Source organism: Macrosteles quadrilineatus, unplaced genomic scaffold (assembly GCF_028750875.1).
Source record: "Macrosteles quadrilineatus isolate MER2022 unplaced genomic scaffold, UCM_ALF_1.0 Scaffold_3__2_contigs__length_128488019, whole genome shotgun sequence".
In the NCBI taxonomy this organism is placed as follows: domain Eukaryota; kingdom Metazoa; phylum Arthropoda; class Insecta; order Hemiptera; family Cicadellidae; genus Macrosteles; species Macrosteles quadrilineatus.
The window spans coordinates 95,741,656-95,813,744 of record NW_026542596.1 but is presented as its reverse complement, the minus strand read 5'-3'; the positions used below and the strand labels follow the sequence as shown (position 1 = coordinate 95,813,744).

The 72,089-nt window shown below is 33.2% G+C and overlaps 1 protein-coding gene and 4 non-coding genes across 10 annotated transcripts; all 5 read right to left on the bottom strand.

Annotated features, from left to right (window-relative positions):
- Positions 1-4,691: 4,691 nt before the first annotated feature.
- Trnan-guu (transfer RNA asparagine (anticodon GUU)) lies at positions 4,692-4,765 on the bottom strand. The gene has a single exon. It is a non-coding gene; the product is annotated as a tRNA-Asn (tRNA).
- An 8,258-nt stretch (positions 4,766-13,023) lies between these two features.
- On the bottom strand, positions 13,024-13,097 carry Trnan-guu (transfer RNA asparagine (anticodon GUU)). Its single transcript has one exon. It is a non-coding gene; the product is annotated as a tRNA-Asn (tRNA).
- A 12,085-nt stretch (positions 13,098-25,182) lies between these two features.
- On the bottom strand, positions 25,183-37,673 carry LOC128990105 (uncharacterized). Of its 6 annotated transcripts, XM_054412352.1 has the most exons (8): positions 37,274-37,673; positions 33,444-33,633; positions 31,363-31,428; positions 30,614-30,679; positions 30,444-30,509; positions 29,204-29,450; positions 28,169-28,216; positions 25,183-25,840 (listed from the first exon to the last, which is right to left on the bottom strand). In XM_054412352.1, exons 1-8 carry the CDS (start codon positions 37,655-37,657, stop codon positions 25,723-25,725), a joined length of 1,185 nt encoding a protein of 394 aa, XP_054268327.1. In that variant the 5' UTR covers positions 37,658-37,673; the 3' UTR covers positions 25,183-25,722. The 6 variants fall into 6 exon arrangements, with proteins under 6 accessions (XP_054268327.1, XP_054268328.1, XP_054268329.1 ...); XM_054412353.1 differs by lacking the exon at positions 28,169-28,216; XM_054412354.1 differs by lacking the exon at positions 30,614-30,679.
- Positions 37,674-45,345: 7,672 nt separating this feature from the next.
- Trnan-guu (transfer RNA asparagine (anticodon GUU)) lies at positions 45,346-45,419 on the bottom strand. Its single transcript has one exon. It is a non-coding gene; the product is annotated as a tRNA-Asn (tRNA).
- A 6,784-nt stretch (positions 45,420-52,203) lies between these two features.
- Trnan-guu (transfer RNA asparagine (anticodon GUU)) lies at positions 52,204-52,277 on the bottom strand. The gene has a single exon. It is a non-coding gene; the product is annotated as a tRNA-Asn (tRNA).
- Positions 52,278-72,089: the final 19,812 nt, after the last annotated feature.

Sequence of the window (72,089 nt, the reverse complement as noted above, 5' to 3'; positions counted from 1 at the left end):
TGACGATTTTCAACTATTGATTGTAAAACTGTGTATGTATGTAGTAAAACAGACCCATGTCAAAAAATATCTTAATCCAATAAAAAAAAAAAGTAAAATGGCAGCCATTTCAATGTTTTAAATATAAATAGCAAAAAAATTGCAAATTTTATAAAAAATGGTCTATAAAAATTGCCTAACAAATGACACAAAGTCGAAAAGAATCTAATAAAAATTAATGAAATATCACGATTTTTAGTTGTAAAATTATGTTGAACAAAGCAAAGCTACTCAGGTTTGCCTTATTTTACAACTAAAAATCGTGATATTTAATTTATATTTTATTCGATCTTTTTGAACTTGGTGTCGTTTGATAGGCAATTTTAAATGTTAATAAAAGTTTTACAAGCAATTTTTATAGAATTATCCATTTCTTTAAATTTTAACTTTTAAAATCATAATGGCCACCATTTTGTAATTTGTAATTGGATTAAGATAATTTGTTTTCTGACGTGGGTCTGTTTTACTTCAACGTTGTATAGTATACAACCTTGTTGTATGTTGTTGTGTGTTGTATGTATAGAACCTACATACCAAGTTTTATAATGATTGGTTGAAAAACTTCAAAGATAAAAAATGTTTATATGAAAAAACAAAATGGCGGATATCTGGTTAATGAAGTGATTTTGGGAAAAAATTATTCCTGATTTTCTCTTTATTTTGACCCATATAATAATTTCCCGGAGTTTGGCTGTTTACTTACGGGACACCCTGTATAATGTTGTATCGCAAGAAAGGCCTACAATACGACGATACGATACGAAACTTTTCTTAAAATGTAGTTTTTTGTTTAAGGTATAAAATGAATCGCCCCCGGGTGGAATGGAACCACCAACCTTTCGGTTAACAGCCGATTTCGCCACGGAGGCTTTAAAACTAATCGATAAAAATAATTATTAGTCCTATTACGTTCCAAAAACTTTTTTCAGCCATATTTTGGAACTATATAATCATTAAATTAATAAGATCTACCAGATGATCAGCATACTAGTTACATGAATGACAATCGTAGTAAAAATGTTTCAATGCAATTTTTAATAGGTACTAAACTTTCAATTCTATATTAAAGTCCTAAGACCATAAGCAGTATTACAGTTAATAGAGCGCAAGATTTATATAAAAATGCCTAAAAAAGTACTTAAGGATAATGTGTACCTAGCGTGCTAAACACCGGCAATCTAACATAAAGAAAGGGTCATAAAGAAGATATTAATGTCATAATACAATATCTTCTACATATAGGATCCATATGAACTTTACATTAGATACACCAGACAACTGGGCCGGGCCGGGCCGCCTTGCCACGCTGGGGCCGCACAGTCTAGGCAATAAAACCCATTATACGGATGACTGCAACTCAAACAAAGCTTCACGAAATCAATAAAGATTTCTTCATTCTCCGTTTAGCGTTGGTTCCAAAAATCTGGCTTCAAAACCCAAGCACAAACTAATACGCTATTTTGGTTTATAGTTAAATGTGCAATAAAACCTGAAAATGATAATGTCTTACAGCTTAAAATATAGTCTTTTGTTAAACAATATGAGAGCTCAAAGATCTCAGGTACAGATAGTTTAAAATTAGGAAATTTTTGAAATGATTTACTAAAACACCAACTTATGAGTCATACTTCTTATGCGAAGATTTAAATCTTGTTATTTTACTAATTGGTTATGGATTAGTGGAATGTATGATTCTGGTGATAAATAGTAATTTGTTAAAACAAGTAAGTAATCATAAACTAATTATTTTAGAAAACAAACACTCATTCGCCAGAGACAGGGTCTTAAACGATCAGCTGGTGTATTGTTGAGATGTCTGCTATTTTCGAAGTGCTCAGGTGGGAATCTTCATTTAACTTCTACGTTAATGACTATCAGCAGATTTATTCTCTGAGGAAAAACTTAAAACCTTTACTGCGGAGGAAGTGCAGAGTTATAAAAGTAATATCTATTAATACTGCACCTCACATTACTGAAATATTTAAACCATAAACAGCTTTAAGTTGAGTAATAGATAACAAGTTGAAAATATTATATAATTGTTATGAAATTATTCGTTGACAATAGTCAGGTGACTTATAATCATTTATTTATATAAGATTTAATATTGGTTTGAAAGTGAACCTATGACCGTTTTTAAAGTTCAGTTCTTAGAATTGTAAAGTTTCCCATAAGAGCATTGTTTACTTTAATAACAGCATAGTTTTACTCACAACAACACGGGTAATGGACCAATGAGGTTCAGGATTGAGAGAGAAGAAGTAAAATTGTAATGATTCGAACTTCAACTAATCAGCTGTACAGGTCAATTTAATTGTTGTTGAATGGTGTGCTTAGTGTTAGGTACAATGTTTCGTTGCATCAATGTCAGTGGCAATATGAGGCTATAAACGAAAACATAACCGCTCTTAGAAGTTATAAGTAGTGATTTTTAGTATTTAAAGCACTACTTTTTAGTTGCGCACTTTTTATTTGCGTACACTACTACAGAGTAGGTAAAGTAGTGTACGCAACTCGATAGTGTTAACGACATTCGTAGATGTTTTTAAGGCACTCGCCAAAGCTCGAACCTTAAATTTTCTTCTCGTGTTGTTAACACTATCTTTACGCAATCGTTGCGTAAACTACTATTATTTTCAAGTCATGATCTATATCCTGGGGCCATCCTGTGTGAAAGTACGTAAAACGTTACGAAATTTCAAGACAAACCCAGCTTCAAGACAAATTTAACACGGATAAGTAAAAAATAAAATAAAAGATTTTAACATAAGCTCTGGAATAAAGCGAAGTACTAAACGGAGTTAGGAGAACAAAATCGACCTGCACAATATATTTACTTAAAATAAACTATAAGTTGTACAAAATAAACGATAATAATATAAAAAGTACTAACAATAGACTTGTAAAACAAGACAAAGAAATCAATGTAAAAACCCTAATGACCTATCCTACACTGTAAACCTAAGTAAAGTAAACTTTAGTAGGTTACAAAAATGTATTATATTACAGAATAACAAACTATTTAAGTTAAGAATAATATAAATTAGTAAACAACCAAACATTTAATCCACGAGGTAATATTTAACTGACTCGCAAGACTACTGTTCTCTAGTATTGCAGGAAGGTTTAATGACGGAAGCATTCCTGGAAGTAATACTCTCCCAGTTGCATATTAATAACGTACTTCTCTCTTGAGGGGAGTCCTACTGTCTGCCTGGGGAAATTAAATGACAAGTTTTACCTTAAGTCTTGAAATTACCTGGAATAACAGCATCTGAAAATGTGTTTGGATAAAAAAACTTAATTAGGGCAATGCAATTGTTACGTAGTATTGCTATATTAGTGCTATTACATTATTGATTTAATTAAAAAGTAAAGATAGATTAGAATTTTTGAAATAACTTTTAATAATTGCATAATGTTTTCGTTTGGGATTGTGAGTTGAAAAACTAAAATATTATTAGTGTATCTTTAAAGAATGTGTTCTTGATGTAGTTGATCAACTGCTATATAAATAAATGCATAAATAATTACGATAAAATAATACTGGACAACCAGTCTTCGTAGCCCTCTGGGTGTAATATTGGAGATCTGGTATCTACCAAATGAAAAAAGGGACGGAATTTAAATATATAAAAACTAATAAGTATTGTATTACAATGCATTAAACGAAAATCTCTTTTGATGTTGATGATAAATGAACAGGATATAACAGAAAACATCTATAACAGGAAATGGGAACGTGAAAGTCTTATTACAAAAATGTGTCTTAGTACAATCCTAACGAAATATAATTTTACAGTAAAAATGTATCAACTGTCGACGCCTGTACATGAACAAACGAAAATCATTTATTTTTTTAGACAAAGTTAGGGCCACATGACCCTTTCTTACACTTAGCCTGACGTGTCTCATACGTATAATATTTAATATATTTAATAAAGACTTATTGGGTTTTGACATTTAGGACATTTTCAAAAGTGCCAATACCTGCTGCATTTCTATTGAACCATTTTATAAAACAGGTAGGCTACTAAGTTTATTAATGTCTAAACGTTTTACGCGTGCCTTACGACTCTAGTTTCCATTCTTTACTTTGATAGAAATCATCGGGATATTTTGCAAGCAAGTCTTCTACGCCGTTTTCAAACATAATAAAACATTAAACGAAAAATAATAGTTAAATGATAATGAATTTACATGCTATGCATGGTTTATGTTGGAAATTTTAGATTTCTATAATAAACTAATCGTATACAGAGGCGAGGGATTTATGTCTAAATAGTTTTAATCTTACCAATAATTAATTGCTTCAAGTTTTGATAATGTTATGAACCTGTTTGGAAGTTTTAGTTCACCTAATTTGTAGATTATAAACGGCAAATCTCTCAGAGAAGAAGAGCATTCTCTGTGTTGGAAAATCTCCATTGCCAAAGCCATACTATAAGACTTAAATTTAAATTTACATGCAAAGCATAGAAAAACTACGAAGTGAAATCTATCCAACAATAGTCGTCAAAAGAAACAGAAAAATAGGCTGTACTATAAAGAATATTTTACAATAAGCAAATACGAAAATTCCTTAAGTGTAAGTTATTTTTTTCGTTGTTACAATTCAACACTTTGTTGCAAAATTCGTTGCAAAATGTTAACGCCTCCGGGTGGATTCGAACCACCAACCTTTCGGTTAACAGCCGAACGCGCTAGCCGATTGCGCCACGGAGGCTATGAAATTAAACGTTTAAAGGCACTTAGGCAATTTCAGAATATCTTAATTAAATTAATGATACACGGAAAGGATAGACTACCACATAGAAATTATACATGATCAGAGTGAGAATCCAATTATAACATTGGCACAACAGTTTGAATACTCAAATGTCATGCAATCCTATTAGTTTGGCCAAGTAATTCCTCTAGAGAAGTCGAGGTGGAAAGGCCAAACTTACCTCGTCCAATCAAGAAAGAGGATTTGGGAAATTTGCATTTCTGCCGGATACCTCTACTTCTACTCGATCAACACAAAGATCTTGTAGTAGATGATTACCTTAGTATGATTGGGAAAACATGACAATCAACAACATACTTTTAATTCAATATTTTCAGTTCACTTTGTATACTTTCAATAATTTACACATTAATTCAAAAGAATATACCTACTGATTCTTTAATTACGATTTATGAGCTTAAAATAAATAAATGTTAGTTTAATGTAACGAAAAAGGTCTTAATGTAAATAAGGTTTAAGTTTTAGATAATTTTTAATTAATTATGCCTAATATTCATCTATTCGAAATAATTATTTTAAACCTGAGATAACAAATTTGATCAATTAAATGGTATACTAACAATATACTATTTGTAATCATCGAGACAATATTTTATTGACGGAGAAATATTCCTTAAAAATAACAGTACGCTACGGTATCTAAATCAGCTTAAATTTTAGTGACTATATAAGATGTTTAGGCTAGAAACGAATGTAGGTGTAAAACTTCAGTTAGAATTGTAAAACTAGGTGAAATAGAATATATTTTAGTGGAATTCCTGTTACAAGCCATTACATTAAAGTCATGAATGATTTCAAAATGAAATTGAATGATTGAGTAAATGTTCTTACTAAAACAATAACAAGGTAATTTACCAAAATCATTAACCAAGTAAAGCATTAACTGATTTGTTCCAATCAAACCTAGCATTCTCCAGAAAATAAAAATAAATAATTCATTGTTAAGAAAATTAAATAATACTGTGGCTGGTGATAAAATTTACTAAACTTTTTCTATTATTGTAAAATATTTGTATAATATGACATACAGACTATGATTCTTATTAACATAGTTTTATGTAAATGACTGATTAGTGATTAGTGTGCTATTGAATTTGTTAAAAGTACAAGATATACGTCAAATAACACTTGTACTGTATACTGTATACTGTATATTTACACTTATACTGTTTACTCACAAGATGGTGAATACATATAAAGGATGGTAATTGATTTTGATTTGACACGCCAAATCAGACAAAATAATTATAGACTACAAACTATTCTTTGTTAACCATACAGAGTGTCCCAGATCTCTCTACCAATATTTTAGGGCATTGTTTCTTGGTCGAGAATATCATATTTAAACTGTTTGGAGGTCCTTAGTTACTCACATAGAGGTGTTTTTGCTTTTTCCCTTATTAATTAAACAAAACAACAAAAACAATTGTTAAGCATGCAAAATTGAACCTATGTTGAATCATTTAGGACAACTTAACAAAGCTACAAAAGAATTATACAATTTTCCAAATTCATAAAACAAAAAAGCTGACATAAAGTACAGCATTCGTAAAATCAACGGTTTTTTGAGTTATTTAAATAATTAAGACAAAGTCCCATTGCATGTTTGGTTCGACCTTAATTTTAGTCATATTGAAAATGAATTGTTTAATGTAAAAAAAAAAAATAATAATAAAACGGTCCAAAACTGTTGGTAGCAAAATAGATAAATATGGGCAATGAAATGAATCTCAATAGGGTTCCTCACTGGCTACCGGAAGTACCGGCTAATGAGTTTGTTGTATAGTTTTGAAATGGATAGGAAAATTTTAATACAATCACTTTATTAATACATAGACACAAGAACACAAGTATTATGTTTCGTTTATTTTTAGACCGTGATATTTACAAAAAGGTTGTAAATTAATCAACGAGAACCAAACAGTAGTACAAGAGCTTGCTAGAGAGGTAAGCGTCAATATTTGAGTATTCAGCTGTCAGCTGAGCCATTACTTGGCTGGTGTTCACAGGAAAGCCATTAGCTTCCTTCTACCTTCCCAGACTGATGGTAAACTTAGATAATTTTCTTGTTTAGTACAGATTAAATCCACCAATCATAAAATAATCTATGACAACCTTTTTATGGAAGTGATTATACAAAGAGAAAAATATCACCTGACATAGCTTTTACACCAACAACTTGATCATGATTGTTATAATGATAGAACGTTAGAATATGTAAGCCCTGTGAAAATAACGTATGTTTTTGTGAACGTATACATTGAATACTCGGTGTTTAGCTTCTACTAGGACAAACTAACCCCGGTGTTAGCTGTAGCGTTTACCGTTTTGCGCATACTCTTGTGTAAAATGTGGAAAAAATGTATAACAGTTTCAAAATGGCGGCTATTTCTTGCTTTCAAAGTTTAATATGTTAAAAAATAAAAACAGAAAAATAGCCGCCATTTTAAAATGAAAAAAAAAATGTTTATTTACATTTTACACAAAGGTTTTAGGTAAAACGATAAACATAATTGCTGAATTTCAACGCTATAGCTCAATAAGTTAAGGAGTTATGAATGGTTTTGTAAAAAGCACACACAGAAAGACAGACGAGAAACGGTTTGAGATAGGACGCACGTTGCATTGCATTTTTTGCTTGTTTTGACCACCCGAATAATCTGGTAAAGTTTGTCCTAGTCGAAGCTAGACACCCTATATATTCCGTTGCTGCTGATAAACCATCATAATTAACAATTTACACGAAGTAGAATAAGAACATTTTTAAAAATAAACAGATAACTTATTTGATAACTCCAACGACCCTGTGTCACTACAATTAGACAGGTTATCATAAGATAAGTTAACATTGTTGAGTATTCAACTGAGGAAAAGTGATCTTTGCTATTATATTCACATTACAGTCAATGATTCATTTAGAGTTTTTAAATTTTACACCAAATTAGATGTTTATTTTGACATTTATATCTAGCCTAAACCCCTTATACAAATCATCATAAATACTATTGAGTGTTGAATTTTGATATAAAACAATATTTAGTTTATAATATTTGTATTTTTAAGACTTTGTAATTCGTATTATATGAGGCCATGTGGTTATCAAAAAATACGATTTTAGCTAGAATAGCTTAAAAACGATTAAAGTAATCTCCGGAACTGAGCCGTTAATTCACTACAACTGTATTATTTGTGTGTAACAATACTCAATCGAAGTTTTAAGCTATTTTTTGGGTCTAACATAACCAAACATAGCCTAAGTCAACGTAAAACCTGTAATCTAAAACTGGATTTGTATATGATTATAATATTTTAACCTGAAAATCATAGTGGCCGTGAATTAGCGGAAATAGTCCTATTTTTCTTACACTGTACATTATAGTAAAGCTATTAGCTTCAATGACAATATATTTGGGCTGTATTGGGGTTTTTAAGTTCTAATTTAGACAAACTTTTTTTAAAATTAATTTGACATAAATTATTTATAAACAAAGATTTTTTACCAGTCAGTCAGATCTAAGTGGTCATCTCTTAGGCCCAATACTCTGCCTTTGATTTCTAATAACAATCTAAAAGGATCTTTATACTTGAGGCTTATTTTCTATACGATGAGCAGTATACAAAACACGTTGCTATAACCATCAACTATTCTAAAATATAGCAACATTAGCCTGCACAGTGGACTGATACCATTGAGTAATTCAGGCTCCACCCACCATTATACTATCTTTATTGTTCCTAAGTACAAGATTTGCTTTCTAATTTCTTTACTTGAGTTTCCTAATTTTTAACTACAGTTTTTTTTTATACTCTTTAAAAAGCATTGATGTGTTTTTATGTATTAGGTTATAGTTTGAAATCTATGTTAATAAATTGCAATGAGTGTAATAAAGTAAGTTTATTTGATATATTCTTACAACAAAAAAGGATTGTATTCTACGATTTAGAAATTCCCTTTATTACAATTCTTATTTTCAATTGGAACTTTTAAGCGTTTCATTAAAAAATATGCAAAACAAATATCAAGAAAAATGTAAATGTTACTGCCGTTGTGTAAATGCACAAAGAAAAAAACAAATTAGATGTTCGCATACCGAATTTTCCTTGTTGATGGAGTAGAGGTTTTCAACCGAGATGCAAATTTCCCAAATCCTCTTTCTTGATTGGACGAGGTAAGTTGGACCTTGTAGGTTGACTACAATCTCTGTTCAAACAAGATTTTTTTTGTCCTAAGACGCTAAGCACGTGCCTGGGATTGTTTTCCATTACTTCAGGCTAGACTTAGGAGTTGCGGCATTATCACTTGGATAACATCCATTGGTGATTTGGTGGGATTTGAGCCCGGGACCTCAGGGACTGAAGTCGTGCGCTCTCCACTATAGACATCCCAGAAACAAAAGAGGGCCATTTCGAGCCACGCAGGTTTAAAGGGATCGCCACTTCAGTTCAGACAAAATGGAATACTTGACTGTACAAGCTGGTTTAATAATTAGAGGTTTTCAATAAGTCATAATATTAGTAGAGAATTTTGTATAAAGGTGTTAACACCTTTACACCTTTAAACAAACACAACGAGGTCTGGTACAGCATACCAAATTAGAAATGCATTTCCATTTTTATATATAAATTTTATCTATCCAGGTTGATTAAGTGAAATCTTTCTCATTTACCCCAATATAAGTACAATCTTACAAAATGAGTTCTTAAGTTTGATACTACATGACTCATGATTATTAGCAGAATTTATATTCATGAATATATGTAAAATAATATCATGCATGTACATCCTTAAGCAAAAAGCTACATTAATTAATATATTAATGTATAGATTATGTAATTACCTTGTTGTACCTTGTGTTGTGTTAAACCCATACATCAGTTAATGACCTTTTTTCTTGTTTGTATTTTTGAATAAAATGGACGCCAACAAATATTAAAAAAAAACCCTAAACAATTTGGTGTAATAGTTTTAGAGCTACGCATAGTTAGCTAACTTAGTTAGATAGCCCCTTCAACCCATAGTAAGATTAAGCTAGTTCGAAAACCTTTTTGAAAAAGAAAATGTCAATAGTACTCCAGATTTGAAAAAAGATGTACAATCTTGTTTTTAAATCGTTTAGTTTGGATAAATACTCTAACCTATTTATCTTAAATGTCTTCCAAAATATAGTTATCAAATGTTTTATTTCACTAGTTCACATCATCCATAACTAATTTTGAGCATCCAGGTAAATTATTTTGTTGGAATTTTGTAAACAGCATCATGAACACTTGGTAGTTTTATTTAATTTAATAATTAATAGTTCAAAAATATGGCTGAAAAGTTGTTAATACATAATTATACAGGGTGTTTATAAAAAAACTGATCGATTTTAAACAGTCATAGCTCTTTTATTTTTCATCACAATTTTTTAAAATTAATGTTAAATTACAGACAATTTTCTTCAGTTTACGATGACACATTCACACTATCTTATTTCTACATGTTTTCCATTATTAGCTCTTAAATAATCAAGTCTGTGTTTGAGATCTGCCCAAACTCGCCGCAACATCGGAACATCAATTTCATCAAATTCTTCTCTAAACTTTTGCTTCATTTCCTCCAGGCTGTTGACTTTGTTGGAGTAAACACGATCTTTTACAAACCCCCAAACAAAAAAATCACATGGGGTAATGTCTGGCGACCTTGGTGGCCAAGGTATGTGTCCGTCACGGCCAATCCAACGATCTGGGAAATGTTCGTCGAGACAGTCACGAACAAACCGTCTCCAATGAGGTGGAGCGCCCTCTAGTTGTAACATCATGTTTGGTTGCTCATTTTCAAACTGTGGAATGGCAAAGTTTTCCAACATATCCACGAAAATGGTCCCATTGATATTTCTTTCGGCAAAAAAGAAAGGGCCGATCAATATGTTGCAAGATAAGGCGCACCAAACATTCACCTTCTCACTATCCCTAGTATGCTCCTGGTGAAAATGAGGATTCTCAGATCCCCATATCCTGACATTGCGTCTGTTCACCTTCCCTGATACATGAAACGTAGCTTTATGAGAAAAAAATATCCGGTTTAAGAAGTTATTGTCAGTTTCTAAACGGTCGAGCACTGTAACTGCAAATTCTCTGCGTCTGGCACAGTCTTGTCGCGTAATCTTTTGAACTATCTGTAACTTATAAGGCCAAAAATGCAAAACTCTTTTTAACACTTTGTGTAGAGTGGAATGCTTAATATTCAACTCTCGAGCTGCAGATGTTGTCGATTGTCTCGGATTATTCAGAAATGATTGATGAATTCTTTAAACATTTTCTTCACTTACCCTTGGACGACCATTGCCTTTTCTGTGATGTATGCTCCCATGGGTCATGAACTTCTCATACCATGCTTTTATCGTGTTCTTTGAAGGAGGATTTCTGTTAAATCTCCTTCTAAATCTACGCTGAACAGCAAGAGGAGACTCAGTTTCTATTAACCACTCGACACACTGCGTCTTCACTCGAGGATCCATCGTAAAATGTTACTTATTTGTTCTTGTTTATCACACAACAATGTAAGAAGGTACTGCTAATAAAACAGCTGATTATAAAACTTTTTGAGTTTCCCTAACAAATAATGAAAACTAGAGGTTTCTACCTCAAACACGGAATGAGTGAGACAAAGTTAAAATCGATCAGGTTTTTTATAAACACCCTGTATATTTATCTGTCATTTTCAGAGCCTCCGTGGCGCAATCGGCTAACGCGTTCGGCTGTTAACCGAAAGGTTGGTGGTTCAAATCCACCCGGGGGCGATATATTTTATACCTTCGATGTAAAAATAATTTGTAAAATATACTACTGTCGTATTGTAAGACAGACCGTAATATTGCAAGAAACTGTATTTAATATGATTCAACCTTTCAATTGATGAGAAGATCCCCTGAGAGACAAAGTATTATGTTTGGGGACGGTTGTATGTTTCGAAATGAATTTTCAAATCTTAGGGAAAATACTTTTATAAGGGATGGAGAACCAGTAACGGTCAAAGTATTCCTCAACTATCAGGATTAAGGGGAGAAATTTACATTTCCAGTGGTGCTTCGGCTTAGCCCGTCGCCAACCACGGAATACATTAACTCTTCCTAACAGACTACTCTGTGCTGTTTTATTTATTGCGGGTCTTCCAGCTCAAACCCGCTCATTCAAGCTTAATCGGGAACCAAAGAAGAGGAAAAACCTATTTACTTAAAGTAAAGTGTACGAGGTTTGAAAACAATCGTCTGTTGCTTACCTCTGTCAATTTCTGACCATTACTGCTGTTCGCGGTACTTACTGCTAGCATTAACATTAAAACCACAGTAAAACATGGGAAAAGAATGGAAACTCAGTAAATGTTTAATTAAAAGTGGTAATTTTAGTATGTAATTTGTTAATGTTGGTCTGTGCATTAGATTACTTTATACAATGCTATTTTTATACAAATATACTACATATATGTCAGTTTCTATGTGTATGTCACCTGATTTCTGACTACTAACTTAAACAGCCCCCATAGTTTGTTGATATTACAGTAGATAGCAGTGGGATCATTTTGCAGATAATATAAGGGCTATTATACGTTTTGTTTTAGCAATGAATACAGTTTCTGCATTCATTGATTTTAGTCTGTGAAGGCTTTACCAAACAAAATATAAAAAAAACTGATTCTTTCTTGGCTGTAAAAAGATATGCAGTATATATATATTTGAGCATTATTGACTTTAAAACATCTCCTCCATAAAAACTAACACTATGTTGGAGTTTTATTTTGATAAAACATAGTAATAAGTATCAGTGAAGAATAAACAAACAATGGTTGAAGTTTGAATGTATATTTTAATAGAATCTATGTACGTTAAGCATAGCTAAGTTCCTGCAAAGTATAATGTCTATTTATGGTATTCCTGTTAACATAATTAGTATAACTGAATGTTTGTCCAATTATGATCTGGTTATACATAACAGGATGTGATATATTATCGAATTGTGCATTTCATGCAAAGGATAACAATTGAAGATAAAAATGTTATGATGTAATATCCCAATTTATGTTTTACAAGGGTTGACTGTTGAGTAGATGTTGTGGAAGTAGATAGAGCGCACACGCAATGGTTACACTTAATAAATATCAATATAGAATAACATTCAAAAAAAGAATCATTTCGTTCAAAGGTTTTTAAAATTTACGCCCCCGGGTGGATTCGAACCACCAACCTTTCGGTTAACAGCCGAACGCGCTAGCCGATTGCGCCACGGAGGCTTGTGAATTGTGTAATTAATGACTTTACAAAACTCTCCCACAAGACCTACTTTACGTTTTTGTCCCATGAAAATATTTGTATTCTAAAACGTCTTGCGTTAAAAATTCTAAGAGTTCATTAATTTATTTAGTGTTAGATATATTTATTGTCATAGTAGTATCATATTTATGTAGTTTTAAACCATCAAAAAAGGTATTTTAGGAAAAAATGGAAATGTTATACTTAATAGTTTCACAAAATACTAGACGGAAGCATAAAACGGCCAAAGTTACCTTGTTCAATCGCGGAAGAGGATTTGTGAAATTTGCATTTTGCGGAAAACTTTATCTCCTCTTCGAGTACTGTACTGTGTTAATTAATTTTTGATGTAAGAAAGCAATTTGCTATTCAGAAATACTTTTCCCCACACAAAACCTATTTTTTTAGTTAGCTTGAGATTAAATAAAGTATGATAACATTTAGGCTTTGATAAGTTAGTTTAAATTGTTAATATCATTAGTTATATGTTATTATTTGGTGAAAATGTATTAGTAAAAGATTTTCCTTGAAGTTAAACGAGTGTAACAAGTCGTATTGCATTTTAATTATAAAAAAGTCCTAACTATACCAGTAATTTATACGTTGTACTTCATAGAAACGAATATGTGAAATAATATAATATTACGGTATTACTTATGCACACTAAGAAGTTGTTCATAGCCAAGTGTTTTATTCAACTTGAAGATTTAATATAAATTTTACCTAAATAAATAAATTTAAATAACTATGATATAGGGTTAGAAACCTAAATAGTATGTAGAGCTTTCCAATATGAAAGCGTTTATCTTTGTTTACATAAATACCATGTTAAATTATCTGATAGTGCAAATTTGACCATTTTAATCCTCGATTCGTTATAGTAATATAAATTTCTAGCAGTTGTATTGCTTTTTGATGACTATGATAAATATTTAATTCAAAATTAACCTAATCGACAACAAACTATTTATTCCTTAAAAGAAACTAATGACACTATAAATTTATTTTACTAAATTGTAAAAACCGCTTTTGCCCTTAATTAGTTTAGTCAAAAAACTGTAATGTATAGTGCCTAATTAGATTATGTTTCAACTACGTAATTGCTTGGACGAGACAACTAAATGTGTTGTCAATAGAATGGATTGTCGAACAACGCGTTTCAAATTGTCGTTTGGGATCCAATGGGAAGGGAAATAAACACTTGAAACAAATGGGTCATCGCAACGGGGGCGTCAATATTTGAATATCCCGACAAAGCCGAACTGCGAAGCTCTGTTGGTTCAAACACCGAGGATATTAACTAAACCTCCCCAATTTACACCCAGTCAAATTTAGATTTAACGAAACATGGGACTAAACTATTGCAAGGCTTACAGTACATTGTTAATTTGTTTATTTACTCCTATGACCATTTGTACCCTAAGGGGTACTTAGCCTCAATAACACACTGCCTCCACGTCGTCCTGTCTCTTGTAGTATAATATTAAGTCTAATTAATTATACTTACCGTTTTGTAGCGATTCAAAATATATTGTTTTATGTTTAAAGCAGGGCAAAAAAAGTAGTCCTTAGTAATCACGTTGTTCTTAGTACGTTTCCGGAAGTTTTACCATTGTTTAGGGGGTTCGGCATTGGAGAAGTTAAATTCTTTATTACTTCACTTTAAAGTCCAATTATATTGTTTGTATAGCATTCTCTATATCGAAATGAAAAGTTAAGTATTTGTGTGTATTTACACGAATAAGTCAATGTGGCTTTGTATATAAATATAAATTTTACAGTTAAATATATTAATTTAATGACTGACATTTTAAAATAGTTGTTCAGCTTTCTAATTACTAGGCCTTCAAAAGAATAAAATAAATTTTTTCAGTTAAAGTGAATTTATAAATTTCCTCTAATTTTATATTATCGCTACTTCTTTAGGGATGTGTTTTAAAAATACAGAGCTGGTATAGGATGGTTTCTTATTAAATAGCTCAGAGTTATGAGATGGTAATACTATACTACTTTTATATCTAGTATTGTTACCGTGTAAAATGTGTTGATAGAAGAAATGCTGCTTTGCAGACTCACCAGACCTAAGACATGGCTCTTACTGCTCTTTTATAACTAAATAAATGTTATCAAGATTTTGTTTGGTTGTTCCTCCGTACACACAAATTCCATAAGATACAATATGGGATTGCACATAAGCATGAAAAGTTACTTGATGAATAAAGAAATAGAATTTAAATTAATCCAACTATTGTAATAAGTTTAGTTATACACAGTATTTTTCCTACAATCACCCGACAAAGTTGGCTTCCTCGTACTGTTTATAGTACAGAAAGCTGCTAATTGCTGCATATTTATACTTTGCCGTACGGTTTATACTTTGTCATACGGTTTATACTTTGCCGCACATCAGGATTCCAACGAAACAACACAAAACAGCGTGGTTCTATTATGCACGTAATCCGTGTACGCTTGGAAATAGGTTGGCAACACTAAAAGATAATAATACTATTCGAGCAGCTGATTGACTATTATAACTACGATTTAACCTGTCATTTCGTGTTTATAGTTTCGGTATTTCTGAACTTTCTGGACTTTTCTTTCAAACGTTTTAAAAAAATTCCTACGATCTTAATAAACAAGAAAATACCTTTAAAGCATTTTTTTAGGCGTGGAAACCACTTCAAATGACAAAACATTTGGAACTATATTCTCAAAACGCGGAGCACATTTCTTGCCGAGGAAAAATAGTGGAGTGATACGGACCGCGGGTACTACTTTCTCTAGGGCACCATTTGTGTTGCCAGATGAACCTAAAAACGTGTTGTATAGTGTTTGAAAGACTAATTATTTATATGCTTTATAGTGACTGTAGGAAAAATATAATGTGTAACACGAGTGCAAAAGGCCTTTGCTGCACACCCCACTAGTTACACAAATAACTATTACTCATCAGACACCCTTGTAATATCTTTTTTTGTCGTAGGGGTTCACAATACTTCAGGCTGGACCTAGGGGCTGCGGCATTATCACTTAGATGAAATCCATTAGGGATGTGGCGGGATTTGAACCTGAGACCTCAGGAACCGATTACCACCACACCAAAAACACAAACTCTCCACCTGTTTTCACACTTTGCTACAAGCATTCAGTTTTATTTGATGTACTTAAGAATTTGTACAATCGATAGCAAATATGTTACCTTACTTGTATTTATGTATGGGTAGTCGAGTAGTAGAAAGGCTGCTAGTTTGGATCCAAACGAAGCCGATTCTGGTCACATATGCCATTGGTCATTGGGCTATTACTGGCACTTTCTAACAAAAAGCTCAGTAATAAAACCACAGTTTGGAACGTTTTATAAAAAAAAATGTACAACAAATTGTGTCGTCAAAACAAACATATAAGTCAGTAGGTTCACATCTACACTGTAAAGCAAAAAATCAATCGTCAACAATATCCTCACCTACCTAAGAAAAGTCGGCAAAGATACCTAAAATCAGCAACATCATTTATCATAAAAATCAACATCCTTTAAAACACTTAAAAATAACTTTCAACACATACTAGCCGATTCAACCCCCAAACTCTAATAAACATTACCTTTGGAATGTTAGACCCTTAGGTACCTTGTTTGCCAATTAAAGGATCGCTGACTTGCTGCTGAGCTCACATTATGTAAATGTGGCCATCACTGAAATACGACTCAAACTTTACATGGAGAGGTCCTTTATGTGCATCCGAAATGGAAGCTTCATCTAAGATTGTGAGGACTCCAAATAGAAGCTTTTGTTGATGCAGAACTAACAGCTGTGGCTGTTAGAATAGTGAAAATTAACTGTTAGAATTGTAGTAACGAATTGTATTTTTGAAAATTTTGATGAGAAAGATACAAAAAGTACCAAAGTATGACAGTATGGCAAAAATGTACAAGTGAATCACTGTAAAAATGTTTCATGCATTTAAATTATTTTTTGGAGACTTAGGTTTAATTTGATGTTGAAACTGGATTAGTTCAAGATAACAAGATAATGTGCTATCATTTAAATTATTTTATTTTAAGACACTTATTTCAACCAAGGTATTCTAGATAAAAAATATTGTGAAATAGAAATACTTATATTTAATGTTGTATGCACACGAATATTTAAACATTATTCTACACATCAACTACCCGTTCAAAATTACCATAGCACTGAAAAATAAATGTCAGAAACTGAGCCAATGTGTAAATACAATAATATTGAGGCAAACTTGAATCTCTTTGGAAAAACTATTATTTAAATTCACAAAATTGCTTATAGCCTTAAAAGAAACTAATGTACGCGCTATTGAATATGACTCATTTGTGTATACGGTTTTTAAGATTTATAATAATATACTAATAGGGTAAATGATGTAAAAATCCAAAAATGTTGACTTGAGTCTGAACTGAATTACTGGTAAATAATCAGCTCAGCATTGATAACATTTAAAATACAAGTGAAATTCTTTAATTGCAAACAATTTAACAAAGGGGTTGCTTAACTAAATTATATTGGATATTACACTTTAGTACTATTTAAATACTGTAATACGATGCAGACATAATGTTACGAGGCTTGGTGAGAAAGGTCATATGTACCACTTAGTATACAAAGGGTTGACAGAGAAGATGTATTACATCTCCCTCAGAAGAGGGGAGGGAGCAGAGTAGGGTGCGTTGCTTCGCTGAAATGCTCACACGTGAAGACGAGCGTTCATAAAAATGTATATGTTGCAGGCAAACTATACAGTCAGGCGTTCTGTTCATTGCCTAAAATGAACCAGGAAAAGTATGAAATACTCTGTTGTAGGATATTTTTATACTTTTCCATCCTTGTTTGTCATTATAACTTATCTGATCAATAAACTAACCTAACCTAACCATATCCCAATTATCTTATTATTTTAACTTATCTGATCCAAAATAAGCTAAACTAACCTAACCATATCAAAATGATCTCATTATTTAAAGGATTTTTAGACTTTTAAATCTTTTTTTTGGCATTAGCCAATATATCAAAGATATCTAAAATCAAGCGACATAGCATAATTTTAGTCATGTAAAATAAATGACATTTTTTAAAACAAATATGTTTGTTTTATCATTTCCTGACGCACATGTAGGCATCATATAGAATGCATAGGCATTATTCACAATGCCAAGTCAAAGTAGGCATACAATCCAATTGTTATTATTCAATTTCATACTTTGCATGTAACATAAATATATAGCTTTCGACGATGTCTTCTTTTGTTAATGTTGTGTATTTTAGCCAAAAAATGTACAAGAAAACCTCTTCAACCTAAAAAATTGTAAGATGTACTTGATATTTTATCAATAATATTTTAATGAAGTAATTTAGATAAAATCAAATCTCGTCTAAATTATTTTCCGATGGAATTAAATACATGAGTATTAAAACATCTTAGGGCGTAGAGTAATTCTTGCATTATGTTTAAGGTCAATAAATCAATCCTTGAAAATAAATTCTTGCATATATTTAAGGACCACGTATAAATAGGTTAGGTATAAGATTGTCCATATAATTTTTTTATAAATAAGTAGAATAAAGAAATTTTCAATATTAAGAAAACAGTGAGTATAATATAACTATTTATTACCAATATTGAAAAAAAGAACTTAAAGTTACATAAGCGGTTCATTCTGTGGAAAATCAAACGGCAGTAAAAGGTTAATAATAACACAAAGCTACAAAACTGTATTGTCCACATTTTTATTGTGTTACCAACAACTTCTAACACAAACCATTACTTTCCTGTGACAGAAATGTCGCTGAAATTCCCTCAGCAAGAAACTGAACAACGCAACAACTTCCTCTTTCACTCTATATTTCCTGATTTATTATCAGCGAAGTAAAAGGCATTGAAACCTACTCCAGCGCAAAAGCTTCGCAAGCCGATGTATCATATGTTTTGTATCGGTCTTATAAAGTAGTTAGCATTGTGTAGTTTATGTTTTATTTATCAACTCCAACTCAGTGAAACCGTTAGTAACGGTCTATAAATTAAAGATGGTGAAATATTTATGAGTATAGATTTATTTATAAAAACGGTTTGCGAAAAGAATAATTTGCAATCTTCTTCAGAATTACGCGTATTAGACATTCTTATTTTGTTGTTGTAGTAGACAATAATTTTATTTTCTGTGGCAGAATATTTTGTTAGGCTAATTTGTTATTTTATTAATATGTATTACTTCTTAATATTTGATACCTCATTTCTTAGCTATTGTTTCTGTAAAGTATTTTACTAAGTGAAATCCAAAACAATAGATCTACGGATAAATGACTAATTAATATATTATTTAAGCTACATTTACTGATTAATATTTTTTTATTGGTATCTAAGGGTTACATTTGATCATATACTAATTAATTCTGATTATGGTTTCATAATTTATAAGGTTACAGATAATTTACACCAAACCACTTGGTATTCTTTAACAAAAAATTTTTAGACTCAGTATCCGGGATTAAACTGAAATATAAATATATTTTGAACGTTGGAGTATCTCGGATGAAGTGGGTGGGTTCTATATTGGCCTGGTCGATAAGGAAATAATTTTCCACTCAAGTGAAGGATTTCGCGAATGGCCGATCATCCCCAATGGAACCCAGCTACTTCGTCACTTTTGCTAAGGAGTGATGGAGCTTCCTGCAGATGTATGATAAATAGGATTTATCGATTCAATAAATGTTATACTTACGTTGTATACACCTTCTTGGGGGGATACAAGCGTTATTATTTTGTTAGTGATTCATTATCGAAGTCTTTGTCAAGTGTATCACAATAGTGTAGTTTTACAGTAGTATTATTGGGTTTCGTAGTACAGAGTACATTTTAAATTGGATAGTTGAAAAAGTTATTCAGTCACTTGATTAATTTAACTTTAATCTAAACATTCATAGTTTTATGGTTTACTTTGCATATGTGACACTCAATGTTTGGAAGTCAAGGTTTATATACGATAAACATTGAAATTTTTATCAGGATACCTACTTTTAAATTTAGTGAATAGTCAAATAATATTTCATGAATATTATATGATAGTGATTATCTTAAATATACACTTATTCGGCAATAACCCTACATAGCTGTTTTTCTAAAACGAACTTTTTCTTTCTAAGCCTTTTCTATACTCGACGTCTTTTACCAAAGTACTAAGGGGTTTTATTAAAATTAGTTTTTTTTCGCTTTTTTGCTGTTTTGACCATATGTACACCAATGTGAAGCATATTTAAATTTTTTCTTTGTAGATGGGTATATGTACCTTGTTAATAATCTATTAAGTATCAGAAGATCAAATTTGAGGAACAATTACCCTTAAAAGATAACAATAACCTTTATACACACACACCTGTATGTATGTATGTATGTATGTATATTCGTAACTTTTAGAATGTTCACCCCAAAATAATTTTTGATTTCAAGCAAAACAAATACAAACAAACTTATATGTATTCCAGTATATTAGGAACGATTACTTATTTATAGATACGCTACTGGTTGGAAGCGCTCACTGATGTGGAAAGTTGAATCCATTGTGTTGAACACAATAGACCAATCTCAACTGTACAAGGGCAAGGGCCAATGTATACATAGCAACACGGGCTAGTCTTAGTTTTACAACAAGTAGTTTACAACAGACTTCACATCGGAGTACTAAACTTGCAAAATTATTTCTACCAAAGATTTCGCAACCTTTAGACATGCAGATGTGTCTAAAAAGAAGCAGATCAATGACTAATGTGGTAAAATTCATATAAGCCTTATTAATAACTAACTGTTAGTGTAATCACTACACCCAATATGACTTTCGTTCAAGTTATTCCGAAGTTTGTCGCTTTAGTAATTTACCATTTTTTCCAGCAGATAAGATGACCTTTAGTTTAAAAAGTTTGAAAATATCAGTGTAAAGCCAGTGTAAGTCAGTGGCGTATCCAGGGGGGGGGGGGTTAGGGTTTCAAACCCCTTCCTTGACCTTAAAACTTGAATTTTTACATTCACACTTTTTTATAAAATCAAAAAAATCACTTTTATATGTCTCTAAATAGCCTATTAACGAAAGTTAATAGGTCTAATTTTTAAATATTTGAAAACCCCGAAAAGACCTCAATACCCCCTAGAACCCCGGTGTAACTCCCCCTCCCCCCACTCAGAGTCATTATAATTAAGCATATGGATAAGTTTACCAAGATGTCTAATAAAAAAGGAAATTGTTTGTTTTAAATGCTCGAAATAAAATATAATAACTTATTCAAACCTATTAATTTAAATTCTAAAAAAGTCATGAACAATATATGATGCCTAAGTTATTTGAGGCAGGATTTTTAGCTATTATATTTTAGTTTATTTAGTTATTTTACTATGTAGTATGTATACGTTGATTATATTACAACAAACGATTTGACTTTGGTGTTTATAACTGACTAGCTGTACCCGCGGGCTTTGCCCCGTTTAACTTCTTAATTTTCAAGATAAGCTCGTTCGCATGGTTCAATCCCGTCCTGGTTGAAGTTCGTTCGCTACTCTCACTCACTTTTAAGTTGGAGCTCGTTCGCTGCGCTCACTTGCCGTCAGGTTAGCTCGTTCGCCACACTAACTCGCCTCCAGGTTGAAGTTCGTTCGCTACGCTCACTCACCTTTTGGTTGGAAATTAGCTGTTGTCATAAATAAAAAAGAATTATAGTGCTGCACCCTGTTGGTAATCCTTGTAACTTTAATGCTATTGCACATCATAGAACAGAACCAACTTGTTTAATTGAAACAGCTGTTAAGATTAATTAATTCCATTTAAATATGAGTACTCATAAGGTTAACATGGGAAACTCCAGAGCCACTGGGGCGGAGCCCGAGAGTCCGATCAGAATAAAAACTACTTAGTTTTCCTATTTAATGCCTAAAGAATCAGTGTACCAAATTTCAGCCTCCTAGGTAAATGGGAAGTGGGAGAATTAGTGATGAGTGAGTGAGTGAGTCAGTCAGTCAGTCAGTCAGTCAGTCAGTCAGTGAGGGCTTTGCCTTTTATATATATAGATATAGTCCTAAACTAATTGATTTAAAATACTTCAACAACCTACTGTGATGTTGTAAGTCTCGAAGACGAAATTCAAAACCATTTAATTTAATCACACATAGAACTATCCACACCCCTTTTTCAAAGTAAAATATGTCCATGCCAATTCACACTGCTAAAAAATACATTACAAATCATCCAACTAGTCTAATCTATATTTATTTTACTAAGTTAACACAAATGGTGTACACTAATTTTCAATTGACTTATTTTTAATAATGGCGTATCAATTTTAGGATTCCTTAAGAATATGTATCTGAACATAAAGACAAGTTTTGTTTGATACATGTCATACATTTTGAGTGTAAATCAAGCCTCACAGCGGGTAACTGCAATGGCCGCTAGTAGTGTATATATTGCATAATGTCATGCATGTCATACCTGTTTCCGTCTTGTCGCCTTATCATTGACCTGACATACGGCCAGTGTTATCTCTAATGTAACCTGTTATACATATCATAAGTACCTGAATGTCAGTCCTAATACGGAATGAATTATAAACCAACAAGAACTTAAATTTGGAATATTTATGACATGTCGTTTTAAAAGTCATTATATAAATTTTTTCACAGAAAAAATGTAAAAAAAATACACTAAACGAAGACTAAGAACAGGTACTTGATTAAATAAATTACCAAATTGTTAATCGTGTGTAAAAAATGTCCCTAAAAGTTATTCATGCTGTAACTTAATTTAAAAACTGTTACTGTATTTCAAAATTTACCCCTTAACCATTGAATATTTAGTTTAAGATTTTTTTTACACGATGAATTTGAAAAAATAAATAAATTTAGGTGAATTATACCAATATACAAGACAAAAACATGAAGCAACAGGTAAAAGGCATTGTATTCATTATTGTTAAAAGGCTTTGAACAAATATTCAATGAGATGCCAAAGCAAATTAATTTTATATTGCCATACTTGCCATTTAGGAAAGTAAGAAGGATGCCAACTTTTATCCATTAAATACCATGTCTTTTTTAATAGGTTACTTTTTAGATTTTTTTATTAATAATCTAAATATTTTCTGATTAGGAGGATGAATAAGGCAGATGAATATTTATGTGTTTTCAGACACACAAAGAGGATAAGTGAGGCATTTTTATGTGTTTTTAGAATCGTGTGCATGTGTATACCCTGAGTGTTCCTATTAGTTTTCGACTAATCAAAAACCTCCTTTCTCAGTTTGATTCCTGTATTTACTATGTTATTTACTAAGTATTTACTACAAGTAGGCAATACTCTTAATGATAGATTTCGTATCGATTGTTTTTAAATCAGAAGAATGGTGACGTTCATAATCATAATTACATCATCACGTTATCATCTTCAGTATTGCAAATTTTCTGTATTGCTCAACACAATAACTTTTTTATTGCGACTTAGTCCCACAAATAAATATTACAGTAATAAACCTCTTTCTAAAAAAAAAAAATAAAAAAATAAACAATACACTCTTCCATAATATTTACAGAAATTGTTTTTACAGTGTAAGTAAGTGTCAAGTGATAAAATGAACCTAAGACGCTGTGAGTTTCAAATGAAGGTAATTTAGGAGTTCTGTGGTAATGATAAGACTCGAATGGCGCACTTGGGCCCTCTGTAATCTCACAACTAACGAGCCTCATTGATAAAATACTCACTTGATTAAAGTCATACCCAAAATAATCCTAAGGGGTAAAATAATTAAATTACATTCATCTTGAAGATGATAAGGTGTTTCAAAATTTAGTATGATTTTGCAAGCAAATGTAATATGATTAACAAGGTTGTGATATATTGCAATAGCACGTAACTAATAAAATATTTTCATGTTTTGAAACTAGTGTTATTCATACTGTTTTAAATAGTGTCATTGACTATTAGTCAAAGATAGTATCTATGTTGTATTTTGATTGAGGAAATAACTTGCTCAATGAAGAAATATTCTTATTCAAAATGATTTAAATAAATTGGAGAATTTTCGTCAATTTTAATAATCTAAAAATATTAGTTACTGGTAAAAAGATGTAGGGAGAAATGTCTTTGAAGAAAAATCAAATACTTTAATAACTACTTATATGTTTGTATATTATATCATATTATACTATTTTTATAAATAGATGTGAATGTTTGTTTGAAATTCAATCATGCATTAACAAGTGGTTGGATTGGGCACATTGCCAAATAACATATAGACATATTCTTATCACAAAAATCCTTTCGGGCTCCACTCCAGTCACTATGTATTTTCTCATTTTAACCTTATGAGTATTCATATTTAAAAGGAATTAACGCACCTTAACGACTGTTTCAACTAAAGAAGTTCATTTCCATGGTGTTCAGTAGCAAAGAGCTACTAGATTTACCAAAAGGGTGCAGCACTATTATTTTTTATTTGATGATAATAGCTAATTTAAGGAGCAACAAAAATATGTCATACATATTGAGAATTGTCAAAGTTGGATTGTTCAAACAATTTCTAATATTCGCACAATAGGGTGTTTTTATTTTTATGTGCATATTTCATCAACTTATTTGTATTTTTTTTAAATTTAATGTTAACATATTGTGTATGTTGGTTTACCCCAAAAATACTATATCTGAGAAAAGGAGTAGCCAGTTAATGTTTTTTAAAAGTCAATGACTTTATGTTTATAATTTATTATTATAATCACTTTTAATATTAGAATTTCCAAATTAATATAAAACACGTGTTTTAAAATGATTCTGTTGGTGCTTTATCAAAATTATGGACGGTTATTTGTGAGTCAATAGTTATAGTTGCGATGCACAGGTATGGTGGCTAGTTATTAACTAATTCACTTTATATAACAAGACTTACCATTTTAGAAATTAGTACACATTCTACATAATAAATATCATCTTTTGTTATAAAAAACGGTCGCCTACTTATTTTTCTCACACACAATCCCTAATGACGAAAGGTTAAAAAGAATACACAGCAGAGGTATATATTTATTATTGAATATAAAACCGTATTCTATTTACAAAACCTATTATGGTGCAATATATGGGCACTGAAAATGGCAGACATAAGATCACTGGTTTTTAGGAACTGTTTTGTATGCTAGGAACATATGTTTCAGAGTTGCATTGTATTGTAACTAAAATAAACTAAACCTAAGTCAAAAGCATTGTAATACAAGGTTGAAACACCAGTCCCTTGTCAAGTAATATTTATGTATTGATATATCAAGTAATACTTATAACTTAAATTCACAGGTATGTCAAAAATACGTGCTATGCACATCAGACTTGAAAAAATACAGTTTGAGTTTTTTATACTTGTCAACTACATTTCAGTTATGAAGTTAATGAACTCCAATAGTAAAAAAATCTCTCAATGTCTTGAGAAGAAAACATAGTAAACTTTGATTACAGCCTTTACTCACTAAATTAGTAGCATAATGTTCTAAAGAATACTTTTTACCAAAAGTGTTTCACCGAGTCAGCTTATTGGCACACCTTACATAATATGTTATCTACTTAGGTTTAACCGTTTTGCTGGCAGGAGGGGGTATTTTAGCGAACGCAGTCGAGTCAAAAACTGGCAGAAGATCCCTAACCCTTCCTCCTCCAGATGGTAAGTCCAAGTAGCGGCTGAAAAATATCATTTTCGTTTTTATATTAAATTGAGTAATTTGGAACCTCGATAACAAGACCCTCGATAACATGTAGCCCTTGATAACAAGGTTCATTTTTAGATCCCCTAGAATTTATTTTACCCCTAATCACATGTTATTGCAAACCTCGATAAGAAGTCAACCTTGATAACGTCTTATAACGACGTCTTGATAAGTCTTATTTTATAATCCCCATGAGAGTCTTGTTATCAAGGTTCTACTGTATTTACATATACATTGGTATAAAACCTTACTGTCCAAACAATTACGAAATAAGTTGTATTTTTGTGTATATGAAGTAAATACTACTAACTCGGAAATTGTATTTTAGCCGCCATCGTTATGCCAAAGCTAGTTGATTGGATAGCTGACCATTTATTGTGCTTGGCTGGCTATCACAAGGTAGCTGGTTCGATTTCTATATGGCTAGTAGCTTTTTGATCTACTAACTGGATCAGCTGTCATCGATCACTAGGGATTGTTATAAATAGTTATGGTTGATAAAACAGCTGGTACTCGTCAAATCAATTCAAATATATCTAATTGCCATCCCTACCTCATTTGGTAGTACCGTTGACTATCAATAGTGGTAAAATAGCTATTTACCTAACCCGCCATGTTAAACTTCCCTATCCCAAGCGTGATGTATACAACTTCCTTACTTCTCGAGTGATGTAAAGTTGAAAAAAACTCACTCGGTGATGTAATGAAACCCATTTAAATAACATTGAGTGAATAACTTAAAAAATATACCTCTATGGAGCCAACGACGTTCAACGCTAGAAATCAGCTGTGTGTTTAAATTTTATTGTTATGCTTTGAAGAATTTTCCTAACCTAGCTTTTGTTTGTAAATGAACGTTACTGTTATAAGATGAGTGAAAATGATAATGAAGCATATTGCTCGTACCTCCTGAATATTGTCGGGTCAGGTAAAAAAATCTTGTACGTTACACGTTACGCAAGAGCGTGTTTACATCACTTGGGTGAATTATGCAACTCGCTTCCGCTCGTTGCACAACATTCACCTGCGTGATGTAAAAACGCTCTTACTACACTTGTAATGTAAATAGCTATTACCTTACAAGTGTAGTAAGAGCGTTTTTACATCACGCAGGTGAAGGTTGTGCAACGAGCGGAAGCGAGTTGCATAATTTACCTAAGTGATGTAAACACGCTCTTGCGTATCGTGTAACGTACAAGATTTTACCTGACCCGACAATATACAGGAGGTTACGAACAATATTAATCATTATCCATTTCGCTCATCTTCTAACAGTAACGTTCATTTACAAAACAAAAGCTAGGTTAGGAAAATTCTTCAAAACATAACAATAAAATTCAAGAGCACAGCTGATTTCTAGCGTTGAACGTTGGCTCCATAGAGGTATATTTTTTAAGTTAATCACTCAATGTTATTTAAATAGGTTTCATTACATCACCGAGTGAGTTTTTGATACTTTACATCACTCGAGAAGTAAGGAAGTTGTATACATCACGCTTGGGATAGGGAAGTTTAACATGGCGGGTTAGGTAAAATAAGCTTTCGTCATACTTAAGCAAAAACAACCGGTTTTAATGCATACGTTGTGGGTCCAAAGTAGAATTTTTACTCTCTAGGGATTAAAAATCATTTTTAGTCCCTAGGGAGTAAAAATCAGCTGTTGTAAACAGTTGTAAATTTTGATTGTGGCAATCGTATCGATCAAAACTGTTTCTCGATTGATTTATTAGATAAGGTGTTAGCATATATTGTTGTCGATCACTCGACATATCGATGGTGTAATGTACTGTAACACAATCGTAATAGACGAAATGACTGAATCACTTACTAAATAGCTGCTCATTCGCATTAGCAGAATATTATCTCAAATAATTGATATAATTTATAATTGATCAAAATGAAGGTTAATCATTACAAAATGAATTTAGAGTAAATTTACATTAATATACTATACTATACTTGAATGGTTGCTTTGCTACAATAATTTTTTAATTTATATTTACAGTTTATTATTTTATCCACCATTAGAATGTAAACTTGTTAACGGTTAATTTATGGTTTAGGTTATATTGTATTTACACTTTACAATATTTGGTTAGGGATTAATAGTTGATAAGAATTTCCTTAAAAGTCAATCACAGCCAATTTTACTTTCGCGTTTAATAAGTGTTAACTCCTTTACCGAACCAAAGATTAGTAGTTTTAAATTTCACTGTTATAGTGTTGTTATGATATTATTGATCAAATTAAAATATTGCTAATTACATGTGGGAGTTAGTTAAAGTAATTGAACAATTCCGACCTATATCTTCTGTTGTTGGGATACCATACAGGTGGCAAGTATACGTTGCTGTAACAAAATTAAAACAAAAAAATAAAACATTTTATTTTATACCAAATGGTCACTTTATGAACTACAGTAGGGGTATTCAGCAAATAAATTGCTACAAACACAAACTGTTTTTAATATATACAAACAAATACTGGACTCAAAGGCACAGACTGGCAATTCTTTTGGACCAGATGAAATAATGTAAATAAACCCCACACATAAGTACTAAACCTATAAATGTAATATATTTTTTTCTGTTCATATACATGAGTATATGAAGAAAGTAATGTTTTCGTTAACACTTTTTGAGTTTTATGTGAAAACATCCTTTTTGGTCCCGCTGAACCCCAAAAAAGGGTTTTCAAAATCATGTCTGTATGTGTTTTTGGCTGTGTACAAAGATATAAACTACACATGTGATTCAATTTTTGATGCAATTCGATGTGTGGGTATTTTTGTAACCCACGCATTAAAAAAATGGATTTTAATGGCGATTTTACAATAAAATAGCGGAAAAATTGGATAAAACAATGCTTGAACGATTTAGAAACAAAACTTAGTATGGCGTTATGATAAATTTAAATCTGAACAAAATAGTACAACCTCTAACGCTGTAAGTATACAGTTCAACAGTTATCGTGATTTTACATGTAAAATATAGTTCTCACAGCTTACCCATTATGAGGGTTGTTGACAAGCCAATGGGAGAAAGTACATGGCAATTTACTGATACCGTTTAAATCAAACTGGAAACGGTTCACAAGGAGTCAACAGTTGGGTAAAACTTACTTACCACTCCTTGTGTTAGATTAAACAAATGACATTAACTCCACAGACAAACAGGATTCATTAGGCATCTTGCACATAGGATGAAGATTATAATTCTAAAAGACACAAACAATGAGCTCATGTCAAGTCGAGCCAGCCAAATAATGGCAACAAACCAAAGTTATAAATTGAACGTACTTTTGTACCTCCAACAGTATTTTTATCCTAGGAACTTACCCACTGCTACCCTTGCGTCCAGTGTTGCGGTACATGTTTGCAGTCGCCGCCTCCGTGGGGAAGAAGGTGGCCCCGTAGAAATCAAAACCATTGGTTATCAGGGAGTTGTACTCGTCGATGGACGCCAATGTGATTCGGACGATTGGCGGAGGCGAAGTACCCAAGATAGGCCCTGCCTCCGATCCAGACGTGTTTCCTGAGGCAGTTCCTTCGTTCCTTGCTACCTTGTCGAGAGCCCTGGTGCTGCCTGTGGCAACATCATGTATTGATCATTTGTTGGTTTTGATGCAAATATCGAGAGTAGACGAAGTACGTAGCTCTGAATCTAAGTTTGACAAAGCTCTTCCATCTTGATTTCTAGCCATTTCTTTCTAAAGCTATCTTGCTGTCTAATCGTTACTCAGACGAATTTATTGGAAGTGTGAAATAAGAAAGGAAGAGATAAAACACCTAAGGTAGATACCGTATCTTTACCTGACATGTTGCCCGAGCCTGTAGTTCTCTTTCCTGAAGGTAGATACCATATCTTTGCCTGACTCGTTTCCCGAGCCTGTATACGTGTTCCTGGCTACATCATCTAAATCTAGGGTGCTGATAGTGATACCAGGGAAACTGTATAGAACGTGACACAGATAATGGGGAATTGTAAGTTGGGTACCAATGTAGGGAAAACATAATGGACCAAAGTGTTTCTAAAAGTAGTGCAACCCAGATTCCTGATCAACTTGTTCCATATTGTCGAAAGCTCCAGTGCTACCTGTGACAAAACATGTATTATGAGTGACACAAGTGCAAAGAAGAATAACTAAGATATGAACAACCCATCTCTGTACATGACCCGTTGGTTGAGGCAGTGCCTACGCCGTTTCTAGAGCTTTTGTGCTAACTGTAAGAACAAGACCTGAATGTGGCACAGGGGTACGTAAGCCATGCTCTCTCTGTAACCTGAAGCAATTCCCAATAGATTTGTAACCAACCTTAGCTAAAGCCTACGTTCTGCCCGTGACAATATGGTACCTGCAGGATATGTGACACAGATGATAGAAGGAGGTGGTGAATCTAAAGTACATGTGAGGACCACTCCTTTAGCGATACGTGATTTCCTAAGCCAGTATCATCCTCATTTCTAACCACCTCGTCTAAAGCTGTAGAACTGCCAGTGATACAACAAAAACCATGGGATATGTGGCACAGATGATGGAAGAAGGTAAAGTACCAAAGCTAGAACTTGTCTTTGTACCTGATATTTTTTCTGATGCAGTACCAAATTCGTTCCTGGCCGCTTTGTCAGGAGCTCTGATGCTGCCTGTGACAAAATAGGACCTTTATCAGTACAGACACACACGACCAGAACTGTATGAGCTACACAGATGATAAGATAAAAACATAAGAGAGGACCTCTCTTTGTACCTGATATTTTTTCTGATGTAGTACCGAATTCGTTCCTGGCCGCTTTGTCTAGAGATCTGATGCTGCCTGTGACAAAATAGAGGGCCTTTATAAGTATAGACACAAGACCAGTTCATGAACTGTATGAGTTATACATATGATAAGATAAACACATAAGACCTGTCTATGTGCCAACTTGATATCTAAGGCAGTGAATCCTCGTTTCTAACAACCCTCTTAAGCTCTAGTACTACATGAGACGAAAGAGGATCTGAAGGTTTTGGAACAGAGATATTGTAATGGAGTGAGGTAGGATACTTAGGGTAAGCATTATCTATGAGCCAAACATGTTCCTTAAGGCAGTGCAAACTCGATTTTTGACTCATTTACTTTAAGCTCTAGTTGGTAAATAAGAGTTGTAGGATATGTTGTGTGAAATGGATGGCTGGAAAAAAAAAACTAGGGATAGGATGTCTTTTACCTGGCCTTTGGCCTTAGCGGGCGTTTTCCATCACAACTAAAGCTATGGTGATACAGCAGAAAACATAGAATATGTGACACAGATTATAGTAGCAGTGAAGAACCAAAGGTAACTAGCGTTGGGTTGCTTATTTGACGTCATTCCTAAGCCAGTGCCTTTCCTTGTTCCCCACCACCTCGTCTAAATCTATCTCACTGCTGATAACACAACCAAGCCAGATCAATATGTAATATGATAATAAAAGAAGGTACCTGATGGACCTAGGGTAAGCTAGGACCTAGCTTAATACCTGAAATGTTGCTTGACGCAGTGGAACCCTCGTTCCTGGCCACTTTGTCAAGAGCTCTTGTACTACCTAACACAAAACATTTCGTCATAATGATACACATCAAGGGAAGGTTAGCAAACATTACACCTTTCAAATGATCTCGTAGAGGCAAAGCTTCTTCCTAAGTGGAACAGAAGTGGTATGGATCATGGACATAAAAAAATGACGTCACTGGCCCGAATCTTATACTAAAATATTCAAGCATTAATTTCAATAACCACCATCGATATATAACTACCATAGTTCTCATTTTATCCTACTCTGTCAGAATTTAACATATGAAACTTAAAAATACAATAGTATTCTTTTGTAAATACAACTTCCATTAAATTGGCTTACAACTCAATCGTCCCCAAAACGAGAACGTATATTCCAGTAGCAATCTAAACATCAACAATTATTAATTAAAGTCGTGCCATGTTTTCCCAACGGCGAATGTGTAGGAGTTGAGCGTGTGAGCTTAAGAAGTAATTAAGCGCTCGGGACTTCGGTTGCATTAATTCCACAATTTGTAGCTAAGCGCGCCTTAATTGCGCGCTATATCAGTGGCTGGACCGCGTCCAAGTTGTGGCTTTCGGCTACACAACTTCATTACAACACTAAGCCCGATGTGGGGTCAATTTTTGAAATGCGTTAGAAGAAAAATATAGCCGTACATGTTAAATTGTTAAGTAATTGTCTAACATATCTATATATTAATAGGCAAGCATGTTTAAACATTTGTTCTCACATCGTGCGTATCACATGGAGAATCAACGCATACTGTTGGAAAGATATTTTCCTGTAGATGTTTAGGATCCCTTCATAAATTAAAATAGGCTTAAAAATAATCACAAAAAATGAATTTAAAATTTTAAAAATGAACATGGACCCTATGCTGGTGACGAAATAACAACGCAATATACAGTAAATCTAAAAAAATAAAGAAATTCCAATCACATGTTGTATTTACAGCGTAAGGTGAAACAAATTCAGAAAGCTGTACATTATTTATTTTTGGTCGATCTTTTGACCCCTGGACGACCTCTAGTTAAAAAGAAAATTACAAAAGCTGCTGACTAAAAAAACATTACCGTACATCGCCTTCATGATGAATATTTTATCTCTCAAATAATAAAACCTATAAATTTCTAGGTGAATTGTTGAATCATCATAGAAGTGAAATTTTCTACCATGGATTATCATGGAATTCACTCTACAAGAAAGTGCCCAATAGTTCTACAGATATTTATTTTTTACATACAAGTACAAAAACTGTTATAAAATAACTTATAGTTTATAAGTGCTAAATCTGGAACTACTCTAGAATGTAATTTTGGAATTCTAATATTAAAGCTGTAAAATGAATACGTTTGTTGCTTAACTAAATTGTCCTTGCTATTCGTTAGAGGAATACTTCTTTTATGGTGTATAACTTTAAAAGTTTTTGGTTGGTAAGGGACAGTATCTGAATGTAAGGACATATGACAGGAGATCCCTCAAGAAGGTAAATGGGACAACAACTGCTATGAAAACAACACAATGAAAATGTACTAAACATTCTATTAAAAAATGTAGGAATGATCGAATAAATATTTGAATCAATTTTACGCAGAGCTGAATTCCAAGATTCGTTAAACAATTTTAGGGACCCTCTTTCTTTCTAGGAAAGTTTTTGAAGTAAAACATTTCTCATGTGATGAACACGATTCCAGTAATAAACACAAATTAATAAAAAAATCTATCTTTTTAGCATCTTGATCCTAAAGATTATCAATACATAAAAAGGAAAGTTTACAGTTGTATGCTTAGTGAGTGGATCATTAAACATCATTCTCAATAAAATAAACATTCTAGTGTTGATGCTATTATCATTGACTAAGGAAATTTGCCTTGTCTTTGCTATTATATGTTATTTATATTCTAGTATCCAAAAGTGAATGTAGAAGAATCTTCTTTCCCTGAAGCCTCTTTTATTACCGCACATTTTCCATCACATTCTTACAATACATTTTAAGATAATGCCACATGGAAATTCTACCAGATAAAATGACGCCACTTACCCTGTTGGCCACCAGCTGAGGACAGAGAAGTTCCACTGCCACTTGCCACAACCCCTCCCTGGAGTCTGCAGACCTCCACCACGGAGGAGTATTTGTACAACGCGTGTCTGATGTCCTCCTCCGGCACCTCGTCCGGCACCTCCAGCACAAACACCACGAACGTCTTCTGAGGCCGACACGGGATCGGGATCTGGAACGTGTAAGAAGTTGTGGAGAACCGTTTTGGTTTGGCGTGAATGAAAAAAAGGGTACGAAAAAAGAGCAAGAATCGGACTTCCCATCCCCTGACTCCGTCTGTTTTTGTTCACCCTCAAAGACAAAATGTTTTGTGCACATTAAATTGACTTGGGTGAAGCGCATTTTCTTAAAAGAGTCAGAGGTTACTCTGTATTGTAGACATGAAGTTGTACACGTTGTTACACCTTAAATTGACATTTTTATGGTTTTCAGTCCTTAGACTACGTACGATATGACAGTCTATTGTAACGGACAGTTTAGGTTAACATAATAAGTGTTCAGTTATTGTCTCAAATGTCCATCAAGTGGAGAAATATGTAGGCCCTACCCCTACCAAGGCCCCAGTAGTACAGTAAAAATATGTTAAAAAATAGTACAAGCAAGGAATTTGGTACAGATGTTGGATATACCTTCCTTTTGAACATAAAGTCCCCAAATATTGAATCTGTGGAAATTCCAGGAAATGGAAAATGGCGGAATATTTTGCATTTTTGACTATAGTGGCTTTATAATTAGATATACAGGAAAAGGTTTTGTACACAAACTGTAGTTCGTCAAAAAGTGCAAATTTCATCTTCTAAACCCAAAGTTTTTTTTATTTATATGTGATTAAGTATAGTTATTTTTTTACTTATCAAAAATAGGTACTGGTAGGAATATTCAACGTAGAACCTGTATTTGTACCTGATATTTTTTCTGATGCAGTACCAAAATCGTTCCTGGCCGCTTTGTCAGGAGTTCTGATGAGGTATACAGATGATAAGATAAAAACTTTATATAGTATAGTATATAATATATTTGTATATATATACATATTTGTATAGTATACATTAATACTTTTAAATGAAATGGTGACCATACAAAGTAAGTATTTTAAGCCAAGTATGAATGGAGATGATAAGAGTAAGATAAGTAGCTCGATCTTGTAGTCTTGTTAGTGACTAAGGCCGACATATTCCTTAGACACAGCTGTAATTAATAGCCCATACAGTTAATGATAACTAAGGGACCTACATATAGTGGAATCCGAATCCCATCTTTGCCTTGGTATTAACAAATTGGTCTAATTATGATATACGGATCACCAATAATAATCTATATAAGATTTACCAAACTCTGGTATTAGTACTACCTGAAGGGAACCTTTTAGGAAAAACCAAAATTAATTTATGATTTTTATCAGATTGTTCTAATTTTGTTATCAATGGTGTTTATATTATTTTACTTTAGTAAATGTTATGTGTAAATGTATTCGGCAATGCAGGATTTATATGACAAAAATGTCTATATAAGAGTAAATAAAAGCTGACTTTGAGCTCCCATTTATAATAATGGAATACATTAACAATATATATTTACATTATTATAGTAGTCAAATAAAATCAAGTCAATGATTATACGTTTTTTCACTAACATAGGCTTATTTTCTGCTCTCTGTATTGTCTTGGGTAAAGCGTGTTTTCTAAAAAAAGTCATAGTTTACTTGTCTATAAGTATAATAGACATGAAGTTGTACACGTTGTTACACATTAAATCAACGTAGATGTATTAATTTGTAAAAAGCTGAAGCAACATTTTGATTTCAAATACGGGTCTTCACTAATCGAATAAGTAAATATTACTCATGGTAAAATGAAAACGCGTTTAATCGTTAGTGGGGATTCCTTACCACAACAGTTAAATGTTAACTGGCAGTACATTTATAAATATTGTCCAGTCTATTTAATTGGTTCATTTCACTATATGTTTGAAATATGTTAAAATATGTTTGAAACTATAAATATTATAGACGACAAATAAATTACTAGTTTTGAAGCAATCAAGGACTAATTAAAACACTACAATACAAACAACCCTCTAATTTACCACTGCACTATTGTAATGAACCCATTCAGCTAAAATTGTAAAAAGTGGAGTTAAAAGTAAAATATTTTAAATTATTTTATTTGACAACTAAGACTTAACCTTATTAGTATAGTTACTCGTACAGTATAACCAGAAGTCGGGATTTATATGCAATAGAAATGTTTGAAAAAGTAATAGTTAAATTAAATATAACTTCAAGCATATTCTGTTTCGTAGTTTTTGATACGAAATTATTTAACAACATTTTATTAACAAATTTAATTATTTTGAGATAAAGGTAAACTTAACCTTTTCGTCTCATAACTCCTATTAATCTCCATTAATTTAAGATTTTCTAAGTTCCCTTGATTAGGAGTCTTATAGGGATGGAATATTTAAGAAGGAACGAATACCAACAAAATATTTGTTTGAAGACCCCTTAAAGATTCTTGTTATACTTTGATTTCTTTGATAGGATCCATTTTGCATGGTTTCCAGTCCTTATGGTAAGAGTTTTAGGAGTTGTTATTGCAGTATACTATTTTTATAAGCAGATGATATATGATAAAAGTGGTACGATTGAGAGTTATTCAATTTGTTTATTTTATCACTCCAGCAATCACATTGCAAGTTTTTTCATTACTGTTGCAAGAAAGCTTGTATATAAATAATCTAACTTTTTCGATTAAATAAATTTTAATCCAAGTACATTAACAATGTTCAACCGATTTCTCTCCTATTTCCTTTTCAGCTACAGAACCTATTGAATGTAAGAGACGTTTTGTATTGTATTTTGAGCTATATGAATCGAACTTAAATATGAATCACTTTGAATTTGACAAGACTGGCAATAAAATAAAACATTTAAATATTGATCAAACAACATGACTTTGTGGTCTTTTATACTACCTATTTAAATTGAACAGCTTTCAGTTAGAAATAAAATATATAGCATATAAGTATTGATTACTATGAACTCAATATAAAATGTTTGTAATTAAAAAAAGTAATTGAAATTAGTGGGAAAGAGAAAAACGTGACGTATTAAATAGGAATTAGCAAGTTGATATATAATTTCAAACGGCTTATCCAACGATGAAGTAATGAATATCTGAAGTAATACTCGCAGGTGTAACCTCATCAGGTTGGTTATGAAGCACATGTTAATGGGTAATAATTATGTTAAAATATTATAATGGCGATTGATATAAACTTAGACTTTTTGGGATTATCTATTGATTATAACAATACATGTATCCATTTATAATATAAAAGAAGATACAACTTTGGATCCTTGAATAGTATAGCTTTCCTCCAATATCCTTTTAAAATTTTACAAAAACAATAATTTGAAATTACATTGAGTTCTTAGTAAAAATTATTTTTACATAAGAATCTAACACGATTCTCATTTCACACGATTTTCTAAGTAAAACTATTCAATCAGAAAACATTGGTTTAACTCTTAAACATTTATTCCTCCACCACTATTTTATGTTGTAAACCTACCATGTTTAGTTTATGTTGTAAGGGTTCCTATGGTTTTTTAATAAATAGTAGGTATTAAATTTGTGGGGCGGACTCAGAGCCCCGGCACGTCAACTTATTGTCGCTTATTGTGCTTGAGGTATTTAAATTACTTTAACACATTTTTTGTAAAGTGTCCAATATATTAAAAACTGAAACTACTGCTTCATCAACTAAACTAGTTATTGAAATTTCAACTTATATAAAACCTATTTACTCACCTTTTTGTAAAACCTAGCTCCCGTAACTTTATGAAAGCCCTTCTTGAAAGTCGCTTGGTAGTCGTCCATTTCGGCAAACTTGAACAATATCCCAGTGGCGGTCTTCGTCAGCGAGTAGGGCCCTCGGAAGTTCATCTTCTCGCAGATCGCCGACGCCTTCTCCATGTTCAGCTCGTTGCTGGGGGTCAGCAGGAAGGCGCCCTTGGTGAGGAAGTTCTCGCCGTCGGACAACTCAGAGTCCGTGTCGTCCTGGTCGCTGGGTTGCCGAAGGTCGCAGCTGGAAGCCTTCATGGCGCTGCCTTTGCTGCCTGCACTGCCGCTCTTCATGGAGGGACTAGGCGTCTCTCGCGGTGCCTCCGCCACCTCTTCCACATCCGCTGACATCAACGCTGTCTCTGACTCCTCCTCCCCCGCACTCGACATTTTTGTACCGATTGCGTTGTGAAATTTAAATAACCAGCGGGGCGGGTCCGGGCACCTCCCTGTACTGTTCTATGTTTATATGTTAAGTCACGGTCGCTGGGTCTTTAGGTTTTTTGGCATTTAGATTCAGGTAGGCCACATTTAAGGTTATGAAAGGGGAAACCTTTATTTGATTGTTGATATCGTATACATTTAAATAGCATTATTATCGAACTGAAAATTATTAAGAGACGTATGTAGCGTTAAATGTTTTTACAATTTTTGGTCTTGAAGTAATTATCTATCTAAATATAAGAATTCATATCATTAGGTCAGTAGCTTAAAACATGTTTAAAGCATTGTATTTTTTAATAACACCAAAGAAGAGTTTTCCTAAACACATAGCTTGTCCACGCAATTTTAAATCAATAACAATACTATTAAACATAAAAAAGTGAAATCGACCAGCCAAAAACAAACATAAAATTTGTATTATGGCGTTCACAAAAATAGCCTCGCAACCGACATGTCTGGCTGTCTATTTGTTACCGGATATTGAAAGCCCTCGAACAACGCTGGTCCTGACAACAAATCAGAAAACCATCCGACCTCTCTAATGCCTCACTGATTGGCAGTGTCGTTATATATTTTTTAAATCTTAAGAGATTGAATTCCGATGTTTAAGCTCCATAAAAAAGTTGTTTTAATATCAATGGAGGCAAAATACAAGTATTATACCAACTCTTGCTAAAAATGGGGATGAGTTTTATACCTTCAAATACATACGCGATACTTCAAAATATAAATCCATGCATACATCACACTGTATATCAAAATACTAAAATTAACTAAATCAATTTTGATTTTAATTAAAGGCACATATTTTCAAGACCAACAACTTTTAATTTTAGTGTGCATCTCGAACACATTAAAGCATCTTGATATTCAGTATGTTTGTAATCCCTACTTTTAGGTTATAAATCATGACATGAGTCATAACTTAATCAGTTTTATTTTATTGTATTTATTGGTCATTAGAAAGAGTTATCTATAAATATAATTTCCTCTTCCTCTGTTGGACCCATCGTTTGTTTTCTTGACAGGATGACCTAGAGTTCAAGAGAACTATGATCCAAGAAGGTTCAATCACATAATCTGAAACGATTGTGAATAATCGTGATTGGAGGGAATTGAACCCCAGGCCTCAAGGACAGAACTATAGCACTTTCCTCTAGACCAGCTTTTTCGGTTGATATAATTACATGAGTTTTTCACATCATTTATTAAACTATTTAATTGTAAAGTTATAATTTCAAACAGTTCTTTTAAATTCACCTATCATTTATTATATTAGGTTATATAAGTGCCCTATCATATTATGTTATCTCACACCACACAACATGTTAGCCATCAAATTTCTCATAGTATGAATTGATTAATTTAGTTCTAGTAATACCTAATGGGTATTACTAGAACTAAATTAATCAATTACTACTACTACTATTGAACATTGTTGTTACCGTAAAATAAATAAACTCCTTCCAGGGTTTAACTATGGAATTTAATACATAAGTTATGTATTGAAACGTCATCAATCATATTATGACTATAAATAATTTAAAAAAGACAAGGCTTGAAAATAAAAATATTAAGTTCCGAAGCTAGTTGCCTGAGACTAAAAATATTGACGACTAGGTGCGTACCCTAGTTTTTAATCCTCTTGACGATTCCATAGAAAGAACCTACTATTTTATAGTTAAAAATGTAATCGAGACTTTCAATTAATACCTAAACTAACCTCACTAACATTGTTAACAATATGGTCAACGTGATTATATTTAAAAAATTTCCATAATTAGGTAATCAATAACTATTAATTGCCTTTAATATTTTTCTCAAGAAAACTTCAATATGGTTTTCCTTTCAAGACAACCTCCACAGACGGGTGAAACAATACCTTCATAACCCCCTGTTGTGTGGCACGCCCCTGATAATAGGCATCGTTAGGCTGTATTGTCTGGCACAGGCTCAGTCTTACCTTAATGCTTCTGTAGCACGGAGATAAGACAGCTTAACCAACAAACAACCGGCAACCGGCAAGGAGCATTTCATTGTTTAACTTTCATTGCACCCTTAACCACTGACGTAGGCCCACTTACAACACCGAATTGAACAAATAGGTTTATGTTTAGGTTTTTAGTGAATTTCCCATATTTCATGGTGAGATCTTAACCCGGGACCACTTTAGTTTTGCCTTTTAATGTTCGAAGAGGCCAAAAATGTAATCCGTTAAATGAATACATACACATATAAATACACAAACCTGATACATATATAAATACACAAACCTGTTATAAATATTAACCCAAGATTACTCGAGTAAAACTTATCCTATTTATTTGAGTATAGGAAAAACGTCTAATTCAGTACCAAGTTTATTTAAACGAGTTCGCGAACCAGCATGATCGGACCATGGAAACGGGGTTTAACGGGCTAAAGATTATTTTTTCCTACTTTGATCCTCAAATAAAAACATCAGAGTCTCTTTCCAAACAATTTTGTAAAGCTAAACAAATAATGTAGTATATTGAAGCTTCGTTGTACGTCTATGGTTACGAAGAAAATCCCAATACATTTATTTCTCACAAAGCTATAAAAAAATGGTACTTTGGTATTGTACCGAGCACACCTATAAATCGAATTCCAAATAATATTTTCATTAGTTTTAGTACCAAAATCTCTCTAACCTAACCTAACCTAAAACATAGTCCACCCTTAGGCTAGGTTGTATTTATTAGGTGTGGTCGGTATAATACCAAAGTACCAAAAAACACACCTAATGACATTCATTGTAGCAGCAAACCTTAAAACTTACTAAACCTAAAGTTATACGAATGGGAAATATAATATGACTAAGGGAAGTTTTCAGTGAAAATCTGATCAGGAAAATGGAAATTCGCGTAGTCAGCAGGTTTGCTGGGGCTGGGGTATTTATATGTATTTTTCTTAAACGCTTGTCAAAAGATATTATCACGCATGATTTAGAGTAGGTCCAGTAAGAGAAGTTGTCACAGTGATCTATTGTTGGATTGACTTTTAAACACGGGCTTTCAGAACCTCAGGGTTTAGCTACTCCACCGTACTGCACTGCAGTCATCAGAAGCAAGCTGGTCTAGTGATCGCAGGGCTTCGTTCCTTGAGGTCCCGGGTTCAAATCCCGCCAATCACCAATGTATATGGGCCTTCTATGCCCAAAGTGAAGTAATGTGTCAAATAGTTCCGGGCTAGACTCTGGTTAAGGTGGGACAGTGAGAACTACAGTCGTCGTGGAGGATAAATAGATCGCTCTAATAAATAACGAGACTTGACGAAATAAATAACATTTCTTTCAAATACACTGAAATGTAAGAGTATTGTTGCAAAATACATAGTTAAACACATTTTGCATTGTACTCTTTTATAAGATATACTTTATGTTTTGGGTGTATTCATTGTACACAAGACTCAGTTACACATAAATATATTCTATATTCTTTAAAATAAAATACTTTAGCCTACTATTAAAACAACATCTTATCACACAATATCTTATTATATAATAATGAACATACTGCTCAATGTTTAATAGACAAATGTTTTTAAACAAATTATTCGTTTAAGACAAAATTGGACCCAACAATAGTTTACAAAAGTAATTTAATATTATTATGCACATATTTAGATTGTGATTATTGCGAATATGTAAATTTAAAAACCAAACAATTTTTCAAGAATTAAAATAGGTAAATTTCACGTTAAGAAGCTTATTTTTCAACCCCTCAAATTTCTAAAGAACACTTGTAATTCTTTTCACTCTTTAGTACGGATAACATCTTTACTGAAACATCCGAGACCATACGTCTTCACGTCTTCGTTGCATTCAAGACTTGATAAATCATCTCTCCATTTACCCCAACACTTAAGCCTCCGTCAGATCCTTTGACCTATTTTCCCCAACATCCATTTCTATTAAAAGTGGATTACGCCCTTGAAGATGTATTTGCTTTTGAGGCTCAGGCCATTAATAAAGTTGATAAATACAATGGTCTATTTGTAAAAGGCGCCGGGTAATAGGGTGAGAGTCTCCACCCTTCCTGTATAACAGGGTGGGGCTCGACACCTTGGATATAACTCAGCTGTTGACGAAATAGTGGCCAACTCGTGTGGCCATAGTAGTGGTACAGTTAGACACACTCCTGATATGATAATGATTTTATCTGCAACACCTTTTTCACTACACTATTATGTTTTTAGCTGTTTTACATCCAACTGATTTTATGATTATGTTGTAATTTTAAAGATTACAATATCGTGGAGTTACACGTTTTAGGTACAAATGGTAACTAAAAAGGTGATTTGTTTAGAACGAGCATTTGATATGTTTCTGTTTCTGTTTAATATGAAAGCATTTGATATGTTTCTAGAGTATGCATTCAAAGCAGCGATGAACTATTTGCATCATAAATGTCTCAAAAAACATAATCTTTGAAAAGGTTAAAGGTTTTGAATTATTTGTTTTGCCTCGTAAATGAAGTGCGAAAACTATTTCAGATGGGCAATTTGCCCACGGGTTCCGTTGTTATTACTAATTGATTTACACTACACAGTTTTAAAAGATTTTTAAAATTTCACTTCGTTGGTTTTTTAACGCCTCGTTCCCGATATCGTTTGTTTCCAATATTTCTCGTTCACTTATAGAATGAATAGTAAGTAAAATACTAGCCATAATTGTAAATTTCTCACAAAATATGATTGATCTCAAAATTGAGCTTTTAATCTTCAAATTTGAACTATATTTCTCTAACTACTCTGGTATGCAGTACCTTCAACGGCTTGTTTAAACAATTATGTACTACAAAAAGTTATCTTTCCCAACAACAGAAAATTACTGGTAATTGAAGGATTCAAGTTATGGATATCACTTAAATTAAGGCACTATAGAAGAACACAGAACATATAACTTTATAACCTCTTGACCCCTAAAATGATAAAAATGTCTAACTGTCTATACCACCAGGTCAACATTATCAAAGCTAACAAGACTCTAATTTCCAATTTCCGTATATTTCTAGATAAAGTAGTTACTTTTAGTTTCTGCAATGAAAGCAAGAACAACCTATAGCTTGTAAGAAAGGGGATTAACCCTTTACCCACGGTGATCATCTACGCAGACACTCTGTTCACATTACACTTAGTCGACCAGTTGGTGTGAACCGAGTTGAACAGTAGCATGAGCATCGATTTTCAAATTCCTTTCCCAGCTGACGTGAGCTAGGTGATGAGCGGTAGGGCCAACTTCTGAGAAACAACTTTAACCTATAGCCACACACCCTATCGGTAATCAGCCAATGGGAAGGTCTAATGAAGAAGATGGAGAAGTGACGAGTCTTGGAGTTGGAGGACCTGAGAGGAAAAAATGAGGAGATTACCGCGGGCTGGAACGAAGATCGGAGTGCGTGTGTCTGTGTGAGTGTGCTTCAGTGTGCTTCAGGGACCATTAGCAGTATGTAAAAATATATAACTAAATTTATAACGATATAAACAATCAAGTCATATCACGTGTTATTAACTCAATCTTTTAAATTTTCTATTTTCTTGTCTTGTAAATTAACGTTGTAAATCTTTTTCTTACTATTGTTGTTCTTTGTTGTTTCAAAGTTCTTATTTGGTATTTTCGCCCTTTGTATCTTCTTTGTTTCCTAATTTATTTGTGTTACTACACGTTTAGTCACACCTGTAACAGTCTTATGTCTCCTTCAACCTCTCACCTCTCTACAACAGCTAAGCGAGTGTAAATTTTAAGAGACCTTATTTTAAGAGAGACATGGGACTCGCAAACTAGGAAAAAAATCTTAAATGTCGGTAGAAATCTATATCACAAATACACTAATATCAAAGGTACACTGACACGTTTAATAGTTATATCAAAGACTTTAGAGATAGCTGAGACTTGAATATTTCCATCGACTAGGTTTCAAGGCCAATATAATTTACTTTTCCCATATGTGGATAATATCTTGTTCACCGGATGATCTAGTTAACTTCACTGATCGTCAGCCATTGTTTCCCGTTTCGGTTGTAATGCTAGCGCCATCATCATGTGCGGCTCCACCTATGAGTGACCTTGACATGGAAACTCTTAAGTTTCCTTTCAACGCGAATATGGACAGCCAGTGTAGGCTACTTCTTAGAAGAAAATGAAATTGTCAATAACCATTATCATTAAGTGATCGGCTTTCACCAAACAATTTATGATTGTTAGTACAGTAGTTACATTTTTTTTTTAAATTTAAAAAATGTTTTCATCACTTCGTAACGAAAGTAACTATTTTCGATAACAGCTGACTTCAATGAAAGTAGTCGTTTCCCAAGCTCTTATTTAGGGCGAGGGAAATCGATCAGCTGATTTTCCCTCGCTCTAAATTTACTTTCCCTCGCTCTCAATTAGTTCTCCATTTATCCTCTACGCGGCGCTAGTGTTTTGTTACTGTTTAGTTTCATGATTTGAATCAGCTGTATGTATTGTTAAAAGTTGTTTTATTCTGTTATTTTCATGTTTAAACAAAATGTATTGAGAAATATTATGTAGGTTTCCTTTTAGAAGATTTTATTTTATTTCGATGTTCAATCAAATTAATTGAGAAACAAAGATGTTGTAATATTACAATGAGGTCTGCTAATCTGTGTTTGTGTATTTTTGCGTCGTGATGAAAAGTATCGTTCATAACTCGTACCGAAAGTTATTATCCGGCACTTGCTCCATTATTCCCGTCCTCGGCTTCGCCTCGTACGTGAAATAACTCTCACGTACTCGGCTTCGCCTCGCACGTGAAATTAGGGTTCCCTGTGTTCGGCTTCGCCTCACACAAAAACTTGAGCGCGCGACGGAAAATGCCACTTTCGGTCCTTGTAATGAAATATACTATTACATGGTTTAATTTTGAGAGTTAGATTTTAAAATTTCAATACATTGCGTTATTGGAATTCCCAGGCATATTTTAAGGCGTAATGTGAAAGCTGAGCATTTAATGGTTGAATTGCATTGGATGGTTTATCCTATCTTAAAACACCTCTTAAATTATCATATGTGTTGGATCAAAAATTGTGTTAAATTCTGCCAAAATAGTTACAATTCCACTCAACTTCATTTATACACTTCGGAAAACAGTTATTATGTCTTAGTAATCTACAGGTCTACAGAATTGTATTGTATTAAATGCATTGGTTTTTGTTTTGACGTAACCTTAAATCATTGTGCTTGAAATACAGCATCCACAAAAACCAAAACATTAAGCATTAAAACAATTGAAGCAGACACGTCAATAGTTCGTGAAACATATCGTTACTATCAAACAAAAATTTACACCAATATTCTAAAAACCTGTTAGGTTAACGTTGTTCAAACGCTCAGGCTGTGTAATATATTTTTTCACAAGATCGGCTTCCTTGTAGCGGAGATTGTCGATGTAAAATATGAGCCTATAAATCTGTTGTTGGCAGTCGATAATATAACCGATGACCTGCTTCTTTAAAGCAGCACCTTTAAAGCCTTAACGAACTCTCTAGGGATATTGGGGTTAAGAGAAAATATACTAAATTTGGTCAATATAAAGGTAAAAACGTAAAAGTTTCGCCCCCGGGTGGATTCGAACCACCAACCTTTCGGTTAACAGCCGAACGCGCTAGCCGATTGCGCCACGGAGGCTCTGGTTTACTGTAAATTTTAAATTTTCTCAGTCTGTGAGCATTGCAAAAGGATAACTCAGAAGCATTAATTTACACAAATGAACTTAAACGCGATGTTGAGCCTAAAAATCGATTGTCTATTTTCCAGGTTGATAACACTCTTATATTGTATGGAGCATTTGTATATAAACATCCAAAGCATAGAATAGAAGATTGGTAACAAAATGTAAACTGTTATGTAACGATGTTAAAATCATCTACACCATTATGGAATATAATATGTATCACATAACCTATCAATATAATACGTTTGGATATATTTTTTATTGTAGCTTATATAAACTCAAATTATGCTGACTAGTCTAAACAAGAAATGTGTTTAGAGACGAGTAAATAAAGAATTCTTTCGGTACTATCTAAGATACCATTTTATCTAAGATCGTTGGTAAAAACCATTAGGAGACCTGTACCAAGCTCCGAATTTTCACAAATTAGGTTCTATGCTGTACAATGCCTAACCGTGTTCCCTAGCTTATTGCTAATTTTGTTTCTTTCAATAACGGCTTACTACTCATTAACTACCTCATACATTAGCAGATTAATAAATAACGACCAACAAAGAAAAATGCAACGTTTTATTTTACATTTAAACACTTTGATGGTTGGGTCATAGTTACTTTAAGTTTGGAAGTAGTTCGGTAATAGTTTAGTGAAAGTTTCGTAGCAGTTCATTGATCACTTGACAGGATATTAGATAGAGTGATTACATTGTTTTAGTTATTGACGAATTGATATTAGTTCAGAGACAGTTTGGAAACATTTTGTGACTGATTTGGTCAGTATAACTATGGATTCATCCTTCACTTTAAATTGCAAAAGTTAATGAAAAGCTTGTAAAGAAAGCTGATGTTATGTTGAATGTTTTATTTTTATTTTTCAACATCAAAGTTTTCATTTTTGTCACTATTGAATAACACTTTAAAATCCACTGAAATTCATGTTACATTTGACATCAACGTTTAGCAGTTTATTGCAGGTTTGATAACGGTTTCGATGTCAGATATAATTTCTAAAACATATCAATGCATCCTCTTTTTGCAAAATGTAGTAACTCTTGAAATGAGATTATTGATGGATTGTACTTTGAAGTTGTAGTCCAAGCCTCGTGACAATTATTCAACAACTGAAGTAAAAGTGTTGCAAAGTACTTTAACCGTTTCGTACAGTTAAGTGACAAAAGAGTGTTTTTTTCAACGAAGTATAACACAGAATCAGTATATGTCCGAAATAAACGTTTAAGTAGTGCAAACTCACCGTGTTCAAAAATGTAAAATTTAAACAAAGCAATACTAGATGTGTTGCAAGTCAGTACTATTCGGTAATGACGGTAACAGTTGATCGACCCCTAAGTTACTCTATTTAGTTCAGTAGAATCAATTAGTGTTACAAGTCACAACAGTTCACAACAGTTTTTAAACACGCAAATAACAGTTTAGTGCGAGTATTATAGGTCAGTAACAGTTCACATACACGTAAGTAACAGTTTAGTAGGATTGTTACAAGTCAGAAACAGTTCAAACGTGCAAATAACAGTTCAGTAAGCTTGTTACAGGTCAGTGTAACAGTTCAGTGACATGTAATTAACAGTTTGTTGGAATTTTTACAGGTAGTAACAGTTCATGTACACGAAATACAGGTAACTAGGATGGTTTCAAGTCAGTAACAGTTCGCATACACTTAGATAACAGTTTGTTAGAAGTGTTACAGGTAAAACAGCTTACTAACACGCAAATAACTGTTATAGTAGGATTGTTACGAGTCAGTAACAGTTCAGTGACACGTAAGTAACAGTTTATTAAAAGTGTTACATGTGAGTAACAGTTCACACACACTTAAGTAACAGTTTGTTAGATTTGTTAGAGGTATAATAACAGTTAACGTACACGCAAATGCAGGTTAATGGGATTGTTACAAGTCAGTTACATTTCTCACACACACAAATAAGAGTCTAGTAAGAGTGTAAAAAGTCAGTAATAGTTTACATTGAAGTAAGTAACAGTTAAGTTAGTGTTACAAGTCAGTAATAGTTCAGCGACGCGTAAGTAACAGTTTAGTTAGTGTTACAAGTCAGTAGTCTCATAGTTCCGTGACACGTAAGTAACAGTTTAGTTAGCGTTACAAGTTAGTAACAGTTCAGTGACACGTAAGTAACAGTTAAGTTAGTGTTACAAGTCAGTAATAGTTCAGCGACACGTAAGTAACAGTTTATTTAGTGTTACAAGTCAGTAGTCTAATAGTTCCGTGACACGTAAGTAACAGTTTAGTTAGCGTTACAAGTCAGTAACAGTTCAGTGACACGTAAGTAACAGTTCAGAAGCAGTTCGCTCAGCCTGATTCAACTTGACGCTGCCGTCACGCTAGAAGACACAAAGGGTTTGGTTATGATCTATTGGAACCTGGGCTTTGTTCTTTGACAAATGAACACACGGCCCGCCCTGCTCCTCATACCTTGCTTTTGTTCTCCGATAAACGCCAACGCTTATTCTTCAACTCAGCGATGAGCCGTCTTACCCGCGCAGTGATAAAAGTGAGCTTAACGATCGATCCGTGGATCAAATAGTTTTTAAATAGTCTGCGTTAAATTAATAAAGTTTAAAATGTCTACAGTCAATTTCAATAAACAGGTTTTCTCAGCAAATGGTTACGAGACAAGCAACGAATACACTTAATTTTAGGATGTCAAAACACTAATTGTATAAATATAGAAAAAACTGTTTAAAACCCCCAACCAAAGTTTTGGTCACTTATCCTCTTCCATACCACACAAAATTATTTTTGGAACTAGGACGCTTACGAAATTACAGTTTTCAACACTGAATCTTCTGTGTAAAGGTTGGACCAAAATAATTAAATTTCACTGATAATGTTTAGTTACCAGCAAGACTACATTTATAAAAAAAAGTATACAATTGTGCCAACGTACGTTTCATCCCTGACACCATTAGCAAATTTGTACACTTACATATTTAGTCGTATACCATCTGTTTAGTACTATCTCAGAGCAATAGGTACTATTGAACAGAATAAATATCATAATTTTCAGGTAGTTAAATTTAAAAGTATTTTCTCCAATAACCATGGAGAATAACATAAAATTTTTCGTAAATAAACAATCAAATGCTGATCTCAAAGCCACATGACTGATTTGCATGCAGATGTATTCAGTGCTGATGACATCTGCCACGGTGTCAGGGGAATGCTGATTCGATTGATGGCGTCTTAATCAAACCGTAGTTAAATGCTACAGATGATCTACCAGGGAAGATCACTCCGTATCAGATGGTCTATACAAGAGGCAACCGGTATGTGCAGGTATAGTTTATGAGCAGGCTAAATAGTACGATGCAATTAGTCTAAAAAACGGTTGAATCTGGACATCCAAAGTGAAAGTCTACTTTTGACTCCAAACTGTTCAATATAGTCCCCGTATAGTTACACCATTAAGAGAGGCGGGGTTTTTTTTGGTGGAAGGGGGGTGGGTAAAAATGAAGATATTGTGTTTATTTCTTTGAATATGTTGAAAGCCAGTTTAGCGCAAAATACGACGTTCACAAAAATGATCTAGGGTAAATTTCAATAATACTCTTCACAATCCTGCTACGGAGAACGGTTACAGAGTTACAACACATAAAAAATACATTTTTCTAACATTTTTTAACGCTTTAAAAATTCCTGGACACAAAGATAGAACTACAAAACTCGGAACAAAGTCACCGGACATAAAGACCCTCTTAATCATCTCTTTGTGTGCATTGAAAGGTTATTCCAACGGGAATGATAGGAATCGTTAGGAAATAATCTTTACGAAGTTACGGTTTCGTATTATATAATACCCAACGTAAATAGTATGAAATAATAGACGAAATTTTAGCTACTAATGAATACCCTGGAATAGTTGATTTTGAGTAAATTGGTATTATTTTCAGTCGTACTAGTTAGTGTTTTGTGTGAAATCATAGCTAAAAAAGATGATTTTATTTCGTTAATAGAAGAACAAAATTAATGACTTTAGCTGAAGCATCAGCTGGTCTTAGGCATTGAATCTACAAAAATTATGCCACTCCAATCTACATATACATCGTCTTCAGGCTATGTGGCTGAATGGCAATGTTGCGTGCATTGTCTTAATGTAATGAACAAAATTAAAATATGTAATTTAAGTAATAACAAAATCCGTGCAAAACTGTTAAGCCCTTTGCAGAAAAGCACTAACAACAGAACTCTAGTTAAGCTCAACCTATTCTTATAGGTGTGCTTATATGATAGACGAAATGACTAAGATACTTAGGTACTAAGTTGCTGTAAAGGGTAGTAAACATTAAAAATGTGAGAAGACAAATAAAGCCTTTACTGCCAACCTTATATTCCAAAAAGGTACTTTTTAAACATTCTTTAACGAAAAATACGCTAAACGCTTTTAACGAAATCCTAGAACCCTTCAGACACTGTTTATAAAGAAATATTTTCATTCAGATTGTAGATATGAGATGTGTTGCACATCTAAGTTTTTTTTGTTCAAAATTTAATAGCGAGACCATTGAAACCCGATGGCTGTCAAATGAAATATTTAGGTCTATTATTTGTTGTCTTTAAAATAAATTTACAACCCTGAAGTACATATTAAACTTTAAAACAAAAGCCTGGAAAAGAAAAAAAAAGTATACGAAAGAATATGCTCAACCTGGTCAGACAGTATAAAAATGGACAGTTTATGTATTCACATGCATTTACTAACGGCAGAGTATATTTGTGTTTTCATCATGACCGGCCACCTATGTTATCAACATAATTAATAAATCTTAATACAACTATAATTTGGTAGCATTTTACGTAACAGAAATTGGAATTCATAATGATTATTTTTTCTTAAAATTCAAACAATACATTATATTACTTCAACCACTTTGCAAAATTAAAAAAACAAAAATTAAATTAAGATAATTATATCCTATACATATCTGTATATAGCTTCGTTGCCATATGATACACCTTACAGTAAAACATTTATTCCCTTAGACATATTCAAACGTAGGTAAATTTATTAATTTTCTCTTAAACAATCGTCATAAAAATACACTAACATCCAACGAAACTGCCCTCTGTTAAAACCCTTTACACTCTAGCGATAAATTTACAAAAAGTTCAGCCAATAGAGAACAACGGTTAGTAAAGTCATGGGCATATTTCATTGTGGTGCCGCACATTTACATAATGGAGTGCTTGGAACTCAGCAGTTCCTGCATACGCAATCCTATCAAAACTGAATATAGCGTTATTGAGAGTGATCAATATAGCGTTCACCTGTAGACAACATCTAAGTATCTACGTTCTTTCACTTGAAAATGTTGCGCTGTACGATTGTATTGCTTCAGTAACAGTTTTATACTAATTATAGCTGAATTGATGTAGTTGTTCAAAATATTACCACTCCCCCAGGTGAATTTAAAATACCAACATGTTGGTTATCAGATGAAAATGAGCGTGTTATGGGGACACGAACCGGCGCAGAAAATTCGTCGTTCTGGGAGACCGGTGAGTTTACCTAGCAGACAGCTATTTCATCTTTTTTCCTCAACTGGTGCAACATTTATGCACCGAGGAAATTGTACGGTGCATGATATACAAGTGGTTTCTGATTGACCAGTTTCTTGGACTCCAGTCTGCAGCTACGGCAAGATGGTGGGTCCATCGAATAAATGATCGGTTAATTGTTTATTGGTGTTACGTAATAAGTGAGTAATACTTTAATAATTTATTCTGTGAAGGTAGGTTTTCGTCGAGGTTAGTTTTTTCTAAATTCCTGATATTTAAATTACAATCTGATGTGCTCCGTATACTGGTGACTTACCTTTCTGCGATACCAAGACTCTTGCCCTGGGGTGGTATAAGTCACCGAATCATATGCACCGGTGCACCAATACACGTTCACAGAACGTGCTCAATGCAATGCTAGCCGGTTGCGCCCATCGAAATACTTCGATGGTTGCGCCACGGAGGCAATGATATCATTTTAGTTTTATATATTACTAATATAAAAGGCAAAGCCCTCACTGACTGACTGACTGACTGACTCACTCACTCACTCATCACTAATTCTCCCACTTCCCACTTCCCTAGGACGCTGAAATTTGGTACACTGATTCTTTAGGCATTAAATAGGAAAACTAAGTGGTTTTTATTCTAATCGGACTCTCGGGCTCCGCCCCAGAGGCTCTGGAGTTTTCCATGTTAACCTTATGAGTACTCATATTTAAATGGGATTAATGAATCTTAACAGCTGTTTCAATTAAACAAGTTGGTTCTGTTACCTAAAGGTCTGGTTCTCACCTAAAGGTGAGTGAGCGCAGCGAACGAGCTCCAACCTAAAGATGAGTGAGCGTAGCGAACGAACTTCAACCAGGACGTGATTGAGCCATGCCAACGAGCTCACATATGAAGTTAAACGGGGCAAAGCCCGCGGGTACAGCTAGTATATTACTAAAATGATTAAATGATTTAATTATTTTAGTGCTTCTGTCATCAAATTATACTATTGTTTGGGGAAAAATACGATTTTACCTTGCTGGCATTGGTTTGATTAAATGTAAGTGATTAATGAACTCTATGTAAAACGTCATTTGAGTGTTAACACTAAACTTTTTAAGACATTTGTACCATCTAGAACATTTAAAACATTCCATTCTTTTCACCTTCAAAATTATAAGTTATCATTTTTCAATACATCGCTTCTCACAAAATGTTAACGCCCCCGGGTGGATTCGAACCACCAACCTTTCGGTTAACAGCCGAACGCGCTAGCCGATTGCGCCACGGAGGCTATGTAAAACAATTACTAAAGAAAAGTTAAGTATTGCAGTTTATTGTTAGCAGATATTGTTGCCCACACTATACGGTTTACTTTCTATGAAAATAAAAACATGATTATCATTTTCACAGTCATTATGTCAAGTACGAATTAAAAAAGATAATTATTAACAAACGCATCCAAAGAAAAACAGTACGCATATAACTATTTATTTAAATAAAATCCGAAGGCACTTCAAAAACCAACGAAGGAAATTTTACGCAGGGTTACCTACTCGCAGTTGACGTAACTTAAATTGCATATCCAACGGATATTAGAAGGGAAACGGAATGCATCATAATCACAAAGAAATTACGTCACCGGCCTGAGAGTAAACATTTTCGTATTATTTAAATAAACGTGTGAAAAACTTTCTAAACCAACAATTCTCTTTGTTCATATACTATTCGGGCAGTGACATCATTTGATATGTTTTTTATCCCTACCGTTCTGATATCCGTATTAGCCTTTTTATTTTAAACAACACAACAAAAAAACAGTAACATTAAACATAGTTTGGTTTTGGTTCCAGCCTAGTTTGTCTAGCTAACTAGAAGTTTCAATTAAAAATAAAACACGACATATACAACATTGTAAAATTAGTTTATAATTGTATTAAAAATTATCATGCAGTATATAGGGCACAATTTGATCATACTAACCAACATTACCTTTCAGCTTATCAGCTGACTGTATTCTATTAGTTGAATTATTACTGAAAATATTTTCCGGTTGCAATAGCAACTGGACTCAAATGACAACAATAATTCCACAGGGTTTTACCAGGTGATGTGTACAACAAAAGATATTGTGATAAAACGCGAAATAACAGCCAGGGTTGGAGGATAGGTCGTCAATATTTGAGTATTCAAATGTCAGCCGAGCCATTACTTGTGTTTGTTCAGAGGCAGGCGCCATTAGCTTCCATCCGGCTGTTCTGTGCTGTTACGTTTTCATTTAATTTATAAACTAATTGGGCCGAAAACATCTTGGCACTTTTGTAGGGAAATACTGGTTAAAATAAATGAAATATGGTTTTAAAATTGTCTTAGTATTTTTAAGTACATTTCGTATCAGTTAAAAGGTTTTAAATCATTATATTGCAAATTACAGTTATATGTCAGTGAAGTATCCAAATACTGCATCTTAAAATATTTACCAACATATATTTGGAATAAAATAAAAAATAAAAATAAAAAATGATGACGGTTGAATTTATTTATTAGATTCTATTGACTATTAATGCCTCAAAAATAATCTTACTAATATTATAAATGTGAAAGTTTGTTAGTTTGTTTGTGTGTTTGAAGTTCAATCACGCATAAACCACTGGACAGATTGGGCTGAAATTTGGCATGATGATAGCTTACATTCCCGATTAACATATAGGCATATTCTTATCTCAAAAATCTTTTCGGGCTCCGCCCCAGTGGCTCTGTAATTCCCCATGTTAACCTTATGAGTATTCATATTTAAAGGAAATTAAAGAATTTAGTCAGCTGTTTCAAATAAAAAAGTTGGTTCTATGATATGGAAAAGCATTACAAAGTTATAAGATTTACCAACAGGGCGCAGCACTATATTTTTTTTGCATGTATGAAAACAGCCGATTTGAACTAAGCAGCAACAAAAAACTGTGCAAAATCATATTCTTGAGTGTGGCAGATTGCGTGAAAATATAATAAAATCTAAGTTCTTACCGTCAACGCAATCAGGAGTAATATTCCACTACGGCCGTTTCGGAGATGACTCCATCGTCAGGTGCGTAGTGGTACACTAAACTATAGTTTAGTGTACCACTACGCACCTGACGATGGAGTCATCTCCGAAACGGCCGTAGTGGAATATTACTCCTGATTGCGTTGACGGTAAGAACTTAGATTTTATTAAAAAACTGTGATTCGCAATGAGAACTGTCAAAGTAGGATTATTTACAGTTATGTTTATGTTTTTTTTAATTTCATGAATAATTTGTGATATTTTGCGAATTGTTGATAATTTATTTTTCTCTATTGTTTAGGTGAAGTGGTAGAACATTATGGCTATGGTAGATGTGTAATAGGTACTATAGAATATTGTAAATTTAAAAAAGCAAATTTTATCAAACTGTGTCCTCCCTTATTGCAAACGCAAAGCTTGAGTATAACTGCAATAAGCATTTTATACTTATATTCCATCCCCGTACGAAGGACGGGTACTCTGCTAGTTTATAGTCAATTTACGTTATTTAATTTATTCATATTTTGAAAGCGTTAAACGAATCAGTTAACAAATCTGTTAATACGAACGTGCAAAATGGATTTGTAGGATTTCCAAACAATATTGGTTGACATTTTTACCTAAGATGAAATGCCACAAAAATTTAGATTCATAACTTCTATCAAAGAGAATATACAAATTGAATGCTCATACTGTCATGGTGGTTATATGTAAACCCAAATCAAAGCGTATTCGGGAAAGCTATTATTGAACTAAGTATTATTGAGCTAAGTTTTCGTGTTAACTTAGGTGTACGAAAAAATATATATTTAAAGTTTAAGTAAATAACTGGAATTCTGCAATCAGTTTCAAAGTAGAGGAATTACCCAGACAGCCTACAAACATGATTATAAACAAATAGACCCTTTAGAGGTAATTAGGGAATAATTGCTAGCCTTATAATTAATTAATCTTAATTATGGTGAGAGTTTTGTCAATTAGTTGAAACATAAACTTAATAAGCTAATGTCTTCCATGGATGGATCAATAAAACGATACATTTGATGCGATAACCTTCAGACAATATCATGTTCAATTAGCTATTTGTTATTACAATTGATAATATCCATCAAATATGCTGATAACCATCAAATATGCTGATAACCGTGACCTTATGTCAATCTCACTTTTATCATCTGAGTGTCTTTGTTACATAGTAAAAGATAAACACGTAATAGTAACTGGTGCTCTAAGAGCTTTTCATCTGCTTCTCTAAAATTAGATTAGATTTTGTAATTTTTATCTTAAGACAAAAGTTTTTGATTATAATTGTATCTTAAGACATTTTTTGGAAGAAAAAGTCCTATAGCTTGTATATGGAGAGCATGAAGTCAAATTAGAGAATGATCGTAGGACGGGTGGCATCGTCCTGTAATCCAGCTACAGGAGGTCATGAATTGTGGATGGGATTGTGGATAGGCATGCACTGTGGATGCGATACTCCCTGGTGTGGATTAACGTCCGCACGAGTGGGTACTTCGACTACCCGCAGTACTATCCTGATAATTAGACCAATTCGTATATACCAAGGCAAAAATGTGGTTCGGATTCCAGATTCCACTATAAACTGTAGGTCCCTTAGTTGACATTAGCTGTATGGGCTATTAACAGCTGTGTCTAAGGAATGTTGGCCTTAGTCACAAACAAGACTACAAGATCGCGCCACTCTTCCTACACTCATCTCGATTCATACTTGGCTTAAAATATCTGCTTTGTATGGTCAATAAAATATCTGGTTTTACAATACCTTTATCAGTTCCAAAAGTAACTTTCGTCAACGTGTGTTACATGTTTCGGCGAGCTGCCATTGTCGAACACTTCAATACAGGAAGATGTAGATCCGCTTGAATAGCTTCGTTACAACACATTACACGACACAACATTTTTACAAGACACGTACGACATAACATTTGTATGGTCGCCATTTAATAAGAAAGCAAGAGAGAAAGATCTTGTAAAATTGTAGGTAGTGTTTACAAGTATTAATTTAGTAGGCGTTTTGTTTCGACATAAACCCAACGCTTATTTTATGTAGAATTTGTGGTTATATTTTTTTTATAAAAAAATAAATGTCATACAGAGCCAATTAATTAACCAATGTATTTTAACGTTAACGACACACATACACACATAAATGCCTCATTAATTTTCATATTTCAATTATTACTTTACATTTTATGGATATGATCTATGGGTATACAGTGCCAATAATTCTTCATAAAAAATGTTTAGTAAAAATTAAACATAATATACACTGGATATAACCATACAGACTAAAGAAATAACAAGTTTAAATGTATCAGTTTTAAAACTCTTCCCAGAGGGATGTCTTTATAGAATTAAAGTTTCAAAACCTCAACTCCTAATGACATATTAACACTTCCTAAGGGCGAGACATGTCTAAGTACCTCGAAGATTAGCATACTTACAGTTTGGCAAGGATGTAGAAAGTTAAACCGCTCGGAGAGTTGGAAACGAAGTTGTCAAACTTTCGTGAGAAACCTGTAGCTATTCCAACACTTATGAGTGAAAAAACTACTTTGGCACATGCGAACTTGAACTATGTAGGCTAAGACACGCATTACTTGTATGATTGCATTCGTTAGAAGTTTGCATTAGGCAAGCCATTTCCTAACCTTATCGTTTTAGATTTTTGTAAATTTATCCTTCTTTTGACTATTATCAATAATATTAGTTTTAAATAATAGTCAAATTTCATTTTCATTTTATTTAACAATGTAATTTTTTTATTAGATGGATATTGATGTTATAGCTTGCCCAGTTAACCCATTTTGACTACGTGTTGCTTGCAGTATTTGTATCTGACCCTAGATTCTGGTTCAAAATTCATTTAAATTATTTAATTTTTTAACATAAAACTTCCAAGGATTTTTTAACATTTTTTATACTTTTTGACTGTGGGTTTTATTTATAATAGCCTACCTAAATAATTTATGTTTAAACAAATACAAATCGATAAAACGATTATATCATCTTACTGTAGGCCAAACACTACAATTTTACTTAATGGAAATATTGGCTATTTTATTTGCGAAATAATAGTTTTAAATTTAAAAGTTCATACAGTTTTGACCTAAAGAACATAGGGTGACACGACATTTGTTTATGCCTACAGTGTGTGGGTGTATGCACAAAATTAAAAACAAAAAAGATTACTTTTAATTTTTAAAACTCGAATAATTTGTGCTAACAAACAACCCAGAGCCTCCGTGGCGCAATCGGCTAGCGCGTTCGGCTGTTAACCGAAAGGTTGGTGGTTCAAATCCACCCGGGGGCGTAACTTTTGGTTCTGTAAAAATATACATGTTGACCCTGAGGTAAAACCAATTTCGAATCAATTTATCATAGTTTGTTGAGCACTGTGGACATATATAAAACTATCTCTATACTGTAATAATTTTAACAGTACGTTTGCAATAGAGCTTAAATATGTTTTTTTTTTACTATTGTACATCATATTCTATTTATTTTATTTTTCAAAGAATTTAAAGTTTAGAAATCTTATTCAGCTAATAGACATATACTATTGCTTCCAATTAACCTTCCTTCTTCTATGTACGGTAACAGTTCGCGATGCTACAGTATCTCTAAAATAGCTTTAATTAAACTTAACCTAATAAATCAGAAGATCTTGACCAAACGAAAACCTTGAAATCGTTTTAAGACTCCATACTATAAACGTTTTTTCAAATAAAATCGTGAAAAATAAGCCGGGAAATTGTACAAAAAATTCTTATAAATCACAAATTTGACTTGGTGAATGATGAATGACAGGATGAATGACAGATTAAACATTAAATGTTCTGGACTAATTGTAAAAATCAAGCAATTCCAAATTCGGATCAAATTTCTCTCTTTTACAATCCTACCCTAATGTGATGGCTACAGTTCTTTCCAATCGTGTCCTAAATCGATCTGAAAATTAAATTCCTAGATATCAAATGATAACTTCGTCACGTCGAATCCCTCACCCACGTAAGACGTGGTAACGCCGTCAACAAACAATTAAAAATTTACTTTATTTCCGAACAATTATGTGTAACAATTTAATTACTATGTACTACTAAATTACAATTCTTTACCCTCTCGACGGCAAAATTAATGTACATTATTGCCGTATGTCTACATCTCATTGCCGGGACATGAGTAAACATCGGGGACGCCGGAGCGATGTGACGCCGACTAGACGGCGACCCTAGCAAACATGGCTTCATCATCTGTGTGTACCCTATACCAACCCTTATGAACACAACATCATCAACAACTTTACTTGAAACCACTACCACACAGTCGAAATATTTTTTTAGTGTAATTTAAAAAAAAAACTATGTGTCGGCTGCTACAAAAATATAAGTAGTTCGCAAATTACCTTTAACTACGTTTGATTTAGTTACTACTAATGTTTCGTGTGTTTGGTTTTAAAATATTAATTTGGAATTTTTGAGACTAAACTTTGTACGAAGTGAAAGTTTAAAGTCCTTGTGGGGGAGCAAGTTGGTCTAGTGGTCGAGTGCAGGATTTCGGTCCCTGAGTTCCCGGACAGGACTGGTTTTGCTGGTCAATTTTAGCGGGGCCCGCTAAACATATACTTCAAGAGGAGTGTGTGGCGCAGCCTAATATTTTTACCGGGGCCTGCCAAAAATGGGTACAGCCCTGGTCCCGGATTCAGATAAACACCCAAATCACCAAAGGATTTTATCTGAGTGATAATGTAGCAACCCTTAGGTCTAGCCTGAAGTAACTTAATTATGCTAAGTAAATGTAATAAACCATTCTGGGCTCGTGCCTAGCCCTTGAAAAAGAAGGTCCGTGTGGCACCTGATGTTTGCTCTTTGAAGAACGTGAAATAAGTTGCGTTTTCTGAAATTTTCGGATCCTCTAGATATGTAAGGATTTAAACATTTTTAACACAATTTGAATTCCAACCCTACAATGATATGTAAAGTTTTGCAGCCAAGGTAAATACCCCATCTTTAAATTACTTCCAGTTAAATCATGATAATGCATCACTCTAGATTTACTCCATAAACTATTGAATAAAATAATTAAAATTATAATGAAAGACGCCAATGCAATATTATCTGTAGTTAACTGTTGATTACCATAAGTGAAATCATCATAAAACACATCATTCCATTCTTGTCATAATTGAAATCATTATTAAACGTAACCTCTTCATTTTTATCTTCGTAATCTCTGACTTGAATACCACGAATGAAATCTTCGTTAAACACACCACTCAATTTCTATCCTCATTCTGGTCAACAGCAATTAAATAATCAACTTAATAATATAAATTAAATATGCGAAGCAACTAAAGAACTACGTTGTGCTATATAATGTGATATAACGTCTCTGTATTGTCTTATTATAAAAAATGACCAAAGACACGCAATTCTATTTTAGACCTCATCGAATATGTCTACAGAATATTAAACCTAATAACTCTAGAAACTACTTTTTGAAACCCACAATGAAACTCTTTTTTAGAATCTCATCATTTCTGTCTATTGAATTTTAAATCTTGTAGACTTATTTTAGAAGCCAATTTATTTAATAACCACCATGAAAGACTTCAATCCAATTTGGGACTATCTCCAATCCAAATTGACTTTTAAAAAGAGATTAGAATAAAAACAAACTTTCTTAAGTCGACAATGCAAAACTATTTTTATTTTCATATTCTTACGAGATATAACCGATGTTAAAATTCTATAATAATTGATCTAATCTTAAAATTTTTTTTTTAACCAAGCCTATGGTTAGTAGTTTCTAACCTTCTATATTATTGTCTGTTGTAAATAATCTACGGATGACGTCTTTGATTCACTAAATTACAAGGACTTTGGTTATTCACGTCAAAAAAAGACTAAGTAACATATACGATTGGTTTATAAATTAACTAACTATAAAGGAAAGTTTTATATTTTAAATACACTGGATAAAAACAACCTTACTCTTTTAAACTGAATAAATAAATTCAATATGAAGCACATGTACTGTTGTAGACATATTGTATTACAATATTCTTGTACTATATTGTACTACTGTATATTTGTACTATATTGTACTGCTGTATATTTGTACTATATTGTATACAATATATTTGTAGTAGACATATTGTTGTAGACATGTTGTAGATAGCCGTGTATACGTAGCTAACACGGTATAACAGCAAGAAGCATTTCACAAGTACAATGTTAATTGCCATGAGTAATTCTCGTCATTCATTCCCGTCAGACTGTCCTGGGTCTTTTGGGTACCTTAGATGTTTGTATAAATTACAATATACAAGTATACTTATGAGATTGGCAATAATTTCCACTAATAATCCTAGTTACACGTGGCAGTTAAAATATTGAGCGAAAAACATGTTTTACGCGTATAAACTGACTATAAAGTGTCAACTAATACCCTTTAGTGATAAACATTTACAGTATATTACCTGTCATCAGTTCCAAATTTTAACTTCAACGTGCTGCATGTTTCGGCGAATTTAATGTTCATTCCTGTACAGTATATAGTGTTTAGACATTTGAGAGGAGGACATTTGTTAGTGTTTAGATATTTGTGAGGAGTTACATTTGTTTATAAATAGCCTAGCTTAGTAATATTTATTTGAAGAACACTTAACCTTTTTACTGTGTTACAGGTAAAATAGTAGGAAAAGACCTTGAATAATTTGAAGACATGACATTTCCTCATAAATTACTCTGAAATTTGATATATCAAGAGGTAGAATTATTTAGTTTCAAACTTTTTTTCACGCATGACTCTACTTTCCCATATTTTATATACTAAACTCTTATTAATTACCTGTGTAACTAATATTAAATATAATTTAAGTAATTTCTGGATCACAACCAAATAACCTTGCTTTATAATTATAAAAGCGTTTCATATTTCATCAGAGATGAATTATTATTATAAAGGTCATTGAAACTATCCAAGAGAACAAGTCAGCTTGAAGCAAAAGATGAATTATTGGAAAACCATTGACATTTCAGGTGCCACACAGATCTTGCTGTTAGCGAAGTAGATTAACCCTTATCCTCCAACTCGCCCTGTCTTTGGTCTGTGACATGCATAATTTGTCCTCGTCATGATAGACCTGATAGTAAGCCATTGTTTGTGTAATTAAGCCCTATACAAACTGAGCCGCCAGGATATCTACATAAATCGGTTAGGCTTAACACAGTATTTGTGTTTTTATTGGTTGTTTATTGGTTGTTTATTAAATATTAGGCTTTTTCAGTATTAGTCATTTTAGTTATAAAGGCATATTGGAAACAGCAATGTGCGTTATTTACAGCTAAATAAGAATAATGCGATATTTATTCCTTATTCAACATCTGTGTGATGTTCACATTACATATTAAGAACAAAGATGCAAATAGTTTAGACGAAATAGCTATTTGTGTAGACCGTTTGTGCTCGTATACACACAATATGTTTCCTGCCACCTTAATTAACTTACCATAACACACAGACTAACTTATTAGTTGTTTATTAATAGTAGTTTACGCAACGATTGCGTAAAGATAGTGTTAACGACACGAGTAGAAAATTTAAGGTACGAGCCTTGGCGAGTGCGAATTACTAAAAATCACTGCTCATAACTTCTAAAAGAGGTTATGTTTTCGTTTGGAACCTCTCATTGCCACTGACAGTGATGCAAGAAAAAATTGTATCAAACACTAATTGCACCAATCAACAATTAAATTGGCCTCAACAGCTGATTAGTTGAATTTCGAATCGTTTAAATTTTGCTTCTCTTCTCTCAATCCTTGAACCTCATTGGTCCGTTACCCGTGTTGTTATGAGTAAAACTATGCTGTTATGAAAGTAAACAATGCTGTTATGAGATACTTTTCAACTCTAAGAACTGTATTGAAACGGGTACTTTAAGAAACGGTCGTAGGTAAATGTCATTAAGGATATGTTAGCATTTGTAATTTAGGTTATGTTATTTGCTTATTGAAGTGCCGGATACAGCTGTTGTGGTGTAGAATCACAAATAGTGCAATCAGCTGATTATCGAGCAGGAATGATCCATTGCGTGCGGTTTACAGCTGTGGCAAAGTGATAAATTCCATGCAGTGATGAAAAATAAGAAATGTACTACTCACTTCGGAACAGCTGTATTCATTTTTAATATAACTCTTTTATTCAAATACGACATAGTTGAATAGCACACCGGATTAATTATTGTAAACATTCTCTATTCTCTCTTAGTTTGCTTGTCCATGATTAGGAAAAGTTTATTATTAGTTTCATACGACTCCAAAAAACATGACTCGTATTTTGAGGTGAAAGTTGACAGCTTTGTTACTGGCTAAGATGAGTTAGTTATATAGCCAGGATAATGTTTCCCAATGATCAAGGACAGCTAGGACCAGTAAACCATTATAAAATACTATACCAAAATACTATAACATTTCTCAGGATAACCTTATAACTACCAGGCACTATAATACCCATTCAGCCTGCCACCTATTATAATGGATTAAATTATAAAAAAGATGCTATAGTTTGATACAAATTTGTTTTTTGGTTTAGATTGGTTAAAAAGCTACTTTGAATCAATAAAGAACACCCTTCAAGGAGTTCGATTTAACTACATTAGTTTTGAATATGAAACTGGTTACAACTTGGGAATATAATCTAGTTCCATCTATAATCAAAGTTGTAAATCACCTACAAAATGTTGTCCCACATACCCTACTTTTGTGCACACCATCGATTTTGAGCAACAGTTTGTGTGAGTAAATGCCTCTTCAAGAATTAATTGTATAAACGATGTGAGGAAAAGAAGCTGCAAGTGTGATGAGTTCGGTCATGGAACCACTTAACTCACAAAGGCTTGACATTTTAGATATATGATGGTGCTCTCAGCGATGTCACGTAGAACCCACAAGGAACCAACGCGTTTCACAACAATTCATCTTAGAAATGAGTTGAAGTGCGAAGTCTTGCTAGTAGATTATTAAAATACAGTCCTCTTACAAACATAAATTAAAAGAAAATAATAATTTATAAAGTAATTTCCTTGTATAAAATCATTAAAAAAGATAAATATATCAGCGAATTTGTAGTAGGGTACTATTTATAGTAAATTTTATTTGGCATTGTTAATTGCAAATGTTTGTTAATCGTAAATGCGTTGTGACTTAGTACGATAATAATTGGTAATGTGGAGGAACGTTAATAGTTGCTGTAACAAACAGAAAACAAGTATACATAGGCTACAATAATAATTATGATGTAATAAGAAATTGAAGGGGTTTTCACCTACAAATTGATATAACTTGCCTAATAATTGATCCGACAATCATTATCAATTATTCAATTCAAGTTGAGATGGGGATTCCACCTAGGCAACCACCTAGGTTTATTTTAACCCAAATGTGAGTGAAGGATGAGTATAGAAGGTTGTGAGATGATCTGTGTAGCTTTGTTACTGACTATGCGATCAACGGTTTCATCTATCATTTATTTAAAGCCAAATGATAAGGGTCCAGTTTAGAAACATTAGAAAGCTACTGACCTTCCTCAAAATCAAAACGGTGACCTTTTGATTGCCAGGCGAGTACATTAACCCCAGCCAGTAGATTTGTATTATAAATAAGGCACAATCATGAGTAATGAGTAAACATTATTAAGTGAAGTCAGCCAGTAAGATGCATTGTTCTCAACATAGCTTGATCGTTCGTTGATAGTATTACAGCCATTGCAGACAATGTTTTAACAGTGTTTAAACTCTTCAAGTATTCGCGAGTATTGTTAGTAAGAGTTAACTGTTTTGAGATTTCTTCTGGAAAATAAACATTATCTTTTTGACAATGAACTACTTTGAAAACACTTAACTAAAAATTAACTCAAGCCCTTTCTACATTTATTTTGTTTATTATCGCATAACATAAAGATAAAGTGGCACTATTCACTAGAAAGCCATATACTGTATGTAGTAATATGAACACTGTCCTATAAAGTTCCCGGGGGCACGATTAAAATTGAACAGTATAATGGACTTTCCATGTCAAAGGAGTGTATCTGTGAGAAAACGAGTTTGAAAAAACAGATTAAATTGGAATAAAAATATGTACATTAAAACAACAGCCAGTTTATAGCTAGTTTTATATCTACAGCGGTCTCACGGTAGCATGTTTATAACAACAAGCGAGATATAAACACATAGTTGGCTCAAACTATATACACAGCTACATACATGTCATACATGTCAATACATGGTCTGAATGTTGTACGAGCCATTCAACACCACAGAACGAAGATATTGAACATGTATTCATACAAAATAAGAAGTATCCATGTGCCCAGGATCTGAGAAAGTTTATTTAAACTAGGTGAAACCCGTCGAAATCGACGGTTAGGGGCCTCCTCGTTTATGGTCGCGTGGCTTCATTGGCAACAAATAATACAAATGAAATAGCAATGTGGCATTTCTAAAGAGAAAAAACATACTGTTAATTGGCTGTTTTACGTATATGTTGACGTTTACATGCATTGTTGATCAACGTATCTTATAAAGGATAATGTGATCTTGTTTAAAAGGAATATGACCTTTCCGTCAGGACAGTAGCTGCTTAAATAGTATTACTCTTGCAGCCAAAATATCGTGTTACTTTCAATAATGTTACCAACCCACGGTCCGTAATATAGACCACTGCAAATAATTTGATAGATACCATTTAGGCAAGGTTTTTGTGTTTGGATGTTATTAGACACGATAAGAGCACACTGAACTTCTTCTGCATATGAATAACTGTTGGAGAAATATAAGCCGATTCATGATTGTCACAATGCGAGTCTGAGCATTTTGTAACTATATGAGGAAGTTACATAGTATTTTTTAGGCTGCTGCTCAGTGCACTTTAAGAATAAATTTTTCAGAGATAAATAATTTTTTTTTACTGAGTAGCGCTAGTAAACATGCACAACCCTTTTTCGTTAGCCTAATAACGTTCAAAGGCTCTCTAAGAGTTCAAGGAAATAACATTGCAAATACTTCCTTTGGACAATTCAGTAACTCTCAATAAATGTGTGTTGTTTAATGTACAATTTAAAAATTAACAGCTGTTTCAATAAAAAGTATTATCCACATGGCCAAAATGTAAACAAATCTGTGGAGGGATCTTTTAAAGCCTTCTGGCGCAGAGCCCTAAGGAAATTTACTTCGTTTTTCTTTTGATAACTCATCTACAGACTAAGACCTTTCTTTGGACACCTCTATCAAGTTTCTACGCCCAGTCGTTCTCTTAAATTAGTGGAGACAAAGTTTCCAATTAAATATTTTTTGATTCCCAAATGTTAATCTTATGGGAGAAAATCCAACTTTGATGGAAGATCCAGCCCGAACTAATAAAGATTTCAAAAAAATAAAAACACTTTGCAAAACTACAGATCAGGGCCATTCTTTTGACCCCTTAATCATCAAAATCGGTCCAAAAATGAGGGAGGAGTTCTGTTTACATAAATCGGCTTTGCGTATTATATATTATAGATTGTAATAGCATTATATCGTATGAAAACCAGGAAAAGAACCAATCTACTAAATTGAATTTTTTATAGTGTGGTAGGAAGCTATATTGTCTAAGTGAGAATATTTTTTACATGGTTAGTTGTTGTAACCCTAGATAAATAAAGATTGTAACGTAGCCTTATCTGAACTAAACATTTAATAATACAAAACGGCTCAAACAACGTACTTTTAACGGTACAATTATACAGTAAAAACTATATAAATACGTCCTCCTACTACTCAGAAGATACGTAATTCTGTTTCTTAATTGTAGAGTGGAAAGGGGGTTCCTGTAAAGATTTTCTTTTATAATAAACGTGTGGGAATAAAAATATAGTAACTTAATATTTGCAAATCAGGTTAGTTGCTAAGGGTTCTAGTTTCATTTATTTAGAGTTGTTTCCCTGAAGCCCCGTTCCCTTGTCGACACGAAAAGTCCATTATACTGTGCCATTTCAATTGTGCCCCCGGGAATGTTAAGGCAAGTTATTTACGTTTTCTCTACGTGACACTTCTACGGTCTCAAGGAGACGTCACAGGATGTATTTTCAACTTTAAGTACTACTAAAAAGGGTTAGTAAAATATATACACGTGTAGAAAACATTTTGAAGCACTCAAGACTCAAGCCTCACTATTATATGCGTATAATATAGCTATTATACGCTCTATTATAACTATTCCAGATATTGTTACGCATATTCCAATAAATATATACATAAACTGTGTAATAAAGTGTTACGATCAAAATGAAGCACAAGCGAGTTGGAGCTAATATTGGTTTTGGGTGTTTTCCAAGTGATTAGTAACAGTAATTATAACCACGTCGTGGTTTTCCTTCGGTTTTGTAACTTTATTATTAGGAGTCATGTTTAGAGACATTTATTAAAAGATTATAAATTTACTTCTACATTGGCTTGGCCACAAATAGTTTAATGGTATTAAATATGTATCGACCGTTTGACTAAGCTCGATCAGATATGATGATTTCGTCGAAACTTGTCTCGTTTAACTGTAAATAAATGTGTTTCAGGGAATGCACCTTAGCCGGATAATTTATTGGTCAGATTGCAGGATTTCGATTCTAGAAGATTGACAAATCATTAACTCTTTTCACCATGTAAGATCTAAAATATCATAAGTATATCACACACTAATTTGTAAGCCGATTGGGGCCTTAGCTTTATGTCGAAAAGAATTGAAAACATGGAAAATTTTAGGAATGTTTAGGTTTTAGCCTGTAAGAAATAATGAGAAACCCGACTTAAGTGTTAATGCAAAACAAACTTGTTAAAGAACTTCTCAAGAATCGTGGAAAAGAGTTTGTTCTTCTATAAAAAAATGAAACTTGAATACCTTAAAGTAAAATATAGCTAAAAATTATGAATTACAATTATGCATATTGTGGGGTTCCTTAAAAAATCACCAAATTTAAACGTGGCAATATGTATTTGTGTCTTGCTTTTTTTGTGCAATCTGCTTTGTATCTTGCTTTTTGAGAAGCGCAAAGCACTATTGCGTTCTACTGAAATTTAAATATGTAATTATGATTGTGATATGTTTTGTAATTTCTTAGAAAAATAAAACAAAAAACTCTAAAATGTTCTTTGCTTATTCATACCCAATGATTTTAGTGTATATAGTAATGCAAATATTTTTTTAACCCTGCCTTATTAGTGTTATTTATTTAAATGCTATCATACAATACGTCATATTTTAGTATTACTAAAAAACTACTTTTGTTTTCCTATTTTAAGCCTGAGAGATTTTATATTTCATTTTAGAGATATTATATTAACATTTCAGCTATTATATTTAAAATTATAAGTGTGAATTATATGTTACATAGGAAAATTTATATTTAATACACAATTTTTATGCAAATAATTATGTATTTAAAAATACGTTAGCTAAGTACAATGGTAATCCGTATTTTCCAGAATTTATACGCTTTTGGCTCCATGAAGAGGCTGCAGACGATACAGTAATGTCTTATCCAGATGTTGCCGACTTGGTAAAACTTTGTTTAAAAACTTGAATCAATGTCAAGAGAGAAAAATATAGTCCTTTTCATAGGTCTAAATTATTTCTGTTTATATTATTCAATATTTTTTGAGTCCAATAGTAAGGTAATACGTAAATATCGTGAAAAATAAAGTACCTTTTTTAAAACTTAATCATTACTATAATAATATGAAGACGCAACTAAGACTTATATTAACCCAAATATGAAAAGAAGAAAGGTGGAACATGAGTTGGACACCTTGTCTAAATTATTCAGTACTGACTGTGATAAGCTATTTCATTGACATGGCATTTTTCACCTAAGACATTATAATAATGCTTAAATAGAGGGAGAAAAAATACATGGCTAGATATACTATATAGCATTGTATGTGTTGTGAGGTTAGATAAGGGGATATTGGCTACATAGTGACACATTGTAGACATAACATGGTACTAATTACCACAACTAACAGCAGTGTAGTGTTATTGTCCAGTGTTGACCAACTAGATAGCATTGTATGACTGTATGTGTTGAGGGGTGAGATAAGCGTATACATTGGCTACATAGTGACATATTGTAGACATAACATGGTACTAGTTACCACAACAGAGGAGCTAGGAGTATTATTGTTCAGTGTTGACAGACTAGATAGCATTGTATGTGTTGAGAGGTGAGATAAGGGGATATTGGCTACATAGTGACACATTGTAGACATAACATGGTACTAATTACTACAACAGAGGAGGAGTGTTATTGTCCAGTGTTGACAGACTAGATAGCATTGTATGTGTTGAGAGGCTAGATAAGGGGATATGAGCTACATAGTGACACATTGTAGACATAACATGGTACTAATTACCACAACAGAAGAGCTAGGAGTGTTATTGTCCAGTGTTGACAGACTAGATAGCATTGTATGTGTTGAGATGTAGATAAGGGGATATTGGCTACATAGTGACACATTGTAGACATAACATGGTACTAATTACCACAACAGAAGAGCTAGGAGTGTTATTGTCCAGTGTTGACAGACTAGATAGCATTGTATGTGTTGAGATGTAGATAAGGGGATATTGGCTACATATTGACACATTGTAGACATAACATGGTACTAATTACCACAACAGAAGAGCTAGGAGTGTTATTGTCCAGTGTTGACAGACTAGATAGCATTGTATGTGTTGAGAGGTAAGATAAGGCGATATTGGCTACATATTGACACATTGTACACATAAAATGGTACTAATTACCACAACTAACAGCAGTGTAGTGTTATTGTCCAGTGTTGACAGAGTAAATAGCATTGTATGTGTTGAGAGGGGAGATAAGGCGATATTGGCTACATATTGACACATTGTAGACATAACATGGTACTAATGACTACAACAGAGGAGGAGTGTTATTGTTCAGTGTTGACAGACTAGATAGCATTGTATGTGTTGTGAAGTGAAATAAGGCGATATTGGCTACATAGTGACACATTGTAAACATAAAATGGTACGAATTACCACAACTAACAGCAGTGTAGTGTTATTGTCCAGTGTTGACAAACTAGAAAGCATTGCATGTGTTGAGAAGTGAGATAAGGGGATATTGGCTACATAGTGACACATTGTAGATATAAAATGGTACGAATTACCACAACTAACAGCAGTGTAGTGTTATTGTCCAGTGTTGACAGCCTAGATAGCATTGTATGTGTTGAGAGGCTAGATAAGGGGATATTGGCTACATAGTGACACATTGTAGACATAACATGGTACTAATTACTACAACAGAGGAGGAGTGTTGTTGTCCAGTGTTGACAGACTAGATAGCATTGTATGTGTTGAGAGGTGAGATAAGGCGATATTGGCTACATAGTGACACATTGTAGACATAACATGGTACTAATTACCACAACAGAGTAGGAGTGTTATTGTCCAGTGTTGACAGACTAGATAGCATTGTATGTGTTGAGAGGTGAGATAAGGCGATATTGGCTACATAGTGACATATTGTAGACATAACATGGTAATAGTTACTACAACAGAGGAGCTAGGAGTATTATTGTTCAGTGTTGACAGACTAGATAGCATTGTATGTGTTGAGAGGTGAGATAAGGGGATATTGGCTACATAGTGACACATTGTAGACATAACATGGTACTAATGACTACAACAGAGGAGGAGTGTTATTGTCCAGTGTTGACAGACTAGATAGCATTGTATGTGTTGAGAGGCTAGATAAGGGGATATGAGCTACATAGTGACACATTGTAGACATAACATGGTACTAATTACCACAACAGAAGAGCTAGGAGTGTTATTGTCCAGTGTTGACAGACTAGATAGCATTGTATGTGTTGAGATGTAGATAAGGGGATATTGGCTACATATTGACACATTGTAGACATAACATGGTACTAATTACCACAACAGAAGAGCTAGGAGTGTTATTGTCCAGTGTTGACAGACTAGATAGCATTGTATGTGTTGAGATGTAGATAAGGGGATATTGGCTACATAGTGACACATTGTAGACATAACATGGTACTAATTACCACAACAGAAGAGCTAGGAGTGTTATTGTCCAGTGTTGACAGACTAGATAGCATTGTATGTGTTGAGATGTAGATAAGGGGATATTGGCTACATTGTGACACATTGTAGACATAACATGGTACTAATTACCACAACAGAAGAGCTAGGAGTGTTATTGTCCAGTGTTGACAGACTAGATAGCATTGTATGTGTTGAGAGGTAAGATAAGGCGATATTGGCTACATATTGACACATTGTACACATAAAATGGTACTAATTACCATAACTAACAGCAGTATAGTGTTATTGTCCAGTGTTGACAGACTAAATAGCATTGTATGTGTTGAGAGGGGAGATAAGGCGATATTGGCTACATATTGACACATTGTAGACATAACATGGTACTAATGACTACAACAGAGGAGGAGTGTTATTGTTCAGTGTTGACAGACTAGATAGCATTGTATGTGTTGTGAAGTGAAATAAGGCGATATTGGCTACATAGTGACACATTGTAAACATAAAATGGTACGAATTACCACAACTAACAGCAGTGTAGTGTTATTGTCCAGTGTTGACAAACTAGAAAGCATTGCATGTGTTGAGAAGTGAGATAAGGGGATATTGGCTACATAGTGACACATTGTAGATATAAAATGGTACGAATTACCACAACTAACAGCAGTGTAGTGTTATTGTCCAGTGTTGACAGCCTAGATAGCATTGTATGTGTTGAGAGGCTAGATAAGGGGATATTGGCTACATAGTGACACATTGTAGACATAAAATGGTACGAATTACCACAACTAACAGCAGTGTAGTGTTATTGTCCAGTGTTGACAGCCTAGATAGCATTGTATGTGTTGAGAGGCTAGATAAGGGGATATTGGCTACATAGTGACACATTGTAGACATAACATGGTACTAATTACTACAACAGAGGAGGAGTGTTGTTGTCCAGTGTTGACAGACTAGATAGCATTGTATGTGTTGAGAGGTGAGATAAGGCGATATTGGCTACATAGTGACACATTGTAGACATAACATGGTACTAATTACCACAACAGAGTAGGAGTGTTATTGTCCAGTGTTGACAGACTAGATAGCATTGTATGTGTTGAGAGGTGAGATAAGGCGATATTGGCTACATATTGACACATTGTAGACATAACATGGTACTAATTACTACAACAGAGGAGGAGTGTTATTGTCCAGTGTTGACAGACTAGATAGCATTGTATGTGTTGAGAGGTGAGATAAGGCGATATTGGCTACATATTGACACATTGTAGACATAACATGGTACTAATTACTACAACAGAGGAGGAGTGTTATTGTCCAGTGTTGACAGACTAGATAGCATTGTATGTGTTGAGAGGTGAGATAAGGCGATATTGGCTACATATTGACACATTGTAGACATAACATGGTACTAATTACTACAACAGAGGAGGAGTGTTATTGTCCAGTGTTGACAGACTAGATAGCATTGCATGTGTTGAGTGGTGAGATAAGGCGATATTGGCTACATATTGACACATTGTAGACATAACATGGTACTAATTACTACAACAGAGGAAGAGTGTTATTGTCCAGTGTTGACAGACTAGATAGCATTGTATGTGTTGAGAAGTGAGATAAGGCGATATTGGCTACATAGTGACACATTGTAGACATAACATGGTACTAATTACTACAACAGAGGAGGAGTGTTAATGTCCAGTGTTGACATACTAGATAGCATTGTATGACTGTATGTGTTGAGTGGTGAGATAAGGCGATATTGACTACATAGTGACACATTGTAGACACAACATGGTACTAATTACCACAACAGAGGTTGAGTGTTATTGTAAAAGTGTTGACAGACTAGATAGCATTGTATGTGTTGAGAGGTGAGATAAAGGGATATTGGCTACATAGTGACACATTGTAGACA

What these genes read in the sequence shown, in the direction of transcription:
- LOC128990105 (XM_054412352.1), bottom strand. Translation starts at nt 37,657, where the DNA reads ATGTCAGCGGATGTGGAAGAGGTGGCGGAGGCACCGCGAGAGACGCCT. An exon ending in GAGCTAGGTTTTACAAAAAG is followed by an intron (nt 33,634 to 37,273) that starts GTGAGTAAATAG and finishes TACACGTTCCAG; the next exon opens with ATCCCGATCCCGTGTCGGCC. An exon ending in GGACGCAAGGGTAGCAGTGG is followed by an intron (nt 28,217 to 29,203) that starts GTAAGTTCCTAG and finishes ATTTTGTTACAG; the next exon opens with CAACGTATACTTGCCACCTG.